General features: G+C 40.3%; 5 protein-coding genes across 6 annotated transcripts; 3 read left to right on the top strand and 2 right to left on the bottom strand.

Annotated features, from left to right (window-relative positions):
• Positions 1 to 1082: 1082 nt before the first annotated feature.
• On the top strand, positions 1083 to 5439 carry LOC137274585 (uncharacterized). The gene is made up of 5 exons (XM_067807855.1): positions 1083 to 1192; positions 2958 to 3103; positions 3776 to 3943; positions 4404 to 4489; positions 5374 to 5439. Exons 1-5 carry the CDS (start codon positions 1083 to 1085, stop codon positions 5437 to 5439), a joined length of 576 nt encoding a protein of 191 aa, XP_067663956.1.
• Positions 5440 to 7966: 2527 nt separating this feature from the next.
• On the bottom strand, positions 7967 to 12392 carry LOC137274574 (uncharacterized). The gene is made up of 5 exons (XM_067807842.1): positions 12331 to 12392; positions 11888 to 12030; positions 9902 to 10051; positions 8365 to 8399; positions 7967 to 8077 (listed from the first exon to the last, which is right to left on the bottom strand). Exons 1-5 carry the CDS (start codon positions 12390 to 12392, stop codon positions 7967 to 7969), a joined length of 501 nt encoding a protein of 166 aa, XP_067663943.1.
• Positions 12393 to 16389: 3997 nt separating this feature from the next.
• Positions 16390 to 29455, top strand: LOC137274567 (uncharacterized). Its single transcript, XM_067807830.1, has 5 exons — positions 16390 to 16511; positions 16713 to 16858; positions 17455 to 17622; positions 28739 to 28824; positions 29396 to 29455. The coding sequence occupies exons 1-5, from the start codon at positions 16390 to 16392 to the stop codon at positions 29453 to 29455; spliced, it is 582 nt and encodes a 193-aa protein (XP_067663931.1).
• Positions 29456 to 36080: 6625 nt separating this feature from the next.
• LOC137282027 (uncharacterized) lies at positions 36081 to 39256 on the bottom strand. Its single transcript, XM_067813784.1, has 5 exons — positions 39195 to 39256; positions 38085 to 38233; positions 37560 to 37709; positions 37095 to 37132; positions 36081 to 36212 (listed from the first exon to the last, which is right to left on the bottom strand). Exons 1-5 carry the CDS (start codon positions 39254 to 39256, stop codon positions 36102 to 36104), a joined length of 510 nt encoding a protein of 169 aa, XP_067669885.1. The 3' UTR covers positions 36081 to 36101.
• Positions 39257 to 48919: 9663 nt separating this feature from the next.
• LOC137282010 (uncharacterized) lies at positions 48920 to 54097 on the top strand. Of its 2 annotated transcripts, none has more exons than XM_067813766.1 (6): positions 48920 to 49005; positions 49453 to 49577; positions 50313 to 50458; positions 51974 to 52141; positions 52623 to 52708; positions 53941 to 54097. In XM_067813766.1, the coding sequence occupies exons 2-6, from the start codon at positions 49453 to 49455 to the stop codon at positions 54001 to 54003; spliced, it is 588 nt and encodes a 195-aa protein (XP_067669867.1). In that variant the 5' UTR covers positions 48920 to 49005; the 3' UTR covers positions 54004 to 54097. The 2 variants fall into 2 exon arrangements, with proteins under 2 accessions (XP_067669867.1, XP_067669874.1); XM_067813773.1 differs by lacking the exon at positions 48920 to 49005 and adding an exon at positions 49052 to 49110.
• Positions 54098 to 58515: the final 4418 nt, after the last annotated feature.

Raw genomic sequence — 58515 nt, 5'->3', positions numbered from 1 at the left:
TAAGAAACTGTTCTTCACTTCTCATCCTAAGAATAGGATGTACTGTCACTTATGGATGTCATTCTTTGCCTAGCATGTCTTCACAATCACGGTAATGTTCCGGCATCGAAACATTCAGTTAAATGCCTTCAATTGTATCTAAAAACTGAAAATGATAATGCTGCGAAGAAACATCTTTAAGAAATGAAATGCATTTGCTAGTGACGGGAATATCGGCAATAAGCCCTCGTTTAATCACTGACTCACGCACTCACTGGGACAAATGTCAATATTGAGTATAACTCTTTGGGATATCTCCTGAATGAGCTTGCAGATAATCCAAATATCCCATATTGCAAGTACGTAGGAAACTGCGTCCGGTGTAGGGCCTCACTCTGATCGACAAGCTGAACTCCCTGATCAGCGTTTAAGTGAACAGGTTTATTGCAAGGAACATCAAGAATACCCTGTGAAGCTCTGCAGTTGCACGGTTGAAGAAAATGGTAAGCTGTTTTATCCACGAGAGTCAATTTGAAGTTAGATTTGACATGCAAACCCCAACCGGTTTGAATTATACAGACAGTCCAGTGTTACTGATGTTTAATGTTGTGTGGTTGACGCTGTTTGATAAATGGATAACATGAGAACACTGCTAAAGTACGTATGTTTATTGATCATTATCATTCATACATATAGCAGTGTCACCAACAGTGTCATCATAAGAAATTGCTTGTTGGTAACAATAAAATGACGTAATGTATCGATACACATAGCCATGAATGTGTGATAGAGTTAACGTGAAGTGTATGTGTGCATGTCATGTACAAAATCAATGACCCAACCCAACCTCACGGGAACAAGCTGGTGAACCTTATAAAATCATCATCAGTCGCCGGCACCCCTACAGTTACAGTATTAATATAAAATTGTTTTGTAGTAAATACCTCACGCTGTTCTCTGTGCGAGGGAAGCGTGTGCTAATCATTCGTTGAACCCATGCACTGGTATCACCAACATAGTTACCACCAGATTTAACTACAAAAGTCCACAGTCTATCAATACACATTTTCTCGATTATTTATGCACTTCTCTGTACACAGACGATGTACAGAACATTGTTATGTCTGGCCCTGTTTGTGGGCTCTGTATCGGCCTGGGGAAGCAAGAACAGGGAGACAGAATGCGGTTCATTCCGGAACAGAAGAACTGGCTGGTGAGTATAACACTGTTTCAAGCTTTAAAATCTCAACCGTTTTTAAAAGTAGGTGCACATTCTTTATTCTTCCATCTGTTCAACACTCTGGAAAGTATTGTGTTGGCAAAGTCGAATTAAAGGATAATAAGGTCACAAATTATGCACGTGTGTCTCAATCACACGCAGATAGGAGTGTATGTTGAGACTGACATGAATAATTGGCGATGTTTAACTGACGGTTTTATCGTGGCCGTTGGTCAAGAGATGAAACATCCGTTGGCAACGTTTTGAATCCTTTGTTGTACAGGATATGCTGGTTGTGATCCGATTATGTTTACCTTCGTGGAGGAGTTTCAATCTATTTGATTTGAGACGTTGCATGTATGACTATAGTACGATTTAAAGCGAATAATGTTACACAAGGTAAATCTTATGGAGAACTGCTTCTTCATTTATTTTTCACAATGTTTAAGGGCTACGCCTTGCCCCTTTGACAGGTGGAAGGTCATCCACCAAAATAAATCAAGAAGCTGTTATCCATAAGCTTTGTCTTGTATTACCACACCAACTTCTAAATGTTATCGTATTTCGTACTGGTGAACAAGTGCTTTGCCTTTGTCGGCATTTGTGACGGCTGCCCCCAGTTGTGAGTGAGTTTAGTTTTACGGCACTCGCAGCAATATCCTTGTCTCCAGTACGAGGAGTAGGGTAAGATGACTTGTCACAAACACTATGTGATAGACATTTCTAAACATATGTTTATGCTATAGTACATCGTCTTTGTTTCACATTTGCGAAACTGGCGGGGTCATCCTTACTCGATTTTATCTCATCCATTGGCTGTCATTAGTAATGCCCCTGCTATGTCCATCCACATGACAAGATATGTTCCACTATGATGTCATTTGCTGCGTCAAATATGATATATAGGCAATATCTTCATCGGAAAATCACGAGTCAGATTAAAAAATATTTAGACAATACATGTGAACACCCATTGATAGTACACATGCTCTAAAATACTTTTGCAAGTACTTTGTTGTTTAACCGGGTTTTGGTTAAACTTTGGCTTGGACCAAAGTACAGGTTTATAATACCGGTTTAGTCCGGTTGTGTAAATGTTTAGTCAGTTATGTCCCTTGCCTGGATACAGTGGATATAGTGGATATAGGCATTGCAGTGAATTGTAAAGATCGCAATACTATCAGTACGTTACGGAGAAATAGGATAAGGATACACGTAACATGACATAAATAAATAAATAAATACATAAATAAATAAAATTAAAAGATTAAAAGAGAGAAACCAACAACAACAACAAAAAAAACCCAAAAAAAAAAAAAAAAAAAAAAAAAAAAAACGGTGAGAAAAATGGCGTCTTATAGGAGCAAATAGGTTTGTCTTTATAACAACGTACATTGTATAATTTGTGTGCATGGTCTTTTCTGTGAGTGGTTATTTGTCAGGTGAAGTAATATAATAATAACACAGTAGATTTGTTATGCTAAAAAAACTCCGTGTCCTTCGTGCCTGTTCAGAGCGCAACACAAATCAAACTACACTGCAGCTGTAATGCTATATTTTCAATATTTTTGAAGAGATATGTCTTCAGGTAGCTCTTTATCCTAGACTCCCTCGGTGTTGCTGACAATTGTTCATGACAAGGAATCAAATGCCGCAACCCCAACAGACGTAAACATATCACTCATAAAGCTTACCAAAGCTGTAAGTTAACAAAGTTATTTAATGTGACTTCTGATTCCCTGTTTCTGTATTCACGCAGGTTCTCCAGCCACTCTGTGACTGATGTCAACACGCGTCAAGTTCTGGATGACCTCAAGGCTTTCGACACCAACAAGGACGGCAACCTCACTTTCGCCGAAATGTATAACCTAGAAGTTGCCTCAACCCTCGACAGTTCCCTGAATCGTAAGTAATTGTATTCACTTTTTATTAATTTTTTTTTCTTCCCAAATAGAATACAACTGTGTACCATAACCATCACTTACTACGTTGGCTTGACATCGCACTGAGGACATAGTGGAAACACATTATAGTGTCTGGTGGTACACGAGAAGCATTGGAGGAAATACATCCAATCGCGGAATACGGTGAGGTCTTGAGGTTGCCAACTGCCATCGGTTGCCATTTTCCGATGCATAGACTCGTGCCCCTTTGGTTTTCAAGGATCCGCTAATCATGGGTTTGCATTTACCATTCACTTAGGGGATCCGTTACTTACGCAGTAATATCCAAAGGTGGTGACATCAGAAATATACCCCAAATTCACTCATTCAACTAAAATGCTGCAAAATCGTTATACATATGCTGCCAACCCAATGAATGTTAGCGAATCCTGTGCTCTGAATACAGAATCCATTTTGTAATATGAATTACTGAAAATTTTGAGCGCAATACAATTATATTCACAAAAGAATGGTTGAGTCATTTGTTGTACATTCATTTCTGAGTCCCTGTTTCGAGCAAATGAGTCGGTCGTTGGAGATCCATATTGTTAACATTGTCTCGTATGATTAACGCTGTGGTCGTGTGTTATGCCTTATATTGATGTGTGCGCTCATATTCGTTTATCATGTGCAGTGAACGCTGGAATCGATCGTTGCACCTTCGTGATGTTTGAGATGAAGCGGTATGGCATCAGCAAGGGAGTTGCAGGACGCCTCTTCGACTTAGAAGACGTCAACAATGACCTCCTGATCAGCACCGCCGACCAAGACGAGGCGACCTTTAACTCGCTTGATAATGATGGTGGGTAGTCAATAAAAGTAATAGAATAACTTGTAGATATCCACTCAATGCATTTCGTCATATTCTTTAACAAACTTAGCGAGGTGTTGTGCTTGCCATTGTTCTATGTGGTGCTTGGAATCTCTCGCTCAGTGATTTGCTATGATGCTTGTCGTTTTCAAACCCTAAATATTTATGTTTATAACAAGCCTTATTAGTTCACTGAAAATTATGTAAATATTGGAAAGGAAACAGCAAGATCATGTATTTGTTCTAAACAAGTTGAAACTGAATGTACAATGAGATTTAGAATCCACAATAACACTGCATAAATTACATAATTCAGAACACTGACTGGTGAGCGTATGTCCAGAACATACTTGTGTCCCCAGGTTTAACAAGACACCAAGTAAACAAAATCCGATGTTTTGAAGTTTGCGACGTCAGCAGGCAGGGAATAATTACGAGATATTGTTTTCAGGTGATGGCAGAGTTCCTGTGTGTGATGTGTTTAAGGCCTCCATGGCCAGACTGGCAGATGTAGAACACAAAGTCTACGCTCATGAGGTGATGCCTTACAAATATATAATCCAGATGGGAAGTTTAACTGTGCACCGATCTGCTTAACCATAACACATTCACTGATTGGTAATACACTGCTAGGATTAAACAGTTCTACTGCAGTGACTGAGGGGGTTTATTTTTTTTTAGCTATATGACGGCGGTCTGTAAATAATCGAAACTGGACCAGACAATCCAAAGACCAACAGCCTTATGAAGTCATGATAGGAAAAAAATTGATCTTACAAATGAACAGACCATTGAAGATCCGGGTAGAATAGGCCTTCAGCAACCCATGCTTGCCACTTGTCGTAAAAGGCAACTAACTAAGCTGGCTCGTCGACGTGGTTGACACATGCCATCGGTTCCCAACTGCGCAGATCGATGTTTGTGCTAATAATCACTGGATTGTCTGGTCAGTCTCGCTGCCTTGGTTGACATATGCCATCGGTTCCCAACTGCGCAGATCGATGTTCGTGCTAATAATCACTGGATTGTCTGGTCCAGACCTGATTATGTACCGACCGCCGCTATGTAGCTGGAATATTGCTGAGTGTGGTGTAAACGTAAACTCACTCACTCACAAATGAACTGTACAATTTGTGGGATTTTGTAACAAATGAACTGTACAATTTGTGGGATTTTGTAACAAATGAACTGTACAATTTGTGGGATTTTGTAACAATGAAAGCAGTCTCTCTGTTTCCGCGGGGACGGTGTGGTAGCCTAGTGGTTAAGGCATTCGCTCGTCACGCTGAAGACCCGTGTTCGATTCCCCACATGGGTACAGTGTGTGAAACCCATTTCTGGTGTTCTTTGCCGTGATATTGCTGGAATATTGCTAAAATGGCGTAAAACTAAACTCAGTCACTCACTCTTTGTTTCCTCAGCTGAAGTACGCAGAACTCGTCTACACGTTCCGGAAACCGTCCTTCTGGTGGTCCGGATGGTGGTAATCCTAAACACATCCCGGGTCGATCTCGTCACCACAAGGTCAATAAAAGTAACGTTTTCTGAAATATGATACATGCTCGTCTAGTCTTTTGTTTAGCCAAGTCATGTTGCCTGGATAGATAATCCATGACGGTTTCAAGTCGCGAAAGCCACAGCAAATTCACTGTTCGATGCAATTCTTGTGACGAGTCCGATTTGGGTCGTGTTGGTTTATCGTGACTTTCACAAGTGTGGTAAACACATCAGACATGATTTAGCCTTCCTCAAATTTGATGATTTTGAAAGGCATTTAAAAGTTTACGAACATTTGCTTATTTTATTTTTTATACGACGTTTCAGACCTTAATTCTTACTCCTTCACTGGGGGAATGCTGAAGCTGAAGGAATATTAAGTTGTTGTCCATAATAACGTGTCATTATCCTTCCACAAATGAAGGACAGTGGAGTAACACAGGCAAGGGTTAAAGTGTTGGTTTGTCCCACTCAGAGAATCTGATTGCCTACAAAGTAAAACTGTGTGAAACCCATGTTCTGTATCCATGACATGACTGGAGTATTACTCACACACAGTGCACCATAGAACATAGAACAGTTTCACAACTACAACCAGTGAACTGCTTCCCTTTCTTAGTAATTATAGAACAGTTGAATACTAAATATTTTATGTACGCTTTGTCGGCGTGGCTGTCTATAAAGATTTCTTTTTAAGATTTAACCTATCTTGACTCGCCTAAAGAAGTCTTATAGAAACCTGTGCACCCCTTTGACATTATGAAAAACTTACAAGAGCAGATACTCACAGGAGGATGTCCTGTTATAGCTTTCTCTTTGATGCGTTCCTGGACAATGATATCTTTATTTCAGTGTTACGTGAATACCCACCCATGTACACAGGGAAGATTAGATAGCTATATACCAAGGCCATAGACTGGTATCGCTGCCAGACGCGAGCATAACTGCCCCAACAAAAAGCGACATTGCAGTCCCTGCCCCGACCCAAGGCCAAAGACTAGTGTTGCTGACTGGACACAAGGCCAAAGACTACCATGGTTGACCGGACAAAAGGCCAAAAACTAGCGTCGCTGTCACGACGGAAAGTCGAAGACTTGAGTAACTGACACAAGGGCAGTCTGCAATAATATATTTTCCTGATATACGTATCTCAAGCCATGTGATCGACACTTTTTCTTTTCTTCTTAGTTAACACTTTAATTTGTCTTGCTGTCTAGTGGCAATGTGTCCATAAACCCCAGTTAGGATGTCATTATCCCTTACGTGTAAAGGTGAAGGGTAACTTCATCAAATACCACTGATATCGTTAGTTCCTTGCAAGAAGCAAAATATGGTGTTTTCATAAGTGGAAAACTGGTCGGCAGGTTAGATCACGCCCGAATTTACACGATCTGAGCCCAAAACAACCAAGGCCCATATCATGTACACATTGCATCCTGGACATGAACACATCAACATCGTAACTGACCTATATCTTCACTACCTACCCCACGAGGGAAAAGTTAACGGGTGTGTGCTACTTCCACCCTGAGGTAATCAGTCTGCAGGCGTCAAGATAGAACAGCCCTTTCAAATCTAAGGAACTGGAATCCATACTTCACATGAGGACTAACATAAAACAGAAAAATAATCATTTTAACCAAATCGTTGCATCTATTACTCTTTCACAGGCATACAAGTGTATAATGTTTTGGTTGTAAACGTATTTTGAGAAGAAATATTACCAAGGTAAGGTGAATAACCTGATATCATAAAGATCAAACTGTGCATGATGTTTTGTCCAAGGACTTTCTTTAGGTCATTTTCAGAATTTCGCTCCAAAGCTGCTTTATTGTGAATTCACCCACTAAGCTACTCATGGACTGACAAAACTGCACGACACTTTATTCTATTTACTTTCTGTTGTAACGCTTCTTGGAGGTTCTGGGAACCATCAGATGTTAGTATTAAGTAGGGCGTTTCAGCCATGCTGCTGTTGTTGCTTCAAGCGCCGTATAATCTAACCAAGTCACTTTTTGTTGGATATGTCTCATAGTTTTGAAATTACATTGAAGAAAAATATACCCCGAAACACGATCGTTTACAGGGAAGATTCCAGGGAGTTTTACGTTTCAGCAACGGATGCTGATCGGGGGTTGAGGTGGTGACACTGATACATGTCATCGTATTATAATTGCGTAGATGATGTCACTGGATTATATGGTCCAGACTTCCGGTCGACAGAACACCACCTTAAAACAGGGACATTGCTTTGTGGGGTGTCCAACAGTACTCGAGATAGACACTCGGTTGATGGATAAGTTATGGTGTGATCTGAGGGGAGGATAGTGAATCCGTAATTTATGAAATATTTCTACGTTGTCAAGTACGATTGTATGAGGGATACCTATTATGCTCAATCGCTACAATCAGCCTCTGTTGGTTCTGCAAATAATGATCATCAATGACTGTGTAACCCTGGAGTACTTCGAACAGCTTTATTGGCGTTTGTACATGGCAGGCGGATGTGGCTCTTCCTTATGGACACTTGATGTCCTCCTCCTCCAGCTCATCCACCTCGGCACACTGGACGCGGTCAACGGGGTTCTCCCTGTTCTTCGGGTCACTGCAGTAGAGGTTCTTGTAAAGCTGTAGACAGGAAGAAATTGACTAAATGAAAATACGCGTGTGTATGTGTGCGTGCGTGTGTATGTGATCTGACTGCAGGGGAAAATAAGATAAAAACGTCACACTGGCGCTCGACATTTAACACATGATGGCGTGGTTTGTTGACTATTCATGGGGTGACCAGTATCCAGTATCTGGAGCCCAAAATTTGTTGTAGATTTTTTCAGTTCATTATATATACTATCTTGGTGTGTTATGTTTATATTGGAAAAATCGATATAACTTGATTGACGTGATGATTTACTTACATTGAAATTGAACAACAAGAAGTCAGAGGGGGAACCTGAAAAGAGAAATGCACCATGTAACACAGGCATGAGTAGCATACATAATGATGGAATGGGCTCATGTCCCTCCCAGAACTTAATTTATGGCTCATGCCGTTCCTTCACTGTGTATACTACTAGCAATGACGAAAAAATGGAGCTCGAACTTTTGTCACTGGATTACATATCCTGCCCTCTACCATCAGGATTACATATCCTGCACTCTACCATCAGGATTACATATCCTGCACTCTACTATCAGGATTACATATCCTGCACTCTACCATCACACCAGCGGGACTGCTGGTGCTCGGAACTTTGGGTCCAGTCTGGCGAACTAGGCAGCACACCAAACGATGTCCCTGTCTCAGCCCTCACATATTTTACTGGGTGCTGGGAGGCGTCCTTCCCATCAATAAGCCTCTAAGAGAGCCACATCTGCGGCAGTACCATCATCGTCATACAACTCCATAAAACCTGCATTTTTTGTCGCCCTATTTCCTCATCACAATACTTGCAAATCCCCCTGTTACTACATACTATGATTTAGCCCCTCAAGCCCGTGTTTTTTTAAACAACACTCTACAGCAACCTGCACAATTCATCCATATACGAACCATTCTTCCCACTGGGGATAATATTTTCTGAATACACTCATCATTATGAGTTATACTATCGTTCAGTGTTTCTTCCAGGTCATCGAGACACTGTTAATCTAAATATTGAAAATATTTGTCGTCCTTTTTCGTTTTGTTTCGTCCTTATTCAATTTTGCATACTCCTGATTACATCTTAACATCTTAAATCGCTAAACATCGACATCTGAACTTTGCTCTCTCTCGGCTGATAAGGGATAAACCAGGAAAATCATATGCACAGCACACAGGAAACCTGGTGGCTCAGTTAGCTAAGCTGCTGGGATAAATACAGTTTGCTTCATGCCGCTAAAAAGATTTCCTGAAACAATAGTAAGGTTATAGGGAGAACACAAGGGAGAAATTTCATTTTCTCTCTTCTTCCTTGTTGGGATTGACGACAGAAGGCACTCTGCTAATTTTTTTTCATGCATAGCAATCCTGTTCTCAGCCACCCAGGCTCTATTTTTTCATCATTGCTAGAAGTATACACAATGATGGAACGGGATTAGGTCCCTCCCCAAAACTTAATTAGGTCAATTAAAGCATAGGACGAGACATGAGCCCGTTCCATCATTGTGTATACTACTGCATGTGAAGGATGTTAAACAGGGATTATCAGGACCAGTGACGATCAAAAAGTGAAGCAATGATATCCTCATTAGACGTCACTCGTGGATACTTATTGCTGGACTAATGTATGTCTATATGATTATATCAGCATGCATGCCAACACTTGTGAAGTGAGACCATAAGAAATATTACAGAGAAGGCCTTTCGGGAGATATTCATTCTTGAATTATCATGATGAGTTTTCGATTACAATGTTACCTTCAGCTGTAAAATAATGCGCTTTAATCACTAGATTACTAAATGTAGCTTACTAAATGGTGCACTGAAGTCTCCTCCGGTCACAGCGCCATCCTTGTTCCTGTAGGAGCGACTGAACATGAATTGGGCGAACTTCTCGGAGAAGCCTAACCTACAAGTCCATTTTTTCACAAACTCCCATTTCTGTATGGCGCAAAGGTCATCTGCAGGATAAATTGATGAACCTTGGGTTTTCATCATTTGAACTGAATGCAGAACCAGTGTTTTAAACAAAATACAAACTTACAAATACTGTTAAAGAGCATGAATAGCCTGACAATTATTTATTTGAAACGTTTATGTCACAAGCCTCTGAGATGGAAACATGTCCATACTGACAATGTTTACAAAGAAAGACCCTTTCAAATTCATACAAAGCGTAGCACAATTCCATGGCTATGTGGGAAAATGTTACTAATATCGTCACCCGCCTTATATCAGGCTGTCAGTATGAATGTTTCATATTTCATAGTTCAAAGTACCATATGACCTGTCCAAAGACCAAAGTATAAAACGACCTGTCCACAAAAAATATATCAAATGTCCTGTCCATAGACCAAGATATCAAATGATTTGTCCATATGTCCACAGACAAGGATATCTAGTGACTTGTCAACAGACCAAGGTACAAATGACCTGTCCACAGACCAAAATATCAAATAACCTGTCCATGAAGCAATGTACCAAATGATCTGCCCACACATAAGATATCAAATGACCTGCCATTGACCAAAGTACCACATGACCTGTCCACAAACCAAAGTATCAAATGACCTGTCCCCAGACCTAGATATGAAATGACATGCCCATAAAACAAAGTATTAAATGATATGTCCACAAACCAAAGTGCTAAATGACCTTTCCATAGGCAGAAGTACCAAATGACCTTTCCATAAACCAAAGTACCAAAGAGCCTTCCCATAAACCAAAGTACCAAATGCCCTTTCCAAAGACTATGGTAATAAATGACCGTTCCACAGATAAAGACATGAAATGACCTGTCCACAAACCAAAGTATCAAGTGATCTGCCCATAGACCAAGATATCAAATGACCTGTCCATAGACCAAAGTAACCACATGACCTCTCCACAGACTAAGGTAACAAGTGACCCATCTGCAGACCAAGCGAGCAAATAACCTGTCCACAGAACAAAGTACCAAATGACCTGTCCCCACAGCAAGATATCGAATGACCCGTTCATAGATCAAAATACCAAATACTTTGTCCTTAGGCGAAAGTACCAAATGACCTGTCCACAGACTAAAGTAACAAATGCCCTGTCCATTTGCCAAAGCACCAAAATGACCTGTCCACAGACAAATATATGAAATGACCTGTCCATAGAACAAAGTACCAAGATATCGAATAACCTGTCCATGGACCAAAGTACCAAATGACGTGTTAATAAACGGAAACAACAAATTACCTGTCAATGGGCCGAAGTATCAAATGACGTGTCCCCCACACCAAGATGGCGAATAACCTGTTCATAGATCAAAGTACCAAAGGACCTGTCCACAAACGAAAGTACCAAATGATTTGTTCACAGACCAAAGTACAACATGATTTGTCCTTAGACCAAAGTACCAAATGACCTATCTAATGACGGACGTACCAAATGACCGGACCACAGACCAAAGTACTAAATGTCCTGTCTATGGAGAAGAGTACCAAATGACCTGTTCCCAGACCAAGATATCAAATGACCTGTGCATAGACCAGAGTACCAAATGACATTTCTACAGACCAAGATATCAAATGCCCTGTCCATAGACCAAGTTATCCAATGACCTGTCCACAGAGCAACGTTTTACATGAATTGTCCACAGACCAAATCAAATGACCATGGATCAAAGTATCAAATGAATTGTCCACAAATCAAGCTACCAAGTGATCTGTCCATAGGTCAACGTATCAGATGTAATCTGTAGACTGAAGTACCAAATTATCTCTGCACAGACCCAAATATCAAATCACCTGTCCATAGACAAAGCTTACCATCATAGTCGTAAAACAGGGAATCGTAGTGGATGTCTCTGATGGTTATATTGTTGTCAGCGTTGTAGTTGTTGTCCAGCACAATGGCGCAGAACTTGCCCACCATCATCTGAGGAGGGTTGCAGTGGAAGTCAAACAAATGCCTTAAAAAGCAGCAAGGAATGTGTGAGTTTGGTTTAACGCCGATATTCACTGTAAGTTGTTCACCATACTTGTTTTGTTCATACCTGCCTCACATTTTTGTCCGGTGAGGCCACTGGTCTGATAAGTAAATGATTGCTATTGAGAGCAGTTTGTATGGTTAGAGACAATCGGCTAAGTCACATACTACTAAATTTCTAGTCAAAGAAAAGTCTGTTTTATTATCTTGTCAAACAACATCACGAAAAGTATTATCCGAGGCAATTGGCGCATTTGTCAAAGTAGGATATTACGAGTTTTACCTGGAGGAACCACAGACGCCACAGAAGAGGAGAACGAACACGGTGAGTTGTACAGCGAGCATCCTGAAAACAAACCATAAGGAAATGAGGTGATGACTTTCAACTGATTTCAGTTTTTTCATGTATCGATTTGGACTAGTGCTTTAGCCAATGCGCTTAGCCTCGAAATAACATGAGCCCACTCAAAGCGTTGTGTACACGTTACTTCGAGCTAATCAATTTCCTTCTGTGCAAAAGAATACTTTAAATGCAAGTAGCTCTTTACCTCTGTAGATAATATAAACATAAACAAACTGTATCAACCTGTATCATATATGAATAATTATGGTGAGTGAGTGAGTTAAGGTTTATGGTCACAGCGGAATTATAATGTGACTAACAATAGTTATACATCGTTATGCATTCATAGTTATACATCATACATTCATGATAAATAAACACATTAATAACCTGTCGGCGAAGGACAGTAAACTAATTAGCATATCACAGTAACAAGAATTTAAACTAGCATTTCAGTGTAGTACAACGCATTATGCAAACGGTATGAGCGTCGTCAGGAAGTATACTATGGGCCACGGAGACTTACGGTGAAGACAAATTGTATTTCAAGATAAAGAAAACATTGAGTACACCAATAGTTACTATATGAGTCTCCAAACAGACAAACAAACAAACAAACAAAGCGTCACACACACAGACAGACACACACACAAAGCAAAAAACTAACACCCCCAAAAAAACAACAAACAAGTGAAGTGAGATAAATTAAAACAGTCCAGTAAAACTAGAAAGAGTACAGACCTGTCTGAAATCAGATGACGACTGTCGTTCTCTCTTTGGCTAGATGTTCATGTCTTTTTAGTCTGTGGCATAGACCCGCCCTTGGTCAAAACAGGTTTCATATTTTGGGTGGTGAGGGTGCAGATGAGGGGTAATCACACCCTGCAAACTGTTGTTTAGAATCGTGTCCGTTTGTTCACGGACGTGATGCTGCTTATTTGTGCTTCGGACAAAGGAGGGGTAAAGCTAATGGGTACTTTCTGTAATATCCTCAACTTCCAACACCAAGAAAATTCTAAAGAAAAGATAACTGACAAGACATTAATGTTATAAGAAATACGACTGTTCATGTGCAGGGGGAAGTAAGCGTTGTGGAATCTTAATACTTGGCAGTTAATGTAATACAACTAATGTAAGTCAGTAGGTTTGTAAAATGTAGACTACACTCTTCTATTACCGGTTATCGTATCGGACGTTATCAGCAGAACATGTCTGCAGTACCCAATGCCTTCCCCAAAGTGAAGATTTCACTTTCTAATGTTGTATACAAAGATGTAAAATAGACGCCATTGTATTACGTAGATCGATACTCATGCTGTGTTGATCACGTAATTGCCAGGTCGCGACTCAGTTATTTACAGACTGCCAGCAGAGTTGGAACATTGCTGTGTCATTTGGCATTTGTCTCATTTGGCAGGAGTTGGAACATTGCTGAGTTCGGCTTTAAAGAAACCAATATACCGAACAAGCCACAGCAGGTAACTACCTCCTTCTGCTACTAACGATACGATTACCGACAGGCTGCCTCGACATCCACGGCTTTAACATGCCCGGAAATATAAATAAAGACATATACTGAGCCCTCTTCCGTTTGCTTACAGACCTGGGAGAGTGAGTGAGTAAGTATGGTCTTACACCCTTTTTTCTCAATATTCCAGCAACATTATGGCAGGGGACAACAGAAATGGCTTCACACATTGTACCCTTGTGGGGAATCAAACCCGAGTCTTCGGCGTGATGAGCAGACAGTGTTGCCTATAGGCTACCCCAGAGCCAGGAGAGGAGTAGAGGAAACTGTTGAACACTATTCACATACATTTTACGAATGTTGTTTGTTGACTTCTTTTCTAATTTAACACGTATTCAGCTAGCTGTTTGAGTGGCACTCTTGAAGCTGGTTAGTAAATTACAAAGCATTCGACTGTATGGATTTTCATTGCATAGCAAAGGTTGGTAGATAGATCCTTACATCATCATCAAGTTAACAGTGAAGGAAATACTCCGACACAGAGTATTGTATATATATAACTTTTACACACTATTCCTTGTCGTCACAATGATCAGGTCTTATCTTCCAATATTTTATCAGAGGTTTTTAATGAGTATCTTGTGTTGTTGTATTTAGTGTAACAGAGAAATGTGATCTTATTGGGACAATGAAGTCAACACTGATATATAAATGGCTGATCCTGACAGCGTACAGCAATGTTAACAATTTCTTTCCCAACGGAGGGTCTTGGAGCAAGTGTCATTTTGCAGGGGTTCATTTAATGATGTAGAGTTAATGTCACATGATTGCAGCCCTGACCACGTGACGATCAGAATACAAAACTGAATGAACAACACTACATTTCTGTCATCCAAGACAGGGTTGTTGTACCACATTTTTTCGTGGACTGTGCGAGTAGTCACGGTTGCAGGTGTCCACATTGTCATTTTCTACCGTCCTTGTTTATGTTGAGTATAATATACACCCTTACACTAAACATTAGTATTAAGTGTAACTGTGCAAGATATTCCTTGACCCAGATTTCAAATTCACCCAATGTTCCATATTGGAAACAAATCGGGAACTATGTCCGGTGTGGAGCCTCACTTAAATTGACGGGCTGAGGTCCCTGATAAACGTGTAAGTAAACGGGTTTGTTGCAAGAAACATCACCATCAACTGACTCAGCTTTGGAGTTGCACGGTTGAAGAACGAAGGTAAGCTGATAAACTGTGATTTGAAGCTATACCCAGTGGTAGTTGACATACAGACAGTCCAATGTTATTGATGTTCATTATGTGGCGAATGTTGTTCGAAAAGTGCATAGGATGGAGTTAATACATGGTTTAACATTTTCCTGTTCGGGAGAGGTGTGTACTAATATACGTATGCGTAACGTTGCTCGTAACGCTGGTGGACGGACATGAACTCCACAAAATACGAGCCCCACAGACAAAAGTCCGTCTGGACAAAAAAAAACCTCGGACAAAAGCCCCCTAGAAAAACAAACAAACAAAACAAAACACCCAAAACAAAACAAAACCAAAAAACAACAACAAACAAAAAACAAAAACAAACAAACAAACAAACAAAAACCCAACAAAACAACAACACACAAACAAACATATGAAGCAGAAGCCCTGCATTATGTCTTTCAAGGATGGTCTTGAGGAAGGGTTAGCTAATGTAGTTAATGTTAACAGGGTCTTCTCAATGAAGTGTTCGGTGTTAAAAGGGTCTGCTCAAAGGGCAATGTCAAGACTGTAAACCCTGTTGTAATCAGAGGCTTTGTGATGGCCACCATGAGAACAGTTAAGCCTGTATTTGCGAATCATGTGAAGGCTCAAGGTTGTTTCTACCACCTTACCCAGAACACCTGGCGAAAAATACAAGAATTGGGTCTTGTCACACTGTACAAGAACCACCATGTCCAACAGACTGTAAGATTAGAGTAAGATGCAACAAAGATTGTATTAAGAAAATATAATGTGACAAGTATCAGTATTAGGTTTGGATCTGAAAGTAGTGTTGCTGAGAAAATATGTGTTGAAATGCTGTGTTGATTTTTTTTATATTAAGATATACATAAATCTTATGAAATCTGAATTGTTTTCGTATATATTATCTGGGGTGTTTGTCTGAGATGTCTGGGGCTTTTGTCCAAAGGGGCTTTTAACCAAGGGGCTTTTGTCTGTGGGGCCTCTGTCTTGTGGGGCTTTTGTCAGGCAATCGTAAAGCTAAACTGACTGTCTAGGTCTTAGTATTCTACTGTATGTATAAATGTCAATGCCAGTATATAATTGGATTGCAGAATTTAGCGGTACAAACCCTTGTGATTTGTTAAATCTCTTGGTGTCACCAACATTATTTTGTTAGAAATTGGTTTAGGTAATGTACGGTACAATGATTGTGTTTCTGTCAGAGCTTTACTGTAGATGTGTTGCTGAAAAGGCATCTTTTGGTGACAAATGTCTCAGCTTTTGTGACATTATGCATTTCTTTGTTCACAGATGATGTACAGAACATTGCTGTGTCTGACCCTGTTCGTGGGCTCTGTATCGGCTTGGGGTATCTGGTTCGGCAAGAACAGGGAGACAGAATGTGGTTCTTTCCAAAACAAAAGAAGGGGCTGGTGGGTATAACACTGTTTCAATCTTTAAATTTCTACCCCCTTTAGTTAGGTGCACGTTGATATTCCCTAAGACAGTATGGTTGTCTGATGACGATCTCCAAATTTGTATTTTTGTTATTTCCTGTGCGGGATGGTTCCTTGGGTGAAGTTAGTAGACATTATTTCATTAGTCTACTAATTCCCTGTTTCTGTATTCTCCAGGATCTACTCCAAGTCCTACACTGATGTTGACACGCGTCAAGTTCTGGATGACCTCAAGGCTCTCGACACCAACAAAGATGGCAACCTCACTTTCGCCGAAATGAGCAACCAGGCAGTTGCATCCACCTTTGATAGTTCCCTGAACCGTAAGTAATTGTTGCAGAGTGGTACACGTGTAACGTTCCCATGATACCAATGTTACACGCTGTAACATACAAAGATAGTGCCACCCCCTCCCCAACCAGTTCTTTGTACGATTTATCCTCGCGTCGAGTCTCGATTAATCGATCTGTATGACCTTCGGCCTATATGCGGATAGTTGAAACATGCAAGTTACGTATTGTATACAGTTTACCCAGAATATATTTGTACTTGTGGACACGTATTAAACCTAAATGAGGATTTGATGTGCTGTCAGTAGATGTCAGTGTTCCATGGATAAAATATACACACGGAGTTGGTCCATTTTCCAACAGGCAATTATCAAAGGTTTACATGATATACTGAGTAGAAATATAATAAGGCGAATATTAGTACATGTACCTTCATATTATACACTCTTTCAATGTGCAGTTATCGTTGAATTTATTAGCTGCGCCTTAGTTATTGTCTTGAGTAAATTAACGCTGTAGTCAGTCGTTGCAACTTCATATTGTAACTATTGTTTTGTATGGTTGACACACTGGTCGTGTGTTGTGCCATGATGTTTTTGTGTGCTTTCATATTCGTTTATCATGTGCAGTGAAAGCTGGAATCGATCGTTGCACCTTCGTGATGTCTGAGATGAAGCGGTATGGCATCAGCAAGGGAGTTGCAGGACGCCTCTTCGACTTAGAAGACGTCAACAATGACCTCCTGATCAGCACCGCCGACCAAGACGCGGCTACCTTTAAGTTGCTTGATAATGATGGTGAGTACTGAATCAAGGAAATACCATAGAGATTGTTGTACCTGATAAACGCATAGACATTCACTCAGGACGTTTCATCATTTTCTTTGAGGACAACAACGATGTCTACTATTAGTGCCATTGTTACGATGTAAATTTGTAATAAAATGGTAAATTGTAATACTTGCATCAAATTGCAATAACCCTTGACGTAAACTGTAATACAAACGCAAACTGTATTAAGATTTAATAAAACTTGACGTCAATCATGATACGCAGATGTAATAAAAATGACGTAAATTGTGATAATTTCAGTTGCTGTAAAATGTAAACAGTCTAAATCATTTGTAAATAAGCTAGTAAATAAGCTAAATAAGCTAGATTTCTCCATTGACGGAACAGCTCACACTTGGTTCCAGTCGTATATGCCCGATTGTGTGCAGACCGTCATGACTGATGTTATCACTCTGACTCGGTTAGCATCAAGTATGGTGTTCCACAGGTGGTCGGTCCTAGGACCAGTCCTGTTTATCGTGTACATAACAGAGCTCGGAAGCGCAATTGATGACCAGTATGTTGACGATACACAGGTGTACAGATGCTTCTCTCCGGTCATGAAACAAACAGCTAATGCCTCGAGAGACATGCTAGTAAATAAACTAAAACTGAATAGCCGCAAGGCCGAATCTATTCTCCTGGGTCCAGTGAAACGGATGGATCTGTGTGCTATTGATTCCGTCGAGTTCGATAACTCACATATTGAATTTCCTTTCACAGATCAAGTCAGAGGTCTTTTTGTAATCCTAATTGCAACCGTTTTTGTAATTGCAACCGTCTTTTGGCTGGTGCAACAAAATCTCAGATCCTAGAACCTGGATTTTTTCGATTTTTTCAGTCCAACCCAGCTTAGAACTGTGTGCTTTAACTGCGTGTTTAATCCTCTTCATGATGATGTGGACAATAAAAACATCTTCTCTTATTCCGCCTCTTGGAAAAAGAATAAAACCGTTTCCTTCTGCTTCTAACATTGACCTAACCCGTGAAGTCCGGGCTGGAATATTGGCCTTCAGTAACCCATGCTTGTCGTAAGATGCGACTATCGAGAGCGGTTGGTCAGGTTCGCTGGCTTGGTTGACACATGTCATTGGTCTCCAGTTGACCGGATCGATGCTCATGCTGTTGATCACCGGATCACTATGATCCAATGTTTGATTATTCACAGAGTGTCGACATATATCTGGAATATATCTGAAAACTATAAAACTAAACTCACTCACTCTAACAATGACCTAAACAATATATCTCTTTCCCGCCTGTTTCTTTCGGCATGTCGGCATGAAAGAAACCTGAAACAAATGGATTACAATACGGACAAAATCTTTGGATCCAGAACAATATCTTCTTTAATAGAAAAAAATATAATATATATTAATCTTGCTTCTGGAGACTACGACATCGTCTTCTCTTGGTTACCCAGTGATGTTGGAATTTCTGGTAATACAAGGGAGATTTTGCTGCCAAGACAGCACTCAATAATTATTCTTATTTCATACTCTGATTATAAAACTGTCATCAAATCTTATTTCCATGATGTGATGCAGAAGAAGTGGGACACGCAAGCAGGTATGAATAAATTCCATTAAGTAAAACCTACAATAGGTTCTACCTGCTTGGGTCGTCAAGACTGAAGGAGGTCATTATGCGAAGATGTCGCAGTGGCCATACGCGATATACACATGAATACTTATTAAAAGATGAGGATCCCTCCGTTTTTGTATCCCTTGTGATGAAAGAATCACGGTCAGACCCTGTTTAATTGTATTGATGGTTCTCTCACAAGGGGGAAAGTACTTCAATGTGAAAACTGTCCAGGATAATTTTACTACAATAAGGTTTTATTCAATTAGTGTCTTTTAAAAGAAAAAGAAATGTTGCACAAATTCTGATGTGTTTTGTAAATAGACACACATTATAATTGGTAGTGCAGATTATCAACTTGGGTTGCTCAGGGCTCTATCCTCGAACGGGGTTAAAGTAATGTGAAAACATTGTCCTGAGAGGGTACATAAGTCCGAAAGTAAATTTAAACTAACTACTTACAGTTTATACCTCATTTCAGTTTATGGCTTGGTTGCCCCAAATCGCTAACATCTGAAGGGATGGTGCAAACCCAACGAGGGTCCATGCATGAAGCAAATGTATTATAGGTCCCCATGGTCCCCAGCATCGTGATCTTCCTTCAGTTGTTGTCAATCTACACGCTATTTTCAGATTGTCCCGATGCCAGAAACGCGAAATTTCTTTGGCAACCTTACGTCACTGCATCCAGGTGTAATAAGTGAATTTGTTTCATGAAACTTTTTGTAAAATGACAAAAATGGGTTTTGCGTTTTCAAAGTGTGTCAGTATATTAACTCACTCACTCACTGCTAGTCACTCACCGAGGAAAAGAGAAATAGACCCACTTACTTTAAACATTTTTCTAGGTTATAAAAACGTATGCAAGTATGTAATCGTATACGTCAGGCGTCTAGAAACATACAATTTGGGGAATGTTTATGTCTCTTTTCTTGATGCTCCTGACGGGTAACGGATCGTCGGATTGAAATGCCCTCGAATAATCTCGTTTAACATGAAACGTATCTCAAACATACCTCTCAGTGTATCTACTATCTTGCATTAAACGGCCTTGGCTTACCTGTCAACTTTTTGTTATCATGTGAGCTAGGTTATCTAACTCGAACACATCAGACATACAATTTGTGGGATGTTTTTCTTGAGGCTTATGTGTCGCTTTTCTTGAAGCTCATGAGGCGGAACCATAACTGATCGCCAGAACAGCTCTGCTTACTAATACAGTCTTTTTATCTCCAATGATGATGAGTTAACAAACTTGTGGTCACTCACCCCACCACAAGGACACGCAACAAATTTCTTCCTTGGCTCAGCAACATGAAGTTACAAACTGATTCGGGACTCGGGATCCCCGATCTGAATATTTGTCAGGTTCGGAATTCGAATCCCACATCTGAATTTTGTTTTTCATATCCAGGATTTCACTCCCTTCTAATGCTGCTCCATGTGAACCTGGGTAACTTATTAACATAAACAACCGAACTGCAGTCTTCCATGCCTCAAATCTCAGTTTTCTTAACATTTGGGTTTCGGCAATTGAATCCCGAATCTGAAATTGTTTTTGCAGATTCACAGCTCGGCATTCGCCCTTCGTTATTTGACATTTACATATTTGGATTTCGAGATTTCAGCGTCCTTGTACCTATACTCTTTGCACCTTCTTTTGTCAAAATATGGAATTCGAATGAACTATATATCCCCAAGTAATGTGTATGTGGGGAGCAATTCCAAATGTAAACAAAGTTAAAACTCAAAACCTTTTCTTCATTCATTCAAATAAATACAGTCAAGCAAAGTATGGGATGAGAAGTGGTGTCACAGATTTGGTGAGTGCTGCATTAGCAGCAAAATCGGCCATTGTGTTACCAGAAATTCCACCATGGCCACTAGCAGGATCATTATATAATTCAATAATTTCAATTTAAAGTGGGTGTTTGCAATAAAGATTTCGACAGCCTAAAGGCAAGAAAGAGAATGTGAAAAAAATTAAATGTTGTTATATTTGGGGTGATTTTTTTATAATATACAGTGAACCGCAACAGAAACGTCACTCTACCAAACGTTTGCCAGATATGTTTCATCTTGATTTTAATTATGTTTTCACTTTCCATATGTTAGCTAGACATGGTTTGTAGCCAATGTTCCAGAAAGTTTGGTTTCAGATTCTGTATTTGATACAAAAAAACATGACGTAAAAACGAACTGACCAAAGTAATGATGGAACGAGTTTTCGTGCGTGTTTCATGGAAATGTCAATGCACGTGCATCCCGAGGTGCCACCCCTATAAGAACAGCCACATGCACCGACTCATTCACTGTTCGACAGTAGCGACATGCCACAATTATCAAGGAAAGAGAAGCAGTAAGTTTTAGGAAGACTGCAGGACATGCTGCAAATCTGTTCATGTTCGAACAATATTACTAGTCCTAGCAGTGGAAAACCGCCGTGACAATGTTGAGGCTATATTGACAGACTGTCCGTCATCACCTGCAAAATCGTTCAGCTACTGCTACGAAAACTGTTTGGACAACAATTGGCAATTACAAGAGACCAATCAGCGCCGACACAGTGCGGAGGCGTTTGAGGCAGAGAAATGTCTGTTACCGCAGGCCATACGTGCGTCTCCAGTGGGCCACACATCATCGGAATTGGAGTGGCGAACTGTAGGCTTCGCCGATGAAAGCCGGTATCGTGCCTTGACGTCTGATGACATAGTGAAAGTGTGGCGACGACGCGGGGAGCGATTTGCAGATGATTGGAAGGAGACTCGTGGTGAGGTTCGAGCATGATGCTGTGGGTGCTATTGCTCTCAGTCACAAACTAGGCCCCACGGTGTTCCAGAATATTGGTCCTGGTAGAGGAAGTGGTGTAACATCTGCCCGCTACGTTGATCAAGCGCGGAGACCCATCGTCGTGCCACATTTTGGTCGTCATGGAAAAAAAAACGTCTTGCAGTAGGACAACGAGCGTGCCCATACAGCCAGAGCAACTACAGACTACAACGCGGCATACAAATTCTTCAATGGCCTGCCCTCAGTCCAGACGTAAACCCGAATGAACACTTGTGGGAAAAGATTTAGAGGAGGCTGAATGATGTGTGACTAAGGCCGACAAGTGCAGCTGAACTCTTTCAGGCGTATCATCGAGTCTGATTGCATGTTCCCGTGGTCTTATCAACCATCTCATCCTCTCCATGTACAGAGGATGCAACGATGTTGTCAACGCTCAAGAAGGCTATACACATATGTCATATTTGGGATTCCACTTTCTTAGTAAAGTACAAATTCTAGTACTTTTTGGTTGAGTCCCATCCGATTCAAATCCTAGCCCTCAGACACCTAATCGCAAGCACACAAATCAGAGGGGTACACAAAGTACGCACCCTAGACTACCAGTTGTCCGACTTCCATTTTTTGCTCAAGTCGCAGTGGTTGAACGGGTTAGGCGGCTGCCTTTGTGTGCTGGCGATTAGGTGTCTGACTCTGAGGGTGCGGGTTCAAATCCCAGATGGGACTCAACGAAAAAAGTACTAGAATTTGTACTTTACTAAGAAAGTGCAATCCCAAATATGACATCTTTCTGACAATTGCTCTGCTATTTACATGTGTTTCAATTAAACCGATTACCAATTTCAAAAATGGAGTGACGTTATTGTTTTGCGGTTCAGTGTGTTTGATCGCTGTTAATATGGCATTAGATCTATCACTATCACTACATGGAGGCATGTAAAGGAATTCAGTCAGTAAGGCTGTGTGTTGCAATGAGACCTACAAAGTACGACAGGCATTTGTGAACCAAGGTAATGTTGTACACTATCCAAAGAATTGTTAGCTACGACGAAAGTGGATACTTAGTCACTATTCACATACCACTGAAATGCGCAAATACATGAATGAAATCAACCGAACGGCTAGCCAGTTTATACTCACTGAAAAGCAGACTAGAATCTTAGACATTCCCTGAAATCACTACTTGTGTAGACTGATGTATATTTCTTCCAAAAAGATGTGATTAGATTTTTGCATTAAGCAGGATAGGGACGTTTCTTTACTGCAGTGATATCTTTATTCAACATGGTAGCTCTATACGTGTTTGATTTATATAAGGAGATGTATGGTGGACATGTTTAGAGAACATCAATGCGCTTTTTATTTTGACAAGACAATGATGAGTGGCACCTTAAATTTCAAATTTACACAAGCTTTGTAACACTTACACCTATTTCTCTGGCACTCTTGACTCCAGCACAACTGCACTAAACAAAGCCTTGTCCACCATTTGTCACTAGACATATCTTTTAAGGTGCAGACAGTTAAGGCGCACATCATCAAATTAAAACCCCAGCTTTAACCACAGTTGTGTGCATGGCATTGTCACTTGTGTCTGTAATCACAGCAATCAAGTTGCAGGTATCAGTTCTACCTCTGTCTACGGATGGGATGGGATGGAACCTGTAACGTTGTCACCAGCTTGGACTTCAGACAGGACAACGTTACTTCTTTTCACTATCCTCTCGGCTTGTTGCAACTGAGAACGTATATACGTTTCTTTGCAACAAGGCGTTTTGCTGATGATGTCGGATCTTGAACGTTTGTTTCTGCAGGTGGATCTGGATGGGGCATATTTGCTACAACAAGTAGATCTGGACATGGCATGGCTGCTTCTTCTGAGGGATCTGGAACAGTTACGGTAACTGGTGGCGATTCTGGCCCTGGCTGGTCTGAACAAGTTGTCATGGCGATGATGGGATTGATGAGATGCAAGAACATCATCTGAGAGCTTGGTGGAATTTAGTCCCAGTTGGTGCATCTGATCCAGGAAAGGGCCATAGATGTGTTTGCTTGATTCCACAGTGGTAGCTGAAACTGAAAAAAAAAATTGAAATCCACGGTTCAGTCACGTTAAGAAAACTCAGATTTTAGATTCAAATATGGATAACTGTTGTTTGGTTGTTTACATTTTCAATGTACCCAGGTTCATATGGAGCACCATTAGAAAGGGGTGACATTCTGAATATGATTTTGAATTCGAATCTGAAAGCAATATTCAGATTCGGGATTCAGATTTTTAAAGATTCAGATATGGATAGCTGTTGTTTACATTTTAATTTACCCAGGTTCATATGGATCACCATTAGAAGGGGGTGAAATCATGAATATGAACTTTTAAAGAATTCAGATACGGGATTCGAATCTGAAAACGATATGCAGATTCGGGATTCTGGTTTTTAAAGGTTCAAATATGGATAACTGTGGTTTGGTTGTTTACATTATTAAGGTACCCAGGTTCACATGGAGCACCATTAGAAGGGGGTGAAATCCTGAATACGGACAAAAGGTTAAGATTCAGGATTCGAATCGCGAAATTGAGATTTGAGGATCAAACATGGAAAACTGTAGTTTGGCTGTTTACTTTTTACGTTTATCAGGTACACAAGAAGCACCTAGAACATTAAAAAATGTATAGTGATATTGTTCGTCAGAATCCTCAATCTGAAAAAAATGTTCAGGTTGAGGAAGCGAATCCCGAATCTGGAAAAATGTACAGATTCGGGTTTCGAATCCCCAATCTCGAATCCCGAATCCATTTCTAACTTCATGTTGCTCCTTGGCCCAAAGTAATAACAGACAGGGCCTATCGTGTAGAATCTCTCAGCAGCAGTAAAAGTGTCAACCACAAAATCAGTATGACACTACCCACCCTCTAAAATGTCTTGTGGCCATGGAAGTAGCCACAGAATGTCGAGGTTACTGAAAACAACTAGGTAAGAGAACGTGGGTGAGAAAGTATCCAGATTGAGATTAACCGTACAAACTGCATGAGAATGTGCACCGTGCAAACTGTAAATGTATTGTACGTAAGTGTAGCAGTGTTATATATATTCATAAAACTCATAAGTTCAATCATAATTCATCATGATCATGATCATTATCAAATCAAACATCATATTTCATAAACATCATTATCTGTTCCATGTTGTCTCAGTCTTTGCCGTTGAATGCCGCCTCTATAACATCTTCACCTTTTCCTTCTGTTTCCTGGAGCCCTGTCAACAGGGATTTCCCTTAATTTCCTCTCTATTCTTAGCCAGGTAACCCATTCTTTGGGATTTTCCCTTTTCTATTTATAGGTCACATCAAAGACTTCCTTTGATGTGCTACCTACTTCCTTATTGGCTATTGTGTCCTCTGACCTCTTACTTCCTTTGGCCACCTGTTTTCCACCTCACTCCACTTGCTGTTGTTGAGCTGGAAACATATTTCCCTTCCTCAGGTATGGCCATTTTTCTATCTGTTTCCATCTGCCTCATTATTTCATAATTCTCTATCAAAAGGTGCAAAATGTCCTTCAAATAATAAAAGTATAATAACAAAAGTATTATTTAATTGATAATCATATTTATTGAGTTAAAAATATTAAATTATAAAACTGGTGTATATTTGAACATGGGTGATGCCATGTGCTCAAAGTTTATTCCATAGTGCAATATCTTTTACCTGGTCTCTGATATCTTAGATAATATATTTAGCATAATTTACTGTGATATTTAAAACTATTTAATATTTGTTAAAAATTATTTACTTGGTTAAAGATTTTATGACTCCACTTGCTGTTGTTGAGCTGGAAACATATTTCCCTTCCTCAGGTTGGCTCAACAACAGCCTCATCCAGCACTGCAATAAATCATATTATCATCATCATCATTGTCTGTCCTCTTGAGTCACAGCCCAGAGCCGAACCATACAAGCACGGCTACATAAGCAAACAAAAGGGCAGGTTCAAAGAAGGAACTTGACCATGAACCTTGGAAAGTTATAAGCAAGAGAAAGCATACAGTTATAATTGTAATTACAGGTGAAATTGTTGCAGCAAACCCAACTAAAATGCATGATGTGTGAAGTTTTGCAACATTGCGATTATTGTTCAGTAAAAGAGCAATTTTCGTACAGAGCTCATCAAACCTACTTGTAGAGAAGACTACACAATCACTTGATAAAACTCTCACGAGAAAATGCCAAGTTTGACGTCGGCGCAGCGAGAATGGGCCGACGGAATGTCACAAATGGGTGCTTCCAACAGCCATATTGCAAGGACATTGGGTTGTACAAGACCACATTTCGGCCGTTTAATCGCTTGAATACAACAGGTCAGCCATGTGATCGCCCCAGGATTGGATGTCCCAGAGTCACAACGCCCCAAGAGGATCGCTATCAGCGGGTTATTCACCTATGCAAGCGGATGTTGAAGGTGACGTCGTCAGCAGCCACATCATTGGGTCATAGCGTGAACAGATTCACAGTGACAAGACAACTTCGTAGTGCTGCCGTAAGGGCCTACCCACCGCTTACAGAAAGTGTAAGGAAGACTTTTCATTGGATGGTTCATTTACCGATACGCTGAGGGCTTATTGTTTGTATACAGAGATGATCTGTTTGATTGTTTTATGGATAACAACATTTGTTATTGCATATGATGCGACGTTGCGGTATGGATATACGACTCATCATACACAAAAGAAGAATGTATATGCAGATGTTCGGTTTTGTAAATACATGCTCTCTTCATTTGCGTTCGATCTAGTCATCAAATACTGAGATGGTGAATTACAGCGTGGCTGGATGCTGTCTTTCGTCGAAGGCCAAGCAGAACTTGAAACTGACAATGTGATTTTGCACCGGTTTCCGTCCGATCCAGTCATCCGATAAAAAAAAGGATGCAGTTTGTTTGCAACTCCCTGACATAGTAACGTGTCATGTGTACAAGTCTGTGTAATTACACAATATGACAGAGACAGAACCCAGGTGCATGAGCCATAAATCAATGTATTTTGTTATGGTGTATAGCTTGATAGGTTTTAAGTTCAAATTGCATGTGGTCACTGACTGAAGTTGTGTATTACATATATTGTGATTAGCAGGCAGACACAGAGGTGTCAATGTTTGTGTCAATCAACATATTTGTTGTTTCCGAACATGTGTATTAAAACATTTCAGTTTTCAAACTGAGCACTTTTTAGCAATTAAACTGGTATTTCTAATGCTATAATTTTTTTTAATCTGCAAGTGTATTTTTGTTACTGGAGACACAAGATGCTTCTGATCACAAGAAACATCTCTTGCTCTCAAGCTTCGACCGCCGCGATAATCCTTGCACGCATCACAAACCCCGTGAACCGAATCACTGTGCATGCATTATGGCGCAGCTGTTAAAAACCTTCCACAACCATTCCCACGCCAGCAATTTTATAAACTGAATTTATAGCTTTGATAATTTATTATTGTTACCGTAAGTTCATACCAAATGTTATCAGAGTCTGCAAAGTTGTGTTCTACAGGGCATGCGCCCTTTAAGACAAGGTCGTTCAATATTTGCTGATCATTGTCAGAACTGTTGTCTTACTATTTGTAGTTTTAACATAAATCCAGGCAGGCAGCAAAAATAACATAAATCGCCATGGTCCCTTGCGTGGCAATCTACATTCAGTTGCTGGTGACCTATAGCTGGATTTTATATTGTGCTATTTTCAAATGATCGGGCATTTTACACTGAACTCAAACTAATTTTTTGAAAATGTAATAATCTAGTCGTTATACTGTACTTCGCTGTAATACTGTTATTGAAAAGTATATAGTAGTCTATATATTTATACTTAGTACATACCATTTTGGCCGGCATGATATGGCTCAAATATTGTCGATGTGACCCACTCGCTCACTTGCACATTTTGTTTCCTGAAGTTCATGATGCAAATAAAACATACAAACAGCTGCATTTGTATCATATTCTAGGCGAGGTTGACTACATTTTGAACGCCCATCGTAGATATACCCATCGGAATACACCCCACCCTCACACCCAAACTCTGAATGCATTTAAGTGTGTTAGATATACCCGTCATAATTCCATTCTGTATATGTTTACATATCAGAACTTCAACAGCTGGAGATTTTGTATCGATTAATTATAAATCAGGATTAATATCAGTTTCGTCATATGGCTGAGAAACGGTTATTATATTTTCCGGAAGTATATTTATCCATCTAAAGGTCGCCCAATTCAACTGGCGTTAGCACATCATCCGAACGCAAATGGGTACTCAGTTTTAGCAAGATTTGTCAATCCTTTCTTGATTTTTTTTATATTGGTAAATCCCTTACATTTTTGTTATGACCTTGCAAGTAATCTCAAGGACACTACATGGGTTCTGATCCTAGCTCCATACTCAGCTCATATAATTTATGAAAGTGGTCCTTCGGTGCATTTTTGTCTCCTATATCAAGCACCATTGTTTTGTAGAACTGAAAAAAAAACATTCTAAAAACATATACAATAATGATATTCGTTTGTTAAATGTTTCGTTTCTTTGCGTTCTTAGTTCGTTTTGTAAGCTGAATCAGAAAAGCAGAACGCCTTCAGTTCCACCAGTTAGATTTAGATACCAAGCCAAACAGTTTTAGTGGCATCACAAGGTACGGAATAACCGTTATTTACTGTCTTCAGGTGATGGCCAGGTTCCTGTGTGTGACGTCTTCAAGGCCTTTATGGACAGACTGGCAGATCTGGAACACGAGGTCCACGCTGAAGAGGTATTTCATGATGGAAACATTTAACCCAGATGAGGAGCTGTAACTATGGACTGACTCCTTTAGGATAACACAGTCACTGGCTTCTAATACCAGGAAGACTATTGTAGATTATCACTGCTAATACACAGCTGGGATTTAAACGGTTCTACTGCAGGACAACCTCCATCAAGTGAGACTCCGGGGATGTCATAGGAACGTTAATAACGGCTTGTTCAGACTGAAAAAGTGAAGATATGACTCCGTACTAATGGAGATTTAATCTTTTCTGCCTCTTCCGTTCCGTTTGAATATAGTAAACTTAAACTCATCTCGATCGTGTTCATTACCTCATTAATCTTATGATACTCTTCCAAAGGCTAGGGGCTATATTGTACACCGTTTCGGTAACTCATTGTCCCGAAGTTTTTTTGTGTTTCGAAGCTGTGCGTAGTTGTGATTTGCTTTAATCCGGAAACGTGAAATATTTTAACAAACCTAAGAAAAAACACAATCTTCCGAATATATATGCGGATCTGCAGAACTGATAATAACTGGTTGATTTTGTAACACTGACTCACAGTTTTTTTTTCAGGAGAAGTACTGGCAACTCGTCTACAAGTTCAGGAAACCCGGAAACCCCTGGTGGTTCTAAGCAATGGCGACTTTTTTTCTGTTGACCATAAGATGGATTAACGTGAAGCTTTCTGAATAAAATGCTACATTCTCATCTGGTGTGTTTTGGGCCAAGTCATAAAGCTTAGATAATGGTGACTGTGATATTAAACAACAACAAAAGAACAAAAACAAAAAAAACCCCAACAACATGAAAAGCCAGCATGATGCTATACATGGTTTATTTAAATTCTGCCTTCGCGTGGTTCCTAAATGACGAGGGGGTTTCACACTACGTCCGATATTTCTTGCACTGCGTCAAAAAAAACCCCACCCCAGTCCGAATGCGTTGTGAATACGTTGCGATGCGATGCCATGGAAATAGGTCCTGCACCTGTTTCTGACGCATCGCACTGGAAAACGTATGGGAATTGGTTTGATGACGTAATATATTTACACGTGCTCAAGTGTGTTTCCCCACCTCCTGGCTACTCCCTTCTCCACAGTTCAAAGCTAAGTTTCCATTTACATCAGCGCCTGTGGCTAGGACCATGTTGTGCTTCAAATCCACCATCACCAGACTTGTGACACGTCTACGACAGATTGGCCGTACCACAGACAGTCTAAAGTGTGGTAGACCGAAGGTCACTACCCAACAAGAAGACCAGAATTTACGTCATCGATCGCTAACAGCCTTGGACATCCAGTTAGAAGACAGACTGGCCAGACGACTCCGCCATTACTCTCTCCGTATTTATCGACCTTTCAAAGGCATATGCATGACGTTGACGTGCCAGTATCGACGTGCTAGACTGAGACAGACCAGTACTGCGGCACACTGGCAGCAGTGAAACTGGTGAAGCGCGCTCTTTAACGACGAAAGCAGGTTTCAGGTCTTCAAGATCTGTCTCCAACTGAGCACCTTTGGGACCAACTGGGACGTCGTATTCGGAAACGCCAAAATCAGCCATTGACGGGGAAGGCATTGGCAGCTGCCCTGGAAGAGGAATTGTCTCGAATAACGCGTCAAGATGTCAGTTCACGTACTCAGTTCGACGCCGGGTTCAGATGTGCATCATCCTAGGGTTGGCCAGATCCGGTATTGATATGCTGACAAGAAAGTGTAAAAGCTCCCAGTCGATTCTGCAATGGTGATGGAATACTGGATAATGCACCCCAATGTCATTCATGTGCCATTAGCCGCGTCGTTGTTCTTCTTGTAGTCCATTAAATACTGTTGCTAAATAACTTTTTTAACAATTTTTACAATAAAGTATTTAATGTTACCATAATTTACTTTTGTTTTGTTTTAGACCAGAATGTCTATATTTGCGTTTCTTTTGGACGCTTGTTAATATAGTTGACAGTGCTATGTTTTCAGACATCATGAATGTGAAGACATCACGCATTACAACATTAGATAATGGAATCTCATAAACATGTTTGAGAAAAACCCTTTCCGTCCTCATCCTAGTATATTCTAGGATCACATCTGCAGTTGGAGACAGGACATCATGGAACATTTCTTAGAAAAAGATTTCTCAGGATAGGGTTCCAGTTCCAGTCGATAGTAAGAACTCTCCTTGTGTCCTCGTTTATTGACTGGATGTACCCACCATCCCCTCTCTGAAATATCACTATTGTAGTGCAAAAAGATAAAGCGTAACATAAGTTCTTCCGCTGTTTCTTCTTCCTCCTCCGTCAGCACCACGACCGCGGCTAACTTGCTTCGCTCCATCTTAAACTGTGACTGAAAACACAGTTCTTAAACTGTGGAAAGACGTGTGAAGTGACCATATAATGCAGGCATCAAAATTTTCTGTCTTAATGTGGAGTCGGCTTAAGAACAGATATATTGTCTGGCGTGTTCGAGTTTTCCATCTTTTGGTGAAGATATTCTGTCCGATATAGAGAATATAATTATACGGAGAGAGCATGATATGACTGTGTGCTAAAATTCTCCTCAGGTTCATAATCTACTTCGGAGTTAGTGTAAAAATAGTGGACTAACCATCCAAATCATGTTTTTTAGATAATCGACATAATTATTGTGTTTGTCACTGATTCATAATTAGAAGCGACTAAAGTACTGTTGGAAGTAGAAAAATCCATCTTTTTTACATTTATATCTACAATTTATGTAGATAATATGTGAAAGTTTAAAATATCCATTAAACAACGTTCGACCTAACTACAGTCTCAGTGGTAGGTTGATAGGAAACGTAAAAAGGGATATTTACTGACGAGAGATTAGTGCAAAAATGAGCAATGTGTTTTTTATGAAGTCACGGACTTATTTGGAACAGACCATTGCAAAAAATCTGTGAATGTTGAAATTGTTTTACAAAGAACACTTTTGAAATGCCCATATTCGCAACAGACTTAGATATAATAAATTTAAGTCTGAAACCATTTAGGATCTACCAACCGTGTAGTCTCATAATCATGAACAAACAGATAGGACGTGAGTCGTTTCAAATGCAAAACCAGGACATGTGTCACAGGTGGGGGTCGTACTGGGGGATAGAGATATCAGCTAAGAAAAGATAATCCTTTAGGGGAATTAAACTAGAAAGTATGGCTTGACAAATAATGCCAGCTTCTGTCGATCTTCGGCAGGTCATGCGACCTGTATATTTTGAGACATTCAGGGATGACTGTTTTAATGTCCATGGCTTTTACGCTATTTTACATATTCCAACATAAACTTCAAGAAACAAAAACACATGAGACATATTCAAAACACAAGAAATTTCTTTGGGATGACCACTTGTACCTCAGGGCAGAACGTGCATCCCATACCAGGTGAGTCAACGGTCTGTCGCCATACCTGGCAGAGCGATTGGCCTCCTTCGTCGGGCAGTTAATGAAAAACCTCGGGCTTCTGTAAATGACAATTACCCTTGTACTAACAACATGGATTGAAAGACAAGTCTTTTCGCATATTTGAATATTTTGCCCACCAACATTAACGTCATACTGATGGTTTTCTGTCGCCTGATTTTCCTGGCATTTTCTACATATCTGCGTTTATGTTTATGCTTCGGAATGTAACCTGTAAGGTAAACATTCTACATATAAAAGTCTTTATATGCATTTAATGCATTGAAACGTTGCTCTGGGTTAAGCCGTCAAAAGAATTGAGGATGAACATACGGTTGGTTCCAGCAGTTTGGGGCTGGATGGGTATATTCCGCGATATACTACCGACAGAAAATAAGGGAACCAAGAAATTGAATGTAGATGACTTTGACTGTGATAGGGTCCGTTATCGTGGCGTATCTACCAAACGCAACATCCAATGACAATGGAATTTCGCATAATGCATGCCCAGCACGTGCTACACGTGCATACAGAAGTTAACTCCTGTAAATGTACTGGAGAAGTCGCAATCACTAATGCGATAGAGATTGACACTTACTGACAGAAATGCCTCCCAGGCAGTATCTCGGTGAAGCAACAAAATGGAGAATTGTGGGGATGATAGAGAGGGGACATCATTATGTGAAGTTGCCCTGCAGATGGGTAATTTCACGCCTGTGGGATAAGTACCGTCAAATGGGTGGGGTTGCAACGAGACCTGGGCGTGGTAGACCAAAATCAACGACACCACGACAGGATCGTCTCATTACGTTAATTGCTCTAAGCGATAGGTTTAAATCGGCCCCTGCCATCAATAGAGAATTCCGCACACTCACCGGAAGACGCATTTCAACCTCAACCGTTAAAAACCGACTCTATTAAGCTCGTCTGAAAGCAAGACGGCCTTTTAAGGGTGTCACCCTTTCAGCTCACCATAAGCGCCAAAGATTGGCATGGGCTAGGCAGCATCAGGGACGGGCTATGCGCCACTGGCGTTACACCATGTACTCAGATGAGTCAAGGTTTTGCCTACGATTCACAGATGGCAGAAAACGGGAGCAATATGCCAGAGCAACAATTCTTGACTATGATCGATATGGAGGTGGTTGTGTCATGGTGTGGGGTGGGATTACACATGGCAGACGATCAGATTTGGTCATCATTAACGGAGCCATGACTGGTCAGCGATACGTTGACCAAATATTGCGTCCTGCTGTGGCTCCATTGGCTAGAGTTATCGGCCGAAATTTTGTATTCCAAGATGATAATGCCAGACCACATCGGGCCCGAATTGTCTCCGCTTATCTCCGTCAAGAAGGTATCCAGACTTTGGACTGGCCCTCTAAGTCCCCAGACCTGTCCCCAATTGAACATCTCTGGGACGTTCTTGGTCGAAGGGTGTACGCCAGGGACCCAGGACCCGCCAACCTGGGCCAGCTTGGTGCAGCTCTCCAAGAGGAATGGCGGGCAATACCACGGGCAAACATTCGGAAATTGATTAACAGCATGCCATCAAGGTGCCGTGAATGTGTTGCCCAACATGGTGGACACACCAGATATTGAACTTGACGCCTAAAATTGATTTAGTGGATATTTAAAGCAGTTTCAAATTCGCTATTGTTTCATTATTCCAACCCCACTAATTAGAGTGTGCAGTTCGCACTATAAACAGAATAATTTACTTCATAGACAAGTGGTTAAGCTGTCAAATCCGTCCTCACAACAAACAAACAAAATAATGCGTTCTGATTAGATGTAATAAGGTTTTTGATCATATTAGACTATTGCCTTTGAAAACTTTCTGTTTGTTTCGTCATCAAGAAAGAAAGCTGTGACTTGTAACTATATTTAGTCACGGTGGGCTGTTCCCAAGGAAGGGGAGTTACTCTTGAACGCTTCTGCGTACATATCTCAACATTTGAAAGAAATGGGTTCCCTCACTTTGGTGCCAAACACTTGAATTTCATATTTCCAGAGATAAAGCGTGATGATGATAGTTTGGAGATTTTACGTACGCTTTCGGACATGATGCGTATATCGCACACTGAATAACGAGGATTAGTCAACATGCGTGAATCAATGCATAACAATAATTAAGCAATAATAATGCATCTATCTAGCATCACAACAAAATTAACTGCCCGATTCCACCAGTCCATTACCCTCTGTCTCTCACAGACATACACCCTATGTTTAATCAAAGAGACGATAATACCCTTTAAATTAATGTCTCTCTCTCTCTCTCTCTCTCTCTCTCTCTCTCTCTCTCACACACACACACACACACACACACATTGACTCGAATACCATTAATATAGGCATCACCTGGGGTTGAGTCAAATACCGTGCTGGGATTAACATCGGGTTTTCCAAGCTTCGCCTGAAATTGAATCGAATACCATGTACGGATTAACCTAAACATCAGCAGTCGTTGGGGCGAATACCATGTAAGGATTAACCTAAACATAACTTGAGGGTGGTTGTGTCGAATATCATGTAGTGATTAAGCAAAAATCACGTTGGACTCTGAATCTTGTGTGTGATTCAAAATGGATGCAAGTACTGTGGCACACGTAGCTTGTAAAATGGTTAGGAAGCATTTACTTTTGTGGGCATATTCTAATTTTGGGTTTAACATTTATACGACGATGTTACATTGCCCATTTTCTCGCTTGCGATCCAGCTTGCCTTAATTCACCCTAGTTACATAACACGCATTTTTGACGTAGTTAAATGTCAATACCCTCAACATGTTTGGCATTGTGTACGGGAAGTACCACTAGTACATCACCGTTTGCACTTCTTCTGACCATATTTGTTTGTACAGTATTCGCTACTGGACGGTGATTGTTATATGACGTGAAATTTGCATGTGTTCGATTTTCATGTCACTGACAAACACAAACACTGACAACTGAGTGATGCAAAATGATTGCAAAAATTAATGATCTACAGTGATTTTTCGACCTTCTTGAAAACCATCAAGATCACGAATGGCACCCCTGCACGTGCAAGGGACTACTGTGCTGCGTACATGAATCACATGCGTTGTGTTTAGGGGTGGTGATAGGGAGAAATGGCGGTGCGTTTATACGATATCTGTCTTTGAAACGTTTCATAACGCTTATGCTTCCTGTCGAAATGGACTGTTCAGGAACCCCTACTTTTTACAGACTCTGAGTATATGTACAAATATATACATCATACACCAACGGTTTTCCACCAGCCTTTAGGTGACAACATGTTTCATGAGACAATCTAAATTGGTGTGAAGAGTTGCACCGATTTCTGGTGTCCACCACCTTAATATTGCCAAACTTATTGGGAAAGAAACATACGTACACATCAACTTTAACATACTATCTGTTTCATGGACATGTTTCAGTTGTAAACACATAAGTATATGAATATATTTAGATCACGTTTGTTTTTTACATAATGCTAAGCTTGATAAAAGAGGAAATGTGAAGTGAACACCGAACACATTTTGGTGTCAGTTTATGTATGACAATATAATGTAATATGTTTGTTTCGGCCAACCCGAACTTTGTTTAAAGACTTATTTGTAGAAACTGCACGCGAATGACAGCATACATTGGCCCCACATATTATGCCTTTGTGAATAATGAAACTGGGCCCTTCGTTGTGACAAGCGACTGCTTTACCTCTCAACTAACCTATTGTCCTTAAATCAGTACAAGCAAAATCTACTAACGGAATATGTTGACGGTCATCACTGACTGTGTAACCAGGGAGCACAAAACACTTGTTACTGCAAACAGCTTTATTGACGTTTGTACATGACAGGTGGATGTGCGTCCTCCTCATGGACACTTGATGTCCTCGGGGTTCAGCTCGTCCACCTCGGCACACTGGACGCGGTCAACGGGGTTCTCCCTGTTCTTCGGGTCAGAGCAGTACTGGTCTTTGAAACGCTGTAGACAGGAGGAGAGTGTGTGAGTGAAAAGTGGTACATTGACAACAGGTTTTTCTGCAAATGACTTGAATCGACATATATATTTCAGCTGGTGGTATTAGTGAGTGAGTATACAAGCAATATCACGGCGGGGAACACCAGGAATTCTCTTCACATATTGTACCTATGTAGGCAATCGAACCCGGGTCTTTGGCGTGTGGAACGATCGCTTAAACCAATATCTGCCCACTGTCGAATTCACCACGTCCGTTGTAGCATCGGAAACTGGGAATGTGAAGTACACAGATCGTTATGAGTTTGGACTGGTGAAGATCCAGGTTAGAATTCGTCTTCAGCAACCCCGTGACGAGATTAAACTTTACTCACAAAGTATCAACTTCCACGCTAAGCGTGCATTAATAAAGTCCCGGGAGTATTTTGTTAAAACCCCTGAAGATACGTGTTAGAATGGGTCTTCAGTAACCCATGCGTGTCGTAAGAAGCGATGAACGAAATAGGGTGATCAGGCTGGCTAAAATGGTTGACACGCCATCGCATCCCAAGTGCGTAGATCGAGACTCATGCAGTTGATCACTGTATTGTCTGGTCCAGGCTGGAGTATTTAAACGTTTTAAAGTTTAAAAGAAATAGGCATAATTAAGTAGATTTAAAAAATGAATAAATAACAGGCAGAATTTTATTCCTGTGTGTTTAATTAATTTCCTCAGTGAAATTCTTTCTTTATTTCACGACATAGATACAAGGTAGACCCGTATACATGTAGGGGCGTCGGGCTCACGCCGAAGACCCGGGTGCGATAATCCACATGGGCCCATTGTGTGAAGCCCATTTCTGGTGTTCCGCGCCGTGATAGTTAATGACATATACTATAATTACTTACAGTGTATTGCAGTGATAGGAAGCCTGCACCGGGGAAAGCTACAAACAGAAAAAGATAAATTCGAGCCGATGTTATTTCCAGCTATACCATGGCGTAACATGAATCTAAACCTGTATGCCATACACCTCCATTAACATCTTGACATTTTATAAGCAAATGGATCAGTGAACAATGACTGCGACACACTGAATCAGTATTACGTGTTTTCTTGACTTCCAGAAACATACGTTTTGCTGTAATGTTGCAGACTGGACATCAGGAATAAATTATTTTCAAGAATAGTGTGCCTTTTCAGTGTGTCTTCATGTTGGCCATTCCGAGATTGCCCAACAGAGTTTTGTGAACTGATATGCTCTCTGTATTTCCACAGATAGTCTGTACTGTAATAAATAGCCACTCCAAAACCTCATTGTATTCTTTCAAATGTTCACCCAATGACGGACGTTTAAACAGCAGCAATCTTACCAATTGGAAAATTAAAGTCTGCATTGCTCATCACGCCATCTTTGTTTCTGTCAAATTGGTCGAACAGGAAACGGGCGTACTGCTCTGAGTAGCCATACCTGCACGTCATTCTGGTCACGACCTCCCATTTCTCGCTATTGCAGAGGTCATCTGCAAGAAAAAAATTACTGTCTGACCATTGTGTGCATACTTTTCCCTTTTGACGAAACGGTGTTTTAAATCGAATCTGAGCAAGGCGCGATGGAGGGAGGCACGTGTTGGGTGCCATGAGTCCCGTTTCACTTTCGTGTATTTGCAGACTGCTGTGGGCAGGAGTCGGTCGAGTTTAAGAAATCGAAGCACGATTGTTGACAGTTTTCAATCATAGCTAGGATAGCCTTCTTAAATCAAAGTCGTGTTACAATCGCGGTTTGTGGGTTAAGCAATGAATGGTTATTGTTAAGCTGCATGTAGATGATTAAGAATGATTGTAAATAATCCCCACCTCTCTCCCCCAACAAAGGTGGTCGAATTGTCAGAACTTACTGTCGTAATTGTAAAACATAACATCGAAGCCGATGTCTTTGTTGGTGACGTTCCCGCTACCATCGAAATCGTTGTCCAGCGCAGCAGCACAGAATTTCCCCACCAACTTCTGAGGAGGGTTGCAGTGGTTAAACAGGTTAAACCAGTACCTTAAAAAAGTTTATTGAAATGGGGTTGAAACGTTTATTGAAATGGGGTTAAATCTCTTTCTCGGCAACTTTCCCATATGTAACACCTTTCGGCCGAATGAGCCGCAGTGGGATATGAAAACTGCAGTATTCGAGCACAGTTTTCGACACAATTACTGGTGATATGGTAACTACATGTTCGTGTAATAACACAAAGATCATTCCTTGCAATCAGTACCAGTTAAGATGGGGGTTAGAAATGATCTTCAGTAACCCATGCTTGTCGTAAGAGGCGATTAAAGAGATCCGGTGATCAGATTCATTAACGTTGTTGACACATGTCGTATTCGAGGTGCATAGATCGATGCTCATGCTGTTGACCACTGGAGTGTCCAATCTAAACTCGATTTTTTACACACCTCCGCCATATAACTGGGATATTGATAAGGGCGTTGTAAGACTTAACGCAGTCACTCATAGCAAACGGTGACCATCAACGCTCACTTGGCCTGCAAGTCTATGGTATAGCCACACAGATCGTAAGATCAAAACCTAGAGGATATATGTACTAGGCCCCTGCAACCGTGTCGAAGAATACATTAGTAAAAAATGTCAGATCACACACTATCAGACTCGAAGACATTACATATCCCTCGTGTAACTGAAATTCGCTATATCCGAACACATCAACAGGTATAATATACACCAGACAACCCAGTGGCTCATATTGTGAGCAACTCACATAAGGAGCGGTGGCACCCAAACAGGGTTCTCTGGCAGCTCGCTCCAACATACGGAGCGGTGGCACCCAAAAAGGGTTCTCGGGCAGCTCGCTCCAACACACGTTGTTGGGCATCAAATGGCATCGTGAAATGTTTCTTATAACAAGATGTAGATGTCCCAATAGTGGCTGTAAGATAAGGGCTTTCGTGTATATTTTGCAAAATCGTATTTTGCGGTTTCGATGAAAATCGTGACATACCTGGAGAAACCACAGGTCCCACAAAAGAGGAGGGCGAACACGGTGAGTCGGAGGGCGAGCATCCTGAAAACAAACCAGAAGGATTGAGGTAAATATATGCATGTACTGCCAGAATAGCCGGTCTTCTGGATTACATTTTGTGTAAAGCTAAAACTAGCTGTAAATAGAAGCGAAAACCCTTTCCACGTACATGTACTAGGAAGAGTCATTGTATAAGTGTGACTAGCAGATATTTATTTCAGTAGTATTTACAGCTGTATTATGTTGTTTGTGTACAAACTGGGTCTGAACCAGACAATCCAGTGATTGCCACTATGATATAATATGAATAAACAACTGAAGATCATAACATCGATTCCATCCATTTAATTTCAGTATTAAGGCATCAGGCCCACGTACAGCTAATGCAGTTGAGGTATTTTGGAAAGGACCAGTACAGCCAGAAGATACAATTGTGAAGTTCGGCTATTCATGACACCCTTGAATCTAAGTATTAAGATGACTTCCATAGGAACTGCAACATTGTTTTCAAACTTTCCTCCCAATTTGATGCGTAATTTCCTGTTCATCAATCCTTAATAAGGTTATCAGACGTCAAGATCTCTGTTCTTTTGATAGAAAGAAGGGTTCTAATATATCATAAACACTAGTTATAGTTCTAGTACCTAGCAACGCCACGTCTCTGTATGTTTGCGAGTAACATTATTTAACTTAATAAAGACAATTCAGAATCATAAAATTATAAATCATAATCAAACGAAAATGATATATTCATGATATTTTTCAAGGGACAATTAGACCTCCGATTTTACTGATGTATTGTAACACTGTTTAGGATATCTAGTGTTGTGGCATACAAAGGAATATTGAGTATTCATCATCTTAAAAATAACAAATCACCAAGCTAAGACCAAATTAATGCAGAGGTTTTTAAACACTCATCAGATACTATTGTGCCTTTTCCTGAGCTATATTCAATATCATTCTAGAAAATCGAACATTTCAAGAAATATGGTCAGTAGGAGAACGTGTTGCTATACATAAACAAGGAAGTCTGAAAAACATAAACAATTGTAGAGGCATTACCCTACTTACAATTTCAGGCAAAATATTTACCTATTTAATCATCAAAAGGTTAGTTTTCTGGGCAAATACTATCAATGCAAATAGCGAGGAACAAGCAGGCTTTAGAGAAAGAGATAAAAAAAAATAATGTTTTATCCTCCAGGTTATAGTATGAATGGAGGGAAATGTTACGTTTCGTTCACTTGGCAGAGGCATAAGCTATAAGGAATCTGTTAGAAAGAGGTGCATCCCAGTTATTCTTACTGTTGTTTGCAGATGGCATGTTTTCGTGCACGGTGAAAGGTTTACAGGGAAAGATATCTGGGTGAGCTTTTAGAGTTCTATTTTTATTTTTATACTATGTCTAATTGCACATTGTGTATTGTAATATACTATGGGCCTGTACATGTGTTGCCACATCAAGTTCTGAAATGAAGATGAGATGAACATAAGCCATTATTTTCTGCCTCTAGTGAGAGTAGCAACATGAATACCACAGCGACCACGTTTCCCTGACGATGCAACGTTTGTTATCATTGGCGTGACAAGGGTAAACATGTTTGCCGCGCTAGTTGTGGCAACATGCACTCACTTTGCATAAACATGTCATTAATGGCATTTAGAGCGACACTATTTGGAAGTAATGTAGAGGATCCTGCTAAATGGCTTTTCGTATGCTCTGAGCAGTAAAGTAGGAGTCGATAAAGAATGAAATAATAATAACATACATGATCTTTATACACACACGCACACACACACGTAGTCGTACATCTATCCATCCATCCACACCCCCTCCACACACACACATTCTCTCTCCTACATACACACACACACACACACACACGTAGTCGTACACGTAGTCGTACATCTATCCGTCCATCCAAACCCCGTCCACACACACACACATTCTCTCTCCTACATACACACAAACACACACGCGCGCGTAGTCGTACACGTAGTCGTACATCTATCCATCCATCAACACCCCCTCCATACACACACACATTCTCTCTCCTACATACACACACACACGCGCGCAGTCGTACACGTAGTCGTACATCTATCCATCCATCCACACCCCCTCCACACACACACACATTCTCTCTCCTACATACACACACACACGTAGTCGTACACGTAGTCGTACATCTATCCATCCCTCCACACACACACACATTCTCTCGCCTACATACACACACACACACACACACGTAGTCGTACACGTAGTCGTACATCTATCCATCCATCCACACCCCCTCCACACACACACACATTCTCTCTCCTACATACACACACACACACACACGTAGTCGTACATCTATCCATCCATCCACACCCCCTCCACACACACACATTCTCTCTAGCTTCTCCTACACACACACACACACACACACACACACACACACACACATTCTCTCTCCTACATACACACACACATTCTCTCTCCTACATACACACACACACACACGCACGCACACACACACACACACACACACACACACACTCTCTGAGTTGGACCGGTTCTTACACAGGTAAACTGTAATGAACGCCTACACTGGGCACAAATACATCTGCGCTGGAAACAGAGACAGTGGAATAGGGTTGTGTTTAACGATGAATCACGTACAACGCTGCAATTTACCGACGTCACGCCCAGAGCTTCGTACAGGAAGTTTGGGAAGAGTTCTGCGGGATCGTGCGCTCACGTCTTCTCGTAATTCGTCTTGCGGATATCGCGAACAGATCTTTGTCTCGGAGCCGGCGCCATTCACGGCTGCTGATGGTCCAGACCTCCAACATGATAATGTGACACCACACTGACTGTTTTGACACGAACTTTCCTTCTAAACCGTCTCTTGTATTGACATCAAGGAGTGACCACAGTGCCAAGAAACGTCAATCCCTGAATGTTCTCGAGCTGGGCGCCGTGTTGGTATAACAATGGCGGTGGTTGCCTACTGTTAGACACTCAGTGATATAACGTTGCCTTGCTCTTGTGAATGCGAGAAGGGTGACGCACTGATCAAGCTCCAAACCAGATGTCTTGTCACTGTGAAGTCGTCCCGGCCGTGCTATTGTAGACTGTGAACCATGCACACCTACATGCCTAATCGTCTTGTCCTGTACGCTCCCTATGTTCATAAACCACATGTATTCACTAGACGTTTTGTTCTTAATTAATATGATCGTTACTGGGATATAAACTAACACATGTAAAGTTTCTATTTTGTTTAGTATGCACGCACCTTTCCCCATATTTTAATTGGAGACTGAAAACGTATAGTATCTGAAATAGTTTACTCAATTCCAGCTGTATCAGTGAAACAAAAATGACGAGACTGATGTAAATCTCAAGGGACACATACCATGGGAAGATGTGTATAAGGTATTTTATGCTTTAAGTTCAGCCAATCAGAATGCAGGAAATAAAATGAACATCACTAAAATACATGGGCAAACACGCACGCACACACATTCACAAAATAATGATTCATCACTACTTTTCCGCTTTCGCGTGTCAGCGTTACTGTTACAGATGATATGTGTGAATGAGTGAGTCATGTTTTACAGCGCTTTTAGCAATACACCAGTAATATGACGGCGGGGGACACCTGAAATGGGCTTCACACATTTTATCCATACGGGAAATGTAACCATTGGAACGTTTTACCCATACACCCCACTGTCCTCATAGTATGAAGCTACTTCACCATGACGTTACAATTTCATTCACAAATACCGTAACTTGACAAAGCCATTAAATATTTTAATTTGCAATGGTGACATTCCCAATGGCAGACACAACATTCAAATACATTGCTTTAGAAAAACAAGACATATGTAATAATGATATCTCGATCTCTACTGTGAGCATTTACGAGGCTGCACCTTCTCGTGTGGACCTTTATATTTTGTTTATTGGCGTGCATTCTTGTCCTTAAACAGTTGGTGTGTCCAGAGTATTACTCAAGAGGGTATATTATAACATAAACACTATTAAGGTATACTTATCATATGTATAGCATACTGAAACATAAGTCCTATGTTGTTGTGGAGCAGGGCTGGTTGGAACATTATGAAATAATTCTAAAATTGTATACATGAATTTTCACAAGTCATAGTTAGTGTTATCAAACTTTGTCAATATACAATTGAACGTTCAGTAAAACATGAAAGTGAAGGCGGCATTTTTACACGTCATACCTTTGATAGGTGTTCGTTTGTACAAATGAAAACGATAAAAGGAAAACAGTGAGCAAAATGCGAAAAGATACGAACCTGTCTGAATGCAGTGGATAACGACTCAAAGTTTGGCCGGGTCACTGTCCAAATCTTCAGCCAGCTCCACCGATAGCTCCACCCAAAGGTCAGGACAGGTAAAGTGAGGGCGCCGAGGAGGGGTACCCATAAGTCGTAAAGTTGATTTTAGAATCTTGTCAGTTTATGAACAGGAATGATATTGTTTGATTCTGGTTCGGCGATCCGACGGATGTGAATGTTTTATGTGAATACAACAACTCGGTAAATATGTGTTACGAGGCTTCAACTTGCTAAACTGTCTCCCGTGAGTGAGTTTAGTTGTAAGCCGCACTCAACAATATTCCAGCTATATGGCGGTGGTCTGTAAATAATCGAATCCGGACTAGATATCCCAGTGATCAACAGCATGAGCATCGATCTACGCATTTGGGATACAACAATATGTGTCAGCCAAGCAAACGGACCCGACCACCTGCCACTTACCACAAGCATGCATTACTGAATATCATCAATTCTAACCTGGCTCTTCACGGGTTCACTTACTCGTTAATCTCACTCTCCTCATACCAGTTCCTCATACCATACTGTGAACAGTATGAACTCAGGGAACTCTTCCCAGATTTCTCACTAGTGAAATTAATGTTCCATGAGTGCGATACTCTCCATAATCAAGAGTATTAGGTTATTTTAGTTTTTTCTCATTATATGCAGATAAATTTGAAGACAAGTTAAGTCATTTTCACCACTGAACAATTTAATTTCAGGGAGAAATAATAGTTTTGAAACTTTTAAACCAAATGGTTTCCTCTCATCCCAATATTTAATCCTGAATAACTATAAAATCAAAACATATTGCTGTTGATATTGCTATTGAATGTATTATATCTCTGTTGAGCCCACAATCTGTTCACAATCACAATCACACATATTCTCATGTATGCTTGTATTCAACGTATTGGAAAGTTTAACAATAAACAAATCTGAACTAGGACGTTTTAGGGGGACGTCGTAAAGCACAGACGAATGACAGTAAGGCTGACATATCATTTAGGGCGTGTTTTGAGGCGGATGTAGAGGTCGACATGGAAGATGGAATCCTCAGATTGCTGAACCATTCCTGCTGCGCAGTGTATTTCCATGCTGAGCAGTTGCTTGCACGCACCTTGCAGTTTTAACGGGTTTATAAGCTCACACATAGGCTCTAAAATGCATTTTTGCATAAATTTCCAACAGAATCTGTTTTCAACAGAAATTTCTGGAACAGTTGGACCTCGGTGCAATAGCGATCCATGTAACATTTATTAAAAACAGATACTATCGTCATAACACTTGACGTGGGCCAGATACATTAGGGCATCAATTGGCAGCAAAGTCAGTCTCTGGTAAATACATCTGGTAAATGCATCTGGTAAATACATCTGGTAAAAACATGTAAGTGGAGAGGTGATATTAGTGAACAAGCAGATTTAGTCAAAAGTTCATCCCAACCATGTTTTATGTTATAGTGTTTGCAGTAAAGTGTCTCACGGTAATATATTCTCTCATTGTTTGGGGAAGCAGACAGTTAAGAAATGAATTTCCACTAATTTGAACGATATAAATTCTAGCATGATATCGTTTATTCGCATTGATATTACGACAGTGAATAGCGTTTTTTCAGTTTGAATTTTGTTTTCAAACTGGAGTATTGAATCTTTATTTAAATAGTTTCAGCCATTTTCTGCAATTTAAGTTGAATAATTGCCCTGGTACGAATAGTCTGACGACGGTAACCAGCCAGTCACTAATATCGATCTCGTGATAAATACGCTTTAATGGTTCTGTATATATTTGCAAATAAAGCAAATCATTTCGTCATGTAACAAAGGCTCGGGGCCAATGACACCCCAGGTCAAAAGACGAAGGGGCAATTGCCCACCATGCCCTAGTTTTCTGAAGTACGGTATTTCAGTTGCAAGAAAAAAACGAATAATGCTAGAAAGTTTAAAAACATGATCCTTCCTCTCGCAAATACAAATGGGGTGTTGAAACGCTCATCTCCTCAGTAAACATAACCTGGCATAGTTGAAGTTGATACACTTGAGTTAATGTATTCACGAGAAGTGATCAGTAAATAGCTTCAGGTACAGTCGGACATTGATGCAGGCTCGTCTCTGACAAACGCAAGTTCACACGCCCTGGGCAAGCAGCCACGTACTTGGCAACAAAACATAGTACTTTTTCCTGAATGAGTAGAGCCAAATACTCAAATGTCATGTCTTTTTGTGTCGTACACTCACATGAATTTGTGCTGCACTTTAATGACAAACGAGTGAGTGAGTAGGTACATGGATGCGTGAGTGAATGGGTGGGTACATAGGTGTGAGACCCGCTCACGCGTTTGCTCGCGTGCGTGCGTGCGTGCGTGAGTGAGTGAGTGAGTGAGTGCCTTTGCAATTTTCTAGCAATATCACGGCGGGGGAAATGATAAATGGGTTTTACACTCATGTGTAAACATGAACACTCTTACTACTGGACTGCAAGAAGAAGAAGAAGAAGAAGAAGAAGATTAGAAGAAGATCTTATATAGCATAAATATTACCAAATTTTGAATAGAACCGTTCGCTGAATGGAAAGTTTGTCAGTTTCCATACATGAAAGGGGAAATGCAGGGGTTAGAATATTGTTAATATCGACGGCAAAACATGAGTGGAACCCTTGAGGCGTGCTCAATAAACTTCGCATTTATTATGAGTTTCATCTGCCAGAGAACCAGCTTGCATATCCTACAACTTGGTATCTGTACGACGAAACCTAATGGTCAAGCTTGACTTCTTGGGGCCGATTACCATAGAAATGTTTGTTGAATACTGTGACCTGTTCATGATTCTACATTTGGTTCTTCAGCAAAGTTGCTTTAAACAAACTCTACGAACGAATCTAAACAGTCAACACCTTCAACATAGAGCAGGTAACAAATCATTACAGGTGAGAGAGATCAGCCACGCGTTCGCACACTGAAACTCTGAGTCTGACCTACAGACCAGTGCCAGGAAATTATAGACCTTAAACAACCAAATAGGTAATAAAGACTTAGAACAGTGTTGGTTACAGCACGCACCCCTGGACCACCCCTGGGCCACTCCTTGGCTAAATGGGAGCAAAGGGTTGTTCATTGACCCGGTATTCAGTTTCTAATTACAACGTCCTCAAGAACTGGTTTAAGTCACATGTTGTATCGAAAGAGCTTTCCGACACGTTTTACATAACTGACTTTTCTCTTCCGCACAAAAACAAACCAGGCCTCTGTTTACACAGTAATTTCACTGTAAGTGTATCTCATTGTATTTTCGGGAGCTCTGACAGACGTAATGCATACTATTTAGATGTTTTTTCTGCTTCAGCCATATTCCAGCAGTATCACCGCGGGGAACAGGGCTGGACTTGACACACTGCACCCATTGGGAGAATAGGAAACGGGTCTTCGTCGTTTAACTACCCAATGGCCCTGATTATTGTTTGAAACAAAACAGGGTTTAACAGATTTGGGTTATATATGAGTACTCAAACACATATTTTAGTTTACAGAAGTCCAGCATGCCAAATGGACGACTTCAGTTTTGAACTAAAACTAAAGTAAAAGCGTAGAAAACGTCTACATTTACTACCTTGCATGGGTGTTGTAAAGATGGTATTTACAAGACCTAAATTTGTAAATATGGAAATTTTTACATATTGACAAAAGGATATAACCGGGATAGAATTGTATATCATAGTTCCGTTTTTGGTCAGGCTCGCTGATCTTGGTTGACACATATTGGTTTAAACTATTACCAATATATTGTATTTATTGCTCTAAAAACAGTACCAAGTGAACAGTGTTATGCAGCCATTAAATCTGACCTCACGTTCTATAATGATGTTGTCTACACTGATAGTTAGTAACAAAAAGACCGTTTATAAACGTAATGATTATATCGGTGGAAAACACTTGATATTACGAGTAAAGGGGGAACCTTATCTCGTGCTTCCAAATATAATGGAACCGTAACAGTGCTCACAGTTTCATGTTTAACATCAAGATAATGAATGCGAAGTATGCCGTATGATGAAGTGGATACCAGAACACAATAAGGTTAACAGTATCCTTCAATGGCACAGATGGGAAATATATGATGTCTACGTTAACTAGCCCTTGACCAGAAACTTCAGCTTGGTACTGGAAAATGTATATCAGTTATATTCTCCCTTGATGAGGTTACTTTATCCGTTAATCTGTTTTCACTACAGACAGGCATTTCCAATAACAGACTAACAGACGTATAACACTGAAGTATGAAGCGGTTCACTTCCCCATGTGATTGTAAATCTGGAACAGCAACCTGAGGAAATCTACCTGAGCATGTCACATGAAGGTAATTGTAGACACGCCCCACATCGAAATACAGTCCTGGCATATCACCTGTATAAAAAGGTTTTCTATTCATTAATGTTAAATAACGTTAAATACGCATTTTTCTTATCATAGAAAATATCAATTTAGAAACAGATCAGGAAGAATGCAGATGAGTAAATTTATATTAATTCAGAGACGTCGTTCCCGGCTCATCACCGTGAAACCACGAAGGGAAAACAACTTACATGAAACCTATCCCAACCTATCGGGGCACGACATTTATGTTATATTTTCACAGGTGCAGATGGATTGATGACCTATCAGCTGATTATCTCCTGCTTGCTCCTGCACTATCATGTACCTTTTCTTCCCATACAGAAACTGCTCTCATGCAGGAAGCAATATGTATTACAACTGTATGATATGACGCCGTTTTGTCACTCAAACAGAACAAAAGACGCTAGAATTAGTTTAGTCCATACACTATTCCTGTCCTTGGCATCAGATAGATATAAAATTGGGCATCGATGGCGGAGAAGTGAAAGTAAAAGTAAACGTAAAATCTATCTAGATTGCAAGCAATGTACAAGCTTTGTGGAGGTAGTCTTATTTCATATTTTCGTTAATCTTCGAAATGTTTTCTTGTGTAACGGCTTACACTTGTTTAAGTACATTAGTCCTTAAACGCTGGAATATCTGTCTGCGCGTAACTCTGTGCATAATGTACATTTTAGCAGAAGCTCAGGGCAGTGCAGTTGACTGGAGCACCAATCGTCCCAGTTGTCAGGTCGAAGATTAAAGGTGCACTGGAATAACACTGACACAACCCGAAAAGCCAAAGGTCACCAGGTGAAATTTCAACAACATCCGATTCTCGAAACGAATGTAAATATTGAGTGTAGCTGTTAAGGGCATCGCCTGCCTTTGGTGGCAAATGAGCCCAGCACTAAATATTGCCAGTACGCACGGAAACGTATCCCGTTTAGAGCCCCACTTTGATTGACATGTGGAGTTTGCTGAGTAACGGGCCGTTATGTCGAGAACGAGACTGCGGCAGGAAATCCACCCGGCCTAACTCTGTAGGTTTTGGTTGAAGAGTCCAGAACGAAGGTAAGCTGTTTTATTCACGTCAGTTTATATGCAGGTGGCTATAGGTGAAACTAAAATCGATTTTGAAACTTTTACAAGTATAATTAGGCATATACTATTTTCAGTGTAAGTTTTATATAAAGTCCAATGTTACGTTTTTACCTTCTCATGAATTTGATTTTAGTTTGTGGAGTAACAATACGGTGGTTAGAAAGGGTTTAAGTGGTGTCTAGGCTTGTTTGTGAAGGCTGCTGTGGGTGTGCTACTGACTCATTTTCAGTTAATTTATGAATATCGTGAATGTTATCTTGTATAATGTTTGCTTGTACAATTCATATCACAAAGATTACTTTATAAATGGGTCTTGAATGAACTAAGGTAAGCACACGTTTTGTGCTTTCATCGATGTTTTTATTTGCTACTAAATGTCTCAGGTTTTGTGATATCATGCATTTTTCCTGTACGCAGATGATGTACAGAACATTGTTGTGTCTGGCCCTGTTTGTGGGCTCTGTATCGGCCTGGGGAAGCTGGTTCGGCAAGAACAGGGAGACGGAATGTGGTTCATTCCAAAACCGAAGGAGGGGCTGGTGGTAATAACATGTGTATTATTTCCGTCTGTATATCTCGCCCCACGTTAAAATAGATGGGTTGAACTAATACAATCTGTAAGTAAGACATCTCGTCGTTGTATTTCGGGGTTTGATACTGATGTGGTAGAGACGATGTGATGACCAAGATTGATCATAAGGTAGAACTGGGATTCAGTCGGAATTTCTAAAGAGAAGAAGACGGTTTTGGTATCTTAGCCAGGACACGCTAGCTGTGGCCAGATTATAATCCTTGGGTAGAACCAGATCCATCCATCCATCCAGCGCATTCAGTAAATGTTTTGGGTCTTACTTTGAGTCTGAATCCGTAACAAGAGAACTTAACAAAACTTATATTCTCATTTTTTCTGGGACAAAGTTGATTAGTGTTTGCATGTGTTATTGACGTGTGGCCAGTGGGGAAGCGTATGTCGACATATTAACGAAACTATAGCGTCGTCGTGGGAATCATGGACTTAAAGTTGATGTTTCAACAGTCTGACGTTGCCGGTAGCTCCACAGTTCCGTATTTGGGTATTTGTTGTATAGCATGGCAGAAAACAGTAATGATGAGGTTATACGTGCTTTAGTACAGAAAGGAACTGTTTGTGTGCCTTCAGGCTCGGCTGAATTAAACCGTTTGTCGTTAAATTTGTTGTGGTTTTTTGCGTCTACAGTTGTGTATTTAATAGACATTATTTGACGTGTCTCTTGATTCCCTGTTTCTGCACTCTTCAGGTTCTACTCCAAGTCCTACACTGATGTTGACACGCGTCAAGTTCTGGATGACCTCAAGGCTTTCGACATCAACAAAGATGGCTACCTCACTTTTGCCGAAATGAACAACCAGGCAGTTGCATCCACCTTCGACAGTTCCCTGAACCGTAATTATCTGTTAATGATTATATTCATACAAAGATTTGTCAGAAACTTCGAAGACTCCTTTCCGGAGGTCCTGTGAAAATCCGGGTTAGAACTGATCTTCAGCAACCCACGCTTGCAGTAAGAAGCGACTGACAGGATGGGGGTGGGGGGTCGGGTGAGGCTTGGTGACTTAGTTGACGTGTGTCATCGTATCCAAATTGCATAGATCGATGCTTATGTTGTAGCTGACAGGATTCTTTGATCCAGACTCGATATCATATGTAGTTAATTTTGTTAATCATTACACGTACGGGATGTATATTCATGTCGTGTGGTCAATTTAATTAATCATTGCACCTACAGGATGTATAGTCATGTCGTGTGGTTCATTTAGCTTATCACTGCACCTACGGGGTGAATATTCATGTCGTGTGGTTAATTTATTTGATCATTGCACCTACGGCGAGTATATTCATATCGTTTGGATAATTTAGTTGGCCATTGCACCTACGGGGTGTATGTTTATATCGTGTGTTTCATTTAGTTAATCATTGCACCTACGGGATGAATACTGATGTCATGTGGTTCATTTAACTGATCATTCCTCCTATAGGAAGTATATTCATGTCGTGTGTAGTTAATTTAATCGATCATTGCACCTACGGGATGTATAATTCATTTCGTGTGTAGTTAACACTTAAGTTGCACCTCGGGGATGTATATTCACATCGTGTTGTTAATTTAGTTGATCATTGCACCTACGGGACGTATATTCATGGGTGTGGTTAATTTACATGATCATTGCACCTACCGGACGTACATTCATGTCGTGTATGGTTGATTTAGATGATCATTCCACCTACGGGGTGTATATTCATGCTGCTTGTGGTTAACACTTTAGTTGATCTTTACGCTTACTGGACGTGTATTCATATTGCACGTTGGTAGATCTACATTTCAGGTGTTTTTATTTATTGTTGTTAACACTATGCAACACACATTTATGCAACAACGAGTTGGATTTTGTGTCAGGACACTCATAGTCACACTATTATACACACTCGTTCTGAGCAAGAGTAAATATTCTCGTATATGGACGAAAACTGTAAATAACGCTATAAATATGCCGAATCAAGTTAACATATTTTGAATTTTGTGTCATGACAAAGGTAAACTTTCATTCATTTGCAGTCCCCAAAACCTCATGGTTCTGACCATAAGTAAATATTTTCCCGACTGTGTGGTAGTTTAAATGCTTGAATTGCAATTTTGTTTTCATGCCCAGCATATATGCAGAATACTGCTTGCTACAGGTTGCCTTGCCAGGAACTGGCCACAATGCGGAAGGTTTCTTGACACATGGATTCCCAGAAATTGATTGTGACGAGTTGTATACTCTTTAGTCGATAATAGCACCTTAGATCCAGATGTTTTCATCTTGAGCACTTCAGACCTTTTATAATCAGCGATATTTGAATGCATTTGTTTCGGTAACGCTCTGGTGGGTAGCTGTACCTAATTAATTTTTATTGCAGTGAACGCTGGAGTCGACCGTTGTACGTACGTGATGTTTGAGAAAAAGCGGTATGGTCTCAGCACAGGGGTCGCAGGCCGCCTCTTCGACATGGTCGATGTCAACAATGACCTCCTGATCAGCACTGCAGACCAGGACATTGCTACCTTCAACTCGCTTGACAAGGATGGTGGGTAGTGAGTCAACGAACACTAATAGTTTGCCTTCGACTATTTTATTGCTCAAAGGTACCATATTTACGATTTCACTTACGTGGTAAAAGCCTTCAGTTCTTTGTGATTTTAACTGAAAGTGTGTTCGATGAGATGGTCAACCTAATTCCCACACTCTCATATCCTTTACTATTTTCACTGAGCGTTTTCAGATTGCTTTGTATAGAACACTCTTTTGGGAAATAATTGTTCCTGAGCATAATACGCGAACTGTCTTTTTCAAATTGGAATGTACCGTAATGGCAAGTCTTACTCTATAAAATCAGAAAGACATGTGAAGGCAAGCTGGGAACCGAACAACAGAACGAAACAAAAAAAACAACAAAAACCCAAAACATTTACTCAAATTCGACACAGGTGTTTAGGAGATAAATTAGACTCGAGAGGAACGCGAGATAGATACAAACGTAATAGTAATAAGCTGTTGTTTGTTCGCAGTTGATGGCCGGGTTTCTGTGTGCGAAGTTTTCAAGGGCTTCATGTCCAGGCTGTCGGATTTGGAACACAAGGTCCACGAGGCGGAGGTACAGAACTACGCATTAGCAATATTTAACGTAATTGTGAAATCATAGCAGTGAGTGAGTGAGTGAGTGAGTGAGTGAGTGAGTGAGTGAGTGAGTGAGTGAGTGAGTGAGTGAGTGAGTGAGTGAGTGAGTGAGTGAGTGAGTGAGTGAGTGAGTGAGTGAGTGAGTGTAATGAATTAATGGTTCCAGAGCTCTGCTTATCCCTCGCCCCTACGAACAGTAATCTCGACCAGCTGGAGTTTACATGTTAATAAATCTTATGAGTCTTATAAGTAGAAACGAAAATGTCCCCAAAGACTAATAGTTTCAGAAACAAAAGGGTACACACGATCTCGCAATTCTAGGTAGCCTGTACCTTTTGACAGAACTTTTAACTGTTAGTCCAAAAACAATTATGAGGACGTGAATCGCAGCTGCTTGTCAGCGATCAATCGAAGTCGGCCAATTTAAGCGGATCAAAATGGAGCTGCGATTAACAACTGAACTTTAACCGTGAACCTTGTTTTCTTTCACAAAATAAACACACCCATCTGGCAATGTAATCCTTGTGGTCCGTGTGGTCATAGTACTGCAGGGGAAGGTTGATTTTAGGACTACGACACGAAGTCAGTCACCTGATGGACGTAGATGATATCACATACAAAAGTAAACACTGCGTCCTTGAGTGCGTGCGTGCGTGTGTGTGCGTGCGTGTGTGTGTGTGTGTCGGCACAGAGCAGTCATATATTACGTGTGACACACTACATTTTCGACTACAAAGTTCAAAGTGGCATCGAGACTAGTTATTCTCTGGATTCGAACTCTGTATGTTTTGAAAATAGATCAGAATTGTTCTGAAGAATGAATTGTTAATTCAGGAAATTAGATAAAAGAATTATAAACATGGTATATGATATTATCATTTGGGTTAACAACTGCATGTTTATACAATATAACAGTTTCTGGAGATTGCAGGTTTCTGATATGCCGAGGCGGTGGGGTAGCTTAGTGGGTAACGCGTCCGCTCGTCACACTGAAGACCTGAGTTTGATTCCCCACATGGGTACTATGTGTGAAGTCTATTTCGGGTGTTTCCCGCCGTTACATTGCTGTAATATTGCTAAAAGCGGCGTATAATCCAACTCACTCTCAGATATGGCCGGATATTTACGTTGTAGGTGTTACACTGAATCATGATCAGCAAATCAGTTGATTTATTAATTAATCTCATGTTTGTTTGTTTGTTTGGTCAGATGAAGTATTCGCAACTCGTGTTCCAGTTCAGAAAACCCTCTCCTTGGCTTTCCTGGTGGTGAGCCTGCCAAGCCGCCATGCTTGTTATGGCAACAGAGAGACGTTGCCTGACAAATGGGACCATGATGCATTGTTAATAAAGTCTTGCACACTTTAGTTATTAAGTTTGTTATTTGATCGTCATATCGCCTGGGTGGATATTTCAATGCGACGCGTGACTACGTTGTCACAGGCACTACAATGTACTGTGCAGAGCTACAGTTCAGTCTCCAGTATTTGCCATCCGTGAAGATCCGGGACAGCATTGATCTTCAGTAGTCCATGCTTGTCTCTTAGTCGTAAGGGGCGACTAATAGGATCGGGTTGTCAGGCTGGCTGACTTCATCGTACACCAATGCTCATGGTGTTAATCACAGGATTGTCCTGTCTAGACTCGATTATTTACAAACCCTCGTCATGTAGCTGGAATATTGCTGAGTGTGGCGTAAAACCAAGCCCAGCATTTGGAGGCGACATTGAATATGTGTAATGTTCAGGATAGACATCGTGTTCTATGCACAACTTGTTGAAAGGCATTTTTAAGAATTAGTAAAATTTGATGCATCAGACAAGGTTATGTTTTATATTGTAAATGTATTTTCTTCAAAACAAATTGATCAAGGATTGGTAACAAGCCGTAATGGCTCAAGTTAATACCTCCCCATTACATTAATCCATAAATGCAATAGAGATTTAATAATATACATGGCGATAATTTTGGCTATGTCGTAGAAGGGTTACTCTTTTTACAAGGCTATTGCATCTGAAATATGCATGCATGGTTGTTCTAGCACGAGTATGTAAATCGCTTGTTAGATGACATCACTCATTTGATGCCCTCTGACAAATTACCGTTCTGACCTTTCAAATTACCCCTACACACGTTAACTCCACGTAAAATGGATTGGAAAAAGGGCAGTTGGTGGGTTTGAGGCCGTGGTGCCAAAGGCAGTTACAACGATGTTATCAAAAGCCTATATATTAAATATTGCCCGCTTCCTGTTTTCAGTTTGGCCGTTCTTGTGGGTGGTGTGAATAGGTTAATTACCCTTACAATACAGTTACCTAAATAGACTAGGCCAGTTAATCAGCTATGCTGATGAAACACTTCCAAGAACAATGAAAATTCAGCAGTATTTTAAGTGTGACTGTGACTTCGCTTAGCTAACACGTTTCCAGAATCTTGAGTACACACCATTATGTGAAGTCATCTTGAGTACACGTCATTATATGAAGTCATCTTGAGTACATGCCACTATATGAAGTCATCTTGAGAGCACGTGAATATATCAAGTCATCTTGAGTACTGCTCCATATGTCAAGTCATCTTTCGTTCTGCTCCATATATTAAGTCATCTTGAGTAGTGGTCAATCCATTAAGTCATCCTGGAAGTCACGCCGTCTGAGCCGAACCGAATAAGAAAATGCAGTCATGAGTGGTTACGTGTCAGAACCAAGATACGTACTGAGGAACATTGTCACAACTCTGCAGTCGTGACTGGCCTATATCTTGACACCAGGGCCTCACATGAAAGGACCAGACGTAAGTATGTTTGCTTCCACCCTGAGAACATTTGTTGAGAGGGCGTCACGGCCTGGATGCGAGTTTGCTCACAACAAACAACTAGCTGCATTCATAAACCAGCATATATCGGCCATGTCTTTTCTGGGGCATGTACTTTATTGCGCAAGTCGCAGTGTGTGTTAAGATTTGTACACAACGGCAATGACTCGGTGTTTTCTTTTCTGTTTCGCATGTGTTTATCCTGTTGAATATTCTCAGTCTTTGAAAGCGACACATTCTATCTGAAATCAGCTGCAGTTGATGGTGACAGAATTGGACGTGTATGTGCTGAACTCCTCCCTATTGATAACATGAATGGGTGCAGTGAAGTGCGGTATGTTAGTATTAAGAACAACCCAGTGACCCTTTTCTGGCAGTTAGCCCGCTTAGTACTTTGTGTTAAATCCAATGATGTTGTCCTAATGTGATATTTGAAATCTGGGGTGTGTCTATAAACGGCGTTAACTACAACCAAGTTAGGAATGGTTCGGTATATGTGACGTTGTGACTGTGTATATGTCACTGTGACGCTTAAACTATCAAGAACTGAAATCATTACTACTTTAAACACGAAAATATGTATAAATGATAAATTCGTTTGGTCGCTTATTTGAACACATGGTTGTCTGTATAGTTGTACACTTGTGTGTTACTGCCTGATATCCAGTTCAAGTTTTTACTTGGTATTATGTATGCTAAACAGAACTATTTAAAGTATATCTGTTGACTATTTAGTTTGCGGTTTCAGTAATGAGCTGAATGGGAGAATTTGTTTCGTTTATTTTGTATGTAGAGAAACACAAACATTCTTAATGTTTTGAATGAACAATCATTTTGAGAACACAACCAAAATAAGAAAATACTTTGTTTGTTTTGGAACATTACACATTGACAGGATCTTGAATCATTACGTTATCTTATGTGCCAAAACATACATGTGGAATTAACCAACATCCTCAAATACTAAAAAGGTTTTTGGTTATTTTGAGACGTGTTAATGTTGAAACATTTTTTGAAATTAGCCTTTATAATCATGACAAATATTGACATCGCAACACGATATATAGAGTCACTATTGGGATGTATGTCTGAATTATGGGTAACAAACTCTGAAAATATGACTTGTTGTGTAACGATTCTCACCCTGGGCACAATTAAAAAAGTGAAAGGAAACCCGAATAAATACGTCTTCCATGTGTTACTTCTCTACCACTTCCCCTCATTGTGGATATACTCATGTCTGTACTTCAAATCTGGTCATGTTTAGTATTTACACAAACTGTTCATGTATGTGTAATGAAAGAGTACGTGTGACGTGAGAAAGAGTTCACAGTCAACAAAATATAAAGTTAAAACATGTTTATGTGGCAAGGGTTAAAATATCGTGACAAGACATACAAAAGCGTCTCCGTTTCACATAAACTTAAAATAGAATGTGCTTTACGAAGGGAGTGTCTGTCTTTTTCCAGAAAGTCTTCAGAATCACGACCATGTCACAAGATCAACACTGGAGCATGTGATGATTGTCTCAGTTGTATTGTCGGTATCGCAGTAAACAAATATGAACATGCGTCAAATTTGCAAAGAACGTTTATCAGAAAAGCATGTTTTTAGGGACAGATGATGCTAGATTCTATGAAATGTCATAGAATGTCGTGTCGTTTGCATTTGTTCCCGTGGAAAGAACTTTGTCTGGTATGTGTATGTAGGAGTGGTTAGTGTCTATGAGCATATGTGCATATGTAAATGATCATTGGACGTCGTCATGATGCATGACAGTGCATTTTTTTTAATTCTCAGAATAGAAGATATGGAAGATGTAAATAAAGAAGTGTAATGATTAGACACATATGAGTGTAAATGTTTATACGTAGATATATCATTTACTCACACACTCATACTATCATCGTGCAGAAATATGTTATTTCACATTGTTAATAATGGTTACTCTGCAAAAGAAGGTTTTTCGTATGGTTTGCCATTGATTTGGTACCTCAGAAACCTTACTTTGCTATTACTGGCAGATCCAGGGTAAGGGGGGGTTTTCGAGCACACACTCCACCAGTCTTCAAGGGTTTGGTTGACTATGAAGAGTCAGTATTTTATGAAAGCTTCATCGAACTTCCCATGTGCATAAGTGAAACCCAGTGGAAACTTACCAGAATCTGGATAACGGAAACCATCTGGAGCCTTACAGGAATCTGGGTAATGGAAACCAACTAGAGCCTTACAGGAATTTGGGTAACGGAAACGCATTGGAGCCCATACTGAAATATGACAATAAACCAATTTAGGGTTATGAGACAAAATATAAAAACGTACATTGGTTTCGTTATTTTCCCGTCTTAAATAGTTTTTCACACTTTCTACCACTGGCAGATTATTAACATTCACAGTGTTTCATTTGTTTTCATAATACATTTGTAATGAAGTAAAGATGACTTCACCTCAGTTGATCTGTCTATAATTAAACTCTCAATTACGCATACAGGCTGCGTAGCAGAGGTCACGAGCCAGTCACGAATCCTGGGATATCATCCGTGTACTTACGGGGAAAAAACAATAACAAAAGCAACAACCAGTCCAGGGAAATTGCTCCGCATCAGTACCCCTTTAAATCATTACGAATCTCGATTTTAACGTTAAACTGGATCAAACTGAAATTTTCGTATTTTCACTATGTTTGTAGTTGTGTAGCTGATGTTTCACTAACTGGACGTTAAATGCCACCACACACTCTTTCATATCACGACTGAAATGCATTGTGGTCCTATAATCACCGTACGGACGTTCATCCAGCAGCATGTAATGATTTTAAGAGCTCATCAATCACTTTATAGATATTTCGCTTGTCGACTAACGTGGGCAAAGTGATGTTTTCATTTTAAATCAAGTGAGATAAAAATATATTTGCACAAACTAATAAATAAACGTTCTTGTGTGCAGCTGTATGTATTTTTACTGCACTGTT

Source organism: Haliotis asinina, chromosome 1 (assembly GCF_037392515.1).
Source record: "Haliotis asinina isolate JCU_RB_2024 chromosome 1, JCU_Hal_asi_v2, whole genome shotgun sequence".
Taxonomy (NCBI): domain Eukaryota; kingdom Metazoa; phylum Mollusca; class Gastropoda; order Lepetellida; family Haliotidae; genus Haliotis; species Haliotis asinina.
The sequence above is the reverse complement of the archived record's forward strand: the minus strand, read 5'-3'. Positions and strand labels throughout refer to the sequence as shown.

What these genes read in the sequence shown, in the direction of transcription:
- LOC137274585 (XM_067807855.1), top strand. Translation starts at nt 1,083, where the DNA reads ATGTACAGAACATTGTTATGTCTGGCCCTGTTTGTGGGCTCTGTATCG. An exon ending in CCTCGACAGTTCCCTGAATC is followed by an intron (nt 3,104 to 3,775) that starts GTAAGTAATTGT and finishes TATCATGTGCAG; the next exon opens with TGAACGCTGGAATCGATCGT. An exon ending in ACAAAGTCTACGCTCATGAG is followed by an intron (nt 4,490 to 5,373) that starts GTGATGCCTTAC and finishes TTGTTTCCTCAG; the next exon opens with CTGAAGTACGCAGAACTCGT.
- LOC137282027 (XM_067813784.1), bottom strand. Translation starts at nt 39,256, where the DNA reads ATGCTCGCCCTCCGACTCACCGTGTTCGCCCTCCTCTTTTGTGGGACC. An exon ending in TATGTTTTACAATTACGACA is followed by an intron (nt 37,710 to 38,084) that starts GTAAGTTCTGAC and finishes TTTTTCTTGCAG; the next exon opens with ATGACCTCTGCAATAGCGAG. An exon ending in AGACTTTAATTTTCCAATTG is followed by an intron (nt 37,133 to 37,559) that starts GTAAGATTGCTG and finishes TTCTGTTTGTAG; the next exon opens with CTTTCCCCGGTGCAGGCTTC.
- LOC137274567 (XM_067807830.1), top strand. Translation starts at nt 16,390, where the DNA reads ATGATGTACAGAACATTGCTGTGTCTGACCCTGTTCGTGGGCTCTGTA. An exon ending in CTTTGATAGTTCCCTGAACC is followed by an intron (nt 16,859 to 17,454) that starts GTAAGTAATTGT and finishes TATCATGTGCAG; the next exon opens with TGAAAGCTGGAATCGATCGT. An exon ending in ACGAGGTCCACGCTGAAGAG is followed by an intron (nt 28,825 to 29,395) that starts GTATTTCATGAT and finishes TTTTTTTTTCAG; the next exon opens with GAGAAGTACTGGCAACTCGT.
- LOC137274574 (XM_067807842.1), bottom strand. Translation starts at nt 12,392, where the DNA reads ATGCTCGCTGTACAACTCACCGTGTTCGTTCTCCTCTTCTGTGGCGTC. An exon ending in CCTGTTTTACGACTATGATG is followed by an intron (nt 10,052 to 11,887) that starts GTAAGCTTTGTC and finishes TTTATCCTGCAG; the next exon opens with ATGACCTTTGCGCCATACAG. An exon ending in AGACTTCAGTGCACCATTTA is followed by an intron (nt 8,400 to 9,901) that starts GTAAGCTACATT and finishes TTCTCTTTTCAG; the next exon opens with GTTCCCCCTCTGACTTCTTG.
- LOC137282010 (XM_067813766.1), top strand. Translation starts at nt 49,453, where the DNA reads ATGATGTACAGAACATTGTTGTGTCTGGCCCTGTTTGTGGGCTCTGTA. An exon ending in AACCGAAGGAGGGGCTGGTG is followed by an intron (nt 49,578 to 50,312) that starts GTAATAACATGT and finishes TGCACTCTTCAG; the next exon opens with GTTCTACTCCAAGTCCTACA. An exon ending in CTTCGACAGTTCCCTGAACC is followed by an intron (nt 50,459 to 51,973) that starts GTAATTATCTGT and finishes TTTTTATTGCAG; the next exon opens with TGAACGCTGGAGTCGACCGT.